Source organism: Panthera leo, chromosome B4, assembly GCF_018350215.1.
Source record: "Panthera leo isolate Ple1 chromosome B4, P.leo_Ple1_pat1.1, whole genome shotgun sequence".
In the NCBI taxonomy this organism is placed as follows: Eukaryota; Metazoa; Chordata; class Mammalia; order Carnivora; family Felidae; genus Panthera; species Panthera leo.
This window is the reverse complement of record NC_056685.1, coordinates 81,356,774-81,428,862: the sequence shown is the minus strand read 5'-3', so window position 1 is coordinate 81,428,862 and position 72,089 is coordinate 81,356,774. Positions and strand designations below refer to the sequence as shown.

Here is a 72,089-nt window from a genome sequence, read left to right as displayed (position 1 = left end):
AGATCTACCTAAATATGAAACCTGAAACTTTATAATTTCCATCAACTGGTGAATCCATGTATTCATACAAACAAGGAATAAACTAATGATATATGCAAATCATATATATATATTCATACATAGATGAATCTCAAAAGCATTTTATGAGGTGAAAAAGGAACACTTAAAAGGTACATACGATATGATTCATTTTCTATGACAATACAAAATAAACAAAACCATAGGACAATGGATCAGTGGATTCTTGAAGAGCTGTAAGATGTAGGGATTGGCTACTAAAGTACATAAGAAAATATTTTGGATATTTTTTCAAAATATATTTATTTCAACTGTGCTTGTGGATACACAACTGCATACGTCTGTCAAATTTTATAAAAGCATGCAGCTGAAATTTATTGTTTGTAATTTTTAATTTTCTAAAACCTGACCAAAACCCAGGAAAGAAAAATATAAAGAGTTCATTTTGGTAGTGTGAAAAGCAAAGCAGTGTCAGTACAGTCGATGTGTCTTTCGAAATCTGTATTTTGGAGGACAGAAAAGTTGGGGGGGGTTCTATGTTAATATGGTGTTTGGTATGTTAGCCTGGGAAGTGGAAGTATGCATGTTTTTTTAGGTATCATTTTAAATGAACATCATTAACTTCCTATGTATTTCTCTACATAGGATACATTTGACAATAAATACAAACCAAATGGTAATGTAAGAGTTTAATCTTAAAATCTCAATATTTTCATCATACCCAGATTATTTAATTTTGGATCTGTTTATGTTTATGATAAAAATGTCAAATTTAAATTAAACTCTGCAATGGGTCATATAGTTTATTTTCAAATTATTTTTAGATCTGTTTGATTAAAAATTATAAAGTTACTGTTTTTCACTTATGAGTGTGAGTACATCTTTTGTATATAGAAAGCTGACTTTCAGACCCAGCGCTTCCATTTATGAACTTGACATCTGTTGGAATTTAATTCTCCGTGAGTTCCTGTCCCCTCAAAACCTTTGCAATATTGTATGGTCATGGAAACATAATAATACCATGAGGTTTGTGGTTGGAGGACAGGGAACATGACAGGCAAGGCTGATTTTACTTACCTGAAATACAACAATGATGATAAGATGCCTGTGAGAATGAAATGTGATAATACATATGCGGTAATCAAATAATTGTAGAAACTTTCTGCTTTTATTCAATGCATGAAAATTATTGTGACTGATATCAATGTAGAGTATGGATTAGTACCTCATGCTTTAGCCTAAGGTTTTCTTGGTTATTGCTATCAAACTAAGAATAAAACTTTAAAGTGCTGTTGCATGAGTAATACTCTCCCTTATATAGTAATGGAATTGACTACATAATATTGTTCCAAGGCTTATGATGTACTCAGATCATGTAATTTGTATGTGGATTCTAGATGTCACTGATTTTGATGAGTGTACGGAAAGACTCTTTTTCATTAGGTAAGAGATTAATTCTCTGCTCAATATTTATATAATTGGGAAGGAGCAACATAAGGAAGGAATGGAGCATTCCTGGAGAAAGGCCTTTGTTCCTTGATAGCTCCTTCTCCCTTCCCTCTTTTCCATTAATTTTGAGATGCAGTGCCATTCAGACTATGTCATCCATATTTATTTTTTAAAAATGTTTATTTATTTAAGTTTGAGAGGGGGTGGGGCAGAGAGAGAGGGAAAGAAAGAATCTCAAGCAGCCTCTGCACTGTCAGCACAGAGCCTGACATGGGGCTCAAACTCATGAGATTATGACCTGAGCCAAAAGCAAGAGCCAGAGGCTTAACCGACTGAGCCACCAAAGGCACTCCCCAGGAAAGTTAATTCTTAACTAATGTCTAGTTTCTAATAATAATTCTTTTCATGTGGAATTTGCCAAATAGCATGTTTGGTCACATAAAGGGGGAAGAAGCCCATGATTTATCTGATATTCTCTGAATGTTATTTTAAATGGTAAATAATTTCATTTGTGCATCCAACTCAAACTTTATTTACTGCAAAACTTGATATTCTTTCTGTGCTCTTAGGCTCTTCCTCCTCTGCCTTTTCACCCATTTCTACCTCTCTCCTCGTGAACTTTATTAATGACTTCAGTTTAAGGAGGGATTTAAGATAGAATTCTTAAAAGATTGAATTGAAAAGTTTCCCTTAGCATTGCATGTATTAGAGGCAAAAAAAATAGCTGAATATTTATGAAAGCAAATGGATAATATAAAAAGTAGTTCTAGAGAACTGGAAAATATCACACCTCTCCTGAGTTATAAAGTTGCTTCTAAAAAAAGGAATATGTAGTTTGCCTTTTATAGAAAACATAAATGGAATGCCTTAGAAAAATGTTATCACATTTACTGTATTAGTACTTAGAGGAATTTAATTAAGTACAGGCAGCCTGGTTAAGATCAATGCAGAAATGTTGTGGAAGGTACAAAATAACTGATTTCTTCCTTTTCTATTCTAATTATCTATTCATCTAGCTCACTTTTCCTTCTGAGTATTAAAAACAATTTTTTTTAATGTTTATTTATTTTTGAGAGACAGGGAGAGACAGTGCGAGCAGGGGAGGGGCAGAGAGAGAGGGAGACAGAATCTGAAGTAGGCTCCAGGCTCTGAGCTGTCAGCACAGAGCCCTACAAGGGGCTCTAACTCACAAACTGCCAAGATAATGACCTGAGCCAAGGTCAGACGCTCAGCTGAATGAGCCACACAGGCACCCCTGAGCATTTATAAGACAAAATGAAGGCTTTTCCAAAATTGTCTGATTGTGTGATTCTTTCTTAGATTTTGTGATCTGTAAGTTTTAGTGATTATTTTTCTTTAGCCAATCATCACTTGGTATTAAGATCCCAAGAGATTCAATGGCCCATGAATGGTTAATACTTTTTGGAGAGTATTTTGTAATCTCTAGAGCTTGAGGAATGCTTCATGAGAATAGGAGTCAATGAAATTCCAATTTGCAATGCTATTAAGAAATTTTTATTCTAAGCTCCCACTTTATGTTTAATAGAATCAACTTTTAGGATGATAATTCACCAATGAAAATAAATGATTTCTTATGTTTTCAATAACCACAAAACAGTAAAGTGACAGTAACTGTGATTTGATTTTAAAAAAGGTTATGGCACAAGTGTGTTTGTGTGATCATTACATACGTGTAATTTCCCTTGTTAAAGGGAAGGCGTTTTAGAAATATTAGTGTGAAAAATAATATGAACTTAATATTTTTGAAAGCCTCTAAAACATAACATATATCTGATACATTTCTCACCAACCATCACATTTGCAATAAAAATTTCATTATTTCATAATACTTTACAATAATATTTCACCTTACGCTTATGAACAATGTGAATATTAGAATCAACTTTTTCCAGAGAAGTTTCTGTCAATCAAGAGGATCACCTTTCCCTTCCCTCTTATTTTTCTTCCTCTCTTTCTTCTGTCTACCTACATACCTATTATATATACCATATGTATAGTATATATTCATTTAGTTAACATTTTCATGTTGTTTGTATACACTCCTTATATATATACATATATATATGTATATATATATATATAATCAGTTTTATAATTTAAATGTTTTTATTTAAATTTAAGTTAAATACAGTGTAATATTGGTTTCAGGAGTAGAATTTAGTGATTTATCACTTACATACAACACTCAATGCTCATCATAAGTGGCCTCCTTAATACCCATCACCCATTTAGCCCATCACACCACCAACCTCCCTCCGTCAACTCTCAGTTCGTTCTCTATTATTAAGAGTCTTTTATGGTTTGCTTCCTTCTCTGTTTTTTTCTATGTTCATCTGTTTTGTTTCTTAAATTCCACATATGAATGAAAGCATATTGTATTTGTCTTTCTCTGACTGACTTATTTCACTTAACATTATACACTCTAGTTCTATCCATGTCATTGCAAATGGCAAGATTTTATTCTTTTTGATGGCAGAGTAGTGTGTATGTGTGTATATATATATATATGTGTGTGTGTGTGTGTGTGTGTGTGTGTATATATATATATATATGTGTGTGTGTGTGTGTGTGTGTGTGTGTGTGTGTGTGTGTATATATATGTATATAGATGCCACATCTTTATCCACTCATCAGTCGATGGACATTGGGCTCTTTCCATAATTTGGCTCTTGTTGATAATGCTGCTATAAACATCAGGGTGCATGTACCCCTTCAAATCAGTGTTTTTGCATCCTTTAGGTAAATACCTAGTAGTACACTTGCTGGGTTGTAGGGTTGTTTTATTTTTAGCTTTTTGAGGAAACTCCATACTATTTTACAGAGTGGCTGCAGTAGTTTACATCTACACCAACAGTGCAAAAGTGTTCCCCTTTCTCCATATCCTCATCAACATCTGTTGTTTCCTGAGTTGTCAATTTTAGCTATTCTGACAAGTGTGATGTGGTATCTCATTGTGGTTTTGGTTTGTATTCCCCTGATGATGAGTGATGTTGAGCATCTTTTCATGTGTCTGTTAACCATCTGGATGCTTGGAAAAATGCCTATTCATGTTTTCTGCCCATTTCTTTTGTTTTATCTTTTATTTTTTTAATGTTTATTTTTGAGAGAGGGAGAGAGAGGCAGACAGAGAGAGTGTGAGTAGGGGAGGGGCAGAGAGAGAGAGAGAGAGATAGACAGACAGACAGACAGAATCTGAAGTCGGCTCCAGGCTCTGAGCTGTCAACACAGAGCCTGATTCAGGGCTCAAACCCATGGACCGGACCATGAGATCATGAACTGAGCTGAAGTCAGATGCTTAAACAACTGAGCCACCCAGGCACCCCTTCTACCCATTTCTTAACTGGATTATTTGTTTTTTGGGTATTGAGTTTGATAAGTTCTTGCTTTTGCATTTCAGCTTACTTGTGATTTTCTTACAAAAGTAAACCTATATAATTTCATTTCTTACAAATTGCCCCAATATGGAATTTATAATTGAATAAAATGATAAATTAATTTTCATTTTGTGGTAATATTGTGTTAAATGCTTTTTTAAAAAAATGTAACCCATTCCATGAAAGGACAATGGTAAGAAATAAGTGAGTGTTCACAGACACTCTTGTCTATGAGATACAAGAAAAGGTATTTCTGTCTGGGAGTTAGAAACTATGTACAGCTCTTTACATTAACCTATGTATCAGACCAAGCTGGAAATCAAGAAACCAAAGTCAAATCCACTTACCTAGTATCTAGTTATATTCACAACTGCTGTCTTAAGACAACCAGTTTTCTTAGTGATACATAGGTGCCAAAGGGGATATTAACTGTAGGAGCCAGGCTTGGACACATTTTTTACAATTCTGAAGTTGTCAGAGTCATTTTCTTGGATATTATTGAGGGAGGTAGGACATGCTGTAAAAGAGGCAAAGGACAGATAAACACAGTGTGTAGATTTGCTAATAAGGAAAACTAAGGCATAAATAAGTCATGTATCATCATTTCCAAGAAACTCTTTGGAGTCTCTATGTCCTATCATTCCAGATTATGAAATTGTTGTTTCATATCAGTAGGAAAGACCATTTTTGTATCAGTTGAAAGAGTTTGAATATAAATATGACATTTATCAGGATAGCTTAATTTACCTTTATATACCATGCTTTTCCCTTTCAAATATGATTGGCAGAGAGGGAATTCTTCAGTTAATCTATTTTCTTTTAAGAACATATCAGTGGAAGAAAAAGGTAAATTTCATGTCTTGTACTGAAACTTCTATATTTTCCTACAAAAACTAGTATAAAATAGATACCATCTCATTTCAAATGGCAAAGATAAGGCTGACAGCAGATTTTATCTTAAATTTCTATTTGATTTTTCAGCATGTTTTAATTACATTTTATTGATAAACTCATGGAGATATTTTAATAATGCTTTAATTTTAAACGTTTTATTGATGACACAGAAGTAGAAATTTAAGAAATATTAATTGATACATATTATTATTTCTCGTAAAATACATTTCATAGTGCTTGTGGTTTTTAGTAGCTTCTTATAGTATAGCAATATGTATCTTTTCTATGAATGTTTAAGCTGCTTTGCTTTGATATGAGAAACAATGGAGATTATTGACACATGAATTTTAGTTACACAGGATAAGATTGACTATTTTCTATACAGAAAGCCAGTTAAGACCTGGTTTTTAGGCTAGTAAGAAAAAGAGGCGTTGTTTATATACATATGTCTAACTGAAAGAATGAATTGAGGTGTTTGAAGAATTTATGTAGAGAAAGGCAGAGAGTTCTTCATTCAGCTTTACTTTTAAGGGTATACTTTTTTCATAATAACATTCATTTATTTGAGTAAAAGGCCATTCTCTGGACCACATTCTTAAAGGCTTGCTTCACCTGCTGATTCCTTAGTGTATATATGAAAGGGTTTAAGAGAGGAGCCACTGAGGTATTGAGCACAGCTACTCCTTTGCTTAAAGTCACCCTTTCCCTTGCAGAACGCTTAATGTACATGAAAATGCAGCTTCCATAAGAGAGGGAGACCACTATCATGTGGGAGGAACAAGTGGAAAAGGCTTTCTTCCTTTGACTTGTGGAAGGAATTCTCAGAATTGTACGGATGATGTATGTGTAAGAGAGAATAACTAGCGTTAAGGTGACCATAAGTGTTACCACCGCTAAAAAAAATGCCATGAGTTCTAGAAAGTGAGTGTTTGTGCAAGAAAGCTGTAGAATTGGAGAAGCGTCACAGATAAAATGATCAATTACATTGGAGGCACAGAAATCCAACTGTAGAAGCAACAGTATTGGTGGAAAGATGATCAGGAATCCTGCAAGCCATGAGCTAAAGACAAGAAGGGTGCAGACTCTGCTGCTCATGATGGTCATGTAATGGAGAGGCTTGCAGATGGCCACGTAGCGGTCATAGGACATGGCAGCCAGAAGGTAAAATTCTGTCACCCCCAAGAAGATGAAGAAAAATAGCTGAGTCACACAACCATTGTAGGAAATGGTTCTGTCCCTTGTCACAAAAGTGACAAGGAATCTGGGAATGCAGACAGATGTGAATGATATTTCTAGGAATGAGAAGTTTCGAAGGAAGAAATACATTGGAGTCTGCAGGTGGGCATCTGAAAGGGTGAGGGTGACAATGATCAGGTTCCCAGTCACACTTAGCATGTAGGTAGCAAGAAGAAATACGAAAAGTACAACCTGCCACTGTGGGTCATTTGTCAATCCAAGAAGAATAAATTCTGTTACTGAGGTGTAATTTTTCATTATCTTCCTTCTTTATAATGATATTTTTGTGTAGCTGTAAAATAGATGAAAAAATAAGAAAAGTTACGACACCAGGAAAGAAAAACATACACACATACACAAACACATAGACACACTTTTAAATAATGTTTGTTTATTTTGAGATAGAGGGAAGGAAGGGGCAGAGACAGAGGGAGAGAGAGAATCCCAAGCAGTCTCCGTGTTGTCAGCGCAGAGTCTTACCTGGGGCTTGATTATATGAGCTGTGAGATCATGACCTGAGCTGAAATAAGAGTCAGGTGCTTAACTGACTGAGTCACCCAGGCACTCCAACTTAAATAAATAAATAAATAAATAAATAAATAAATAAATTTTAAGTCATTGCTGCCTTATATTTTTAGAGAAACATGATACTGACATTTATAATAATTATATAATAATATATAATAATAAATGTTAGTATGTCATATATTAATTCATTATTCTTGTATATCTTTCATTGTATTCTCACATATCTCAGTATAAATCCCTGTCTTCTGAATATTTTGGTATATACCTGAAAACAAGAAAAAAAGATTAAAACCTCTAAGATGAAAACCTTTTCTAATAAAACTCAGCTTACTCCCAGCATACTACAAAATTTTGAAGGTATTTTTTGTTACTTTCTTCATCATATATATTTTAACTTTTCTATTTTGAATAACCATTTGTCTTCTCCCATTCAAACTTTTACAATCTTCAGAGACCACTTACTTGCCCATCTGGTAGAATAATGTTCCATGATAACAGTATACAGACACATTTAATGCATGGGAGGGTAGTCCCAATCGAATTCCAATGTCTGTGTCACAAGACATTCTAGTTTTAATTAGTAATTTGCCATAGTGGTCTTTTCTAAGATTATAAACATATTCTTAAATATATTTGTATTTAGTATCTACCTATCGTGAGTCTGCTCTCTGATACATAAAGCACTACTGTTTCTTAAGTCCTAATTTTATTTTTGTAAATTGTAAATTGTAAATTTTGTAAATTCTAAAATGATTTTGGGGCTCCTGGCTGGCTCAAAGGAGCGTGTTACTTTTGATTTGGGGTTGTGAGTTCAAACCCCATGTAGGATGTAGAGATTATCTCAATAAAAAAAACTTAAAAAAAATAAAATCATTTAGCACTTTTCCATAATATTGCCTATTGTTTTCTTGAGGGAGACAAAAGGTACGCTTTTGGGAAGCAAGGATTATTTCTTATTTCTTTTATTTTTCATCTTTGGCTTTAATGCAACTCTTGATGTTTATCAGGATTTGATTTTTTCCTGTTTAAAGTTTTTATTTTCCATAAAAGCTTTAGATGCGCTGTCATCTAAGATCATTTTAAAAAATGCTTAACTGTCCATACAGCCTAAGTCTGTAATGTCTCCTTTGTTTTCTACATCCTTCTGAGGTTTCAGAGCTTTCAAAAGGAATGGTATTTTCTGAGAATTAGCCAATTAATTTAGTGTGTTAATGAACACATTAAAATCTTTACCTGATTGCTAGGAGGGGATTATTCCTACTTTGCATCATCTCTCCTCCTCGTGGTCATAAGATATGCATTTTTTTTTTTTTTTTGTCTTCTGCCTTTACATGATGGATGCTAACCCTCACTGTATAAAATTCACATTGTGTAAAATTAAAACAGAAAATGTATCTGCTCAGCGTTAAGACACATGAAATAGTTTCAAATCTTGCACAAAAATGATTACATGGTATCTTGATATTGATTATATTAAAAATAATTATTAAAAGACATTTAGATTAAGAACACAAAAATATGTAGTCTTATCAATCACTGAATATTTACATTATAATGAACAAAAATGTTGCATGAAACTATTACATTGTTGCAGTTTAAAAATTTCTTCATTTATATATTTCATATAAATTGTGTGGTTTAATTTAGTCATATATAGTATTGTGCATAATTGAGAAAACTTGCATAAAGCATAAATTTATCCTATTAAAGCAAAATTGCATTCCTGAAAGAAACTACTAAAGACATACTTTTTTTTTAATGTTTATTCATTTTTGAGAGAGAGAGAGAGAGAGAGAGAGGGAGAGGCAGAGCATGAGTGAGGGAAGGGCAGAGAGAAAGGGAGACACAGAATCTGAGGCAGGCTCTAGGCTCTGAGCTGTCAGCACAAAGCCTGATGCAGGGCTTGAACTCACAAACCATGAGATCATGACCTGAACCAAGTTGGACGCTCAACCGACTGAGCCACCCAGGTGCCCCAAGACATACTTACTTTTATGGTAAATATGGTTGGTTTAGTCATTGTCATTTCTAATGGCTTATTTAATTTGTTTAAATGTAAGAATTTTGGGAATTTTCAAAAGTCTTTGCAATCTGTTTCTTCTCTGTAATCTTATCCTTGTAACCAAGTATTCAAAATATTGATAAAGCATAATTCAGGGAGCTTCTCTGCAATTTTTATAAAAAGGGCATACATCAACTTATTTCTATACATTAACCCAGATTTCTCGAAGGATCTGAGTTCTCAAGATATCCTACCTATTGCCACTTTAAGAAGTATTGTCTTGATACTTGAAATGAAGTAAGTGATAGTTGAAATGAAATAAGTTATAGTTGAAATGAAATAAGTTATAGTTGAATGAAATAAGTTATAGTTGAATGAAATAAGTTATGGTTGAAATGAAGTTATAGTTGGAATGTCTTTCCAGGTATGGTGGGCAAGATGATATGATCTTAGTAATGTTATTCAGGCTAGTTATCATTTTATCTGCTCCATTCACAATGGACTCAGGGGGATTAGCTGAGTAAATAAACAAAAGGTACCATGGAGATTGGTGTTCTCCAGACACCAGCATTCAACAATAGTCCAAATTAGTAAATAATTTAGAATAGATTATTTTGGTGATTGTGGCCTGAAATCAGAGCAGAAAAAATACATAGAAGAATTTAAATTATAAAAATATTCACATTGTGCAAAACTAAAACTTAAGTATACCTGCTCAACGTTAAGATACAGTGTTAAGACATAAAAGTAAATTATAAAAAGAATCCATAACTTCACAAGGAGAAGAAATTTAATGGTGTAAGAGATAAACAATTTCTCAATGGCAATAGATTTTAAATTGTGAACAAGTGGGCTTCTCTCTAATCTTAGGGAAAATATTAAGAATTCACTGTGATGTTTTAGACTGGGGCTGAGGTCTCAATCATTCTACACCATAAGAAATGCCATGTTTTTTAAGGTTTTACATTTTTACACTGAATGGTGACATAGAAAACCTGTCATGATTATAATCATTACCATTTATTCACTCCATGATTACTTTTGGCATGTTTTCTATGTGTTGGGGTCAAGCTTAGGTTCTGAGGGTAGAGAGATGGAAAAGACAACTGTGTGCATAATTTTCACTTCTTACAACAGAAGGTGAGAATTCTACGTTATTTTAGAAACCTCAGATTCCTTTTCTCATGTCCAAGATAAGCGATATGTCCCTCATCCCGTGCATCATTTTATTTTTCAGTGCAGTGATCCGAAAAGATGTCTGTAATATCCCATTTACATTCATCATTTGGAACTTATATTTAGTTGCTATTTAAGAGAGGACAGAGAACAAACTGAGGGGTGATGGGGGGAGGGTGGGAGAGAGGGGAAAATGGGTGATGGGCATTGAGGAGGGCACTTGTTGGGATGAGCACTGGGTGTTGTATGTAAGCGATGAACCATGGGAATCTACCCCAAAAACCAAGAGCACACTTTACACACTGTATGTTAGCCAATTTGATAATTAATTATATTTAAAAAAAAAAATAAAAGAGGATTTCCATAAGACATATAAATAGTTTAAAATCAACGGAAATTTGGATTACTTGATGATCTTAAAATGTTAGACAATTTCTGAAGAAAGATTTTAAGATTTTTTTTGGAGACATGAAATTATTCAAGGTATATGACTAAGTAATAAAGAGTACACACTAAAGAAAGAGACTATTAAAGCAAGCAGAACAGCTATTTAAATTCAAAGTATATTAGTCTGTTCATGAGAAAAGTCAAGAACTTGAATACTATGCCATACATGTGATCATGTTTTTTAAAAATTTTTTAATGTTTATTTTTGAGAGAGAGAGAATGAGTGAGAGCAAGCAGGGGAGCGTCAGAGAGAGTGGGAGACACAGAATCTGAGGCAGGGTCCAGGTTCTGAGCTGTCAACACAGAGCCTGACACAGGGCTTGAACCCACAGACTGTGAGATCATGCCCTGACCCAAAGTCGGGCGTTTATCCGACTGAGCCAGCCAGGCACCCCTGTGCTCATGTTTTATTATAAACATTGTCAGAATAGTATCTACATGATGTTTATGTGTAGGTCATCATATTATTTAAAAGTTTATGTTATATAGAAACTGTTGTCACATCAAGATACATGGAAATTGCTTTAATGTATATGACCTCAACTTGATTATGTATGGGAGGAAAGATGCTTTTCCTTTTGCTCTTTTAGGTTCTTGGCTGAGAGCCCTCCCCTCCCCCCCCATAATAAAAAAAATTAACAGGAGAAAAACAGAAGTTTAATAGCATGCGTACCTCCTGTATACATGGGAAAGATCCAGGAAAATGGAGTAATTCCCCCAAATGGCTCAAGCCACCACCTTTAATAATATCCTCACCTGTAGCCAAAAGAAGATGTTGTGGAGTGGGGAGGGAGCCAGTTATGGGAAGTTATCAAGGGAAACACAGTGAAGGAGGGTATGGTTGTACAGATTTGCATTGCTGCCTTCTCCTTTGGTAAGAGTTTCTAGAGATTTGATTATCCTCCACTTCTTGGTACAGAGAGGGAGATACCCTTACAAATGGGATTTTCTTACATAATGCAAATACCTTACAAAAAAGTGACTTCTCAGTTTACAGAGCTTTTCCTTTGTCTGTTATTTCTTAAACAAAACCAGGAAAAATAATCCTATGCCAAAGAGACATATCAGGGGGTGATATAGTCTGCTCCCCTTCAGTACTTCTGCAAAGACCCTATTTCCAAAGAAGGTCATATCTGTAGGTTTCAGATGGACATGACCTTTGAAGGGCACTATGCAAAGCAGTACAGGACCCAAACAGATACTTCTAATAACAGTTTAAGCAATAATGTATTTCCAGGGAGCAGAGAAACTTATGTGCCTCAAACTTTTTAGCAGAATTTGCTTTTATATCAATATTTTCAATAATAGATTATAGGGAGATGCATAAAGATTGACAGAATATAAGTAATAAAGCTGTTACATTAAGCATAACTTTATCAATGAAGAAAAACTTAATCTTTTATCCTTTAAAGACATATCCATCAAAGATTAAAGATTGTCTTAAATCAAGGGCATGCAATATAAGTTATTCATGATAAGACCTATATGTTTGTATTTTAGCTTTAGTTTACTTTTAAATTCACACCTGAGACAATCCCTCCCACCCCCCACCACCAGTGATTAAAGTGATACAATTCATCAGTTGGCTATCCACTATGCATAGTAAAAATATTAAATATATGGATATCTAGTATTCACCTTCATTTAAAGTTGTGAAATAAAAATGAATACGATGAATATATACAAAATTATAAATAAGCAAAAACACAGTTGGAAAAAATGAGTCAAGTTTATATATGGCGTGTTAATAAACTCCTTTCTATCATGTGGCTCAGTAGTTCATTTTACCTTCTGTTGTAAGCAACACGATGCTTCTTAGACATCTAAGGGCTTACCCCCAATCAGAAAAAAATGTCTTAAACAATATTTTCCTAATTTTATCATTCTACAATGATCTTGCTGTAGAATTATCACATGGTTTTGTGACTTGAAACTGGGTTTGCCTTTAGGTGGATGTTGAGCCAAAAACAATGAGCAAGTTAAAGAATAGGAAAGGAAGGGTTTTACTTGCAACAAGTAAAGGAGAACACCTGGGATATTTCCTAAAGCGGTGTGTCCTTCATCAACAAAACTGGAGAAATTTTAAACCAAGGGTGAATACATATTCATCCAGAGGCTTGCAAAATGGGAAATTCAGCATGGAATTGGGAGAAAATTCCAAGGTGACTGAGTTAATTGACATCACAAGGGCTGGCAAGGGTCACTTCTCTGGCTTTGGTTGGTGTGATCTCTTAAATTGTGCAAAGGCATTTAAATCCTGCAAACATAACAAGAATGCATCAGGCCAATCTTTACTTTTGAATCAGCCCTGGGAGTTCTACCACTGATTTATTGTTTCTCATATGACTGTGCTGTCCCCTGACCTTATAGTGGCTATTTGTTCTTACCTTGTTTTATTGACTATTGAAGTCTACTCTTCTGCAATTTCAACATATCCTAGGAAGTTCTGCAAGAAATGTGCTTTGGACAAGTAGTGCTGCTCAGGTATAGGTCCCAAGATGGCAGGGGCCTAAAACAACTTTTCTTATGTCAAGAAAGCTATGTCTCATCTTTTTCAGGGGACCCAAACTCTTTCTGCTTATAGTTTTAAGGTAGTGATTTTGTATTTGTCATTTTTTTCCTGTATTTGTTAATTGGCATTATTCTGTAAGAAAGAATTCACTTTTTTCCACTTTTATTTAATTATACAATCATTTCTTTATAGTACGTACAAATGATTATTTTAAAAAGTTTCAAACACTTATTTATTTTTGAGAGAGAGACAGCGAGTATATGGAGGAGAAGCAGAGAGATGGAGACAGAGGATCTGAAGTAGTCTCTGCGCTGTGAGCACAGAGCCTGATATGGGTCTTGAACTCACAAACCCACCATGAGATCATGACCTGAGCCAAAATCAAGAGTCAGCTGCTTAACCAACCTAGGTGCCACCCAAGCGCCCCAACACTAATGAATATAAATTGTATCCTTTGGATTATAATATAATACTAGATGCTTTATTTTTTAAATTCTCTATCTTTGGCCTTTGGATCTTTCAATGGCTCTTGAATCCTTTCAACCTGACTCCATCTTAAAAAAATTTTTTTTTTTTTTGAGTTTTGAGGTTTTCCTAGGGTCTGTCAGTGGACAGTGATGAGAAATCTTTCTGTGCACACTAATCCATGTATACAAAGCATCAACATGCATTTATGTATCAATATACCTGTATATACACATGTACATTTTTTTAATGTTTATTTTATTTTTGAGAGAGACAAAGTATGAGCAGGGGAGGGCCAGAGAGAGAGGGAGACACAGCATCTGAAGCAGACTCTAGGATCTGAGTTGTCAACACAGAGCCCAACACAGGGCTCAAACTCAACAACCATGAGATCATGACCTGAGCTGAAGTCAGACGCCCAACCGACCCAGCCCCCCAGGTCCCCCTACAAATACAAATACATTTGTAGAGAGTGTTGATTCTCATTATTCCAGGTGGTTATGCTCCATAAGCTTTCCACACTGAATTAGCAATATTGAGTTTTTGTTCCTAGGGGGAATAGAAAGGTACATTCCTTCAAGCCTCTGTCACATCATTTTCACCAACTCAAACCACTTGTTATTATATAGGTTATATGCAATTTGTGCTATATGGCTTAGTTTTCCAGTGTCCTTTTAGAACAGACCAGTCTAATTAGCACTGAAACCCTGCTCTACATAATCATTTTCCTGTATCATATCTTAGAGATATTTAAAAATTCTTCCACAGCCTCTTGATCTGCAGAACTTGCCTAACCTGCAAATTTAACATTTCTTACACCTTGTCACCTTTTGAAAAATGTTAGCCAACAGCACTAGCTCTGTAGAGTTTAACATTTCCTAATAATGAGAAAACATGACCATAAATTTCTTTGGCTTTCAGACTTACAATGCTGTCGTTATGCACCCCCCCTCCTTTTTTTTTAATCTGTTTTCAGAGAACAAGCTGAGAATTGCTGGAGGTGTTGGGTGGGGGAATGTGCTAAATTTGTGATGGGCATTAAGGAAGGCACTTGTGATGAGCACTGGGTGTTCTATGTAAGTGATGAACCACCAAATTCTACTCCTGAAACAATTATTACACTATATGTTACTAATTTGGATTTAAAAAAAAAGTATAAAATCTGTTTTCATTTCATGCATCTACAAATTTGTCTGCTTTTCATCTTCTCCATGGCTTCATGACACAGTAAAGATGCTACTTTAGCATTTTCAATAGAAGCCTCACGTACAGAGTGACAAAATTTCCTCTTCCTTTTTCTGGATGTACTACGTTGTTGATCTATTAGCATTAAGCCAACAGTCCTAGAACTCATGCCTGGCCCAAACTTACCCAATAGATAGGTATTTTCTCTGTAAGTCACATCACAGTTCTTGCTCTCAAGACACTTAGTGCTATAGCACTGTGCTCTGGGTTCATTAAAAGCAGTGAAATAATTAAAACAGAAAAATGTGAAAAATGTGGCATTATGTAGGCCTTGACAAAGACTTTGTTTAAGGTATGAGAGCTGAAACAAGAAGGCAGAGCATCACCTTGTTTAACCTCTGCTGGGAACAGGTGTAATGGGTAACTCAAACTTTTTGCTGCTCTGCACATGTCCTGGACTGGCTCAAAAAGTGTCCCGTAGATTGATTTTGGGGTTGCAAATACATGCTAGAGAGTAGGAAAATGTACAAATAAGGAGTCTGAATAAGGAGGAACAACTTTATATGAAACGAATGTAAGTTCATGATCCCTCCAATGTCGGTTCTTCAGACTTCATTCTTTATAAAATAGATTTATTTGTCAGTGTATGTCCCTCTTGATTTCTACTGACATCCTGGGTGACTATTTGTCGTTTTCATTTGGTGAACTCACACACTATGGGTTGTTTACTGTTCTATGGGTGGTTAAAATTGCATGGATATAAAATTGCTAACTGTAAAACTATTTGTATAATGTATGGCTTAAGGAATTATCAAGACAGCTGAAGGCAGATTTTAGGATGAGCTTTCTGGAATGATCTCAAAGCTGCCTCACAAAACTGAGCCCAAGAGAGCTGCTCCTCAGGAATCTAGTACTATTGCTACAAAATGTAGAGTCATCTGAATCTACTATGCTCTATACTAGCAATACAGATATTTAACTGTTACTAAGTTTAGAGTTTGTACCTTTTACAAATGTATCTGATTGGCAGAACTAAAATTACATTTAGAATCCTAGCTTCAAGGACAACTTAAAATGTAGTCTTTGCAGTCCTTGCATATAGATAGACATATTTGATGGAATTTGGAAGATGCAAAATGTTTAAGTTCATAATGTTTTTAGAGTAGTGATAGACAAAAGATAAATTTAAATTATTCACATCAATAAATCAAGTAAGCATTATTGTAATCCTCAATTTACAGATGTGGGAGTAGCATATAATGCACTGTTGAAGGACAGTTTTCCTGCAGACACTGTTGTGATACATAAAGCTGAATTATTTTTGAGTAAATACCATGTGGTTAAAACTGACATTGTGTAAAATAATAGTATTAGTTTTAATTTATCAGGTGCTTGGAAGGTACCAGGCATGTTTGTAAGCCATTTATAAGCCTTGTCTAAATAAATATTTACAACGACCACCAGAGGAAATCCTATTATTCTCCTTAATTTTTATATTAGGAAGCTGAAGCTGACTCATTGAGAGTTGCGCTAATTCTTCCAAAGTCTCACAAATGGAATTGTGTTTCTGGGGATTATATAGAGTGAATGATAGAGTAGATGGGCTGCTGAGACTTGAAGAAATCTGTCTCAAGGAAGCCACTTATATATGCTAAGTAAATAATATTATTGAGCACCATTGATGTTTCACTATTGTCTATATGAAAACATCTCAAGTTAAGAAAACATTAAAATTGTGATAACCATGATAGTCTAATCATGGGGTTCCATATGGTACCTCAATGATTAAAAGATAGGATTTTGCCCTAAATATGTCTGCAGTGGAGATCCTGGGAGGTAGACCTATAAATAAAAGAGAGATCCTATCTATTGAGTTAGATAGATAGGTCCTATCTAAGGAGTTTAAGAGGTGTTGGTATTGTTTGAAGGGGTATAGCAATTTCTGTCTTTGGTTCTAAACACAAGGAATCCTAGAAAACCCAGATATAGAAACTTATTCAAACAAGATATCAGCAGAGGAATGATAATTTCAAGGCAGGAGATACCAATCATTTAGATAGGAAGTAGGCATTTTGACACTTTCATCCATTTGTTGATTAACAAATATTTGAGTAAATGACTACACTACAATAAACCCTTTGGTAGGCAATAATGGAGATAGTATTCCCTTTGCTAGAAAAATGCTCATGGTCTATTAATATAGTCATGAAAACTGAAATTCAAGTATATTGTGAAAACTTCTAATTATATTGATAAGTATACTGTACCACGTGGATCATGTAATCCTATACGACTGTAAATTATAACAATCCACGTCCAGTTTTATAGATGGAGCCAAAAAGGCAAGTGAGCTTGAGAACTTTAGCACTGGAGATTTACCATCAGAAGGTGATGTAGGGCATGATGAACACCAAAATGTTCTGATTATTTAAGAATACAGAGGTTTACTCTGACTCAAATCAGAATGATGGAGAATGACTAAGTAATATCTATGAGTGAGATAATGAATTACCAATTGCATATTCTATGGTGATGGCTGCAGTTGTTGTTGTGGATAACTCAGTGTTCAATCCAAAAATAACAGAGAGTCTTGCCAATTGAGTGTCTATATTATCATACAGGTATATGTTGTATCTGAGACTACCAATGGAAAAGTTTGGGATTCTGAGTTTCTTTGGCTATTTTTCTGGTTTTAGGTCTAGGGATTTAATTTTAATTTCAAAGGAGTGCTTGTCTTCTGAATTTTTAATTTTCTGAGAGATGTTACTTTGAGAGAAATCCCCATAAGCCAAGTGTGGCATTTCGGTGGACTTATTTAGTACTCTTGTGAAAGAAAGTACTTTCGTGAAAGAATGCCATCTTATTCTGAAAGTCTGTTTCTTTGTATATGTTTATATTGCAAGATTTCTCCCTTCCCACAGGAATTGGCACAATGGCTTATTTGGGGGACATAGCTAGATTTGAATCATGGTTCTAATATATATTGGCCATGTATACATTATTTGTTTCCTGTGAATTTCTATGTCTCATTCTTTAAAAGGAGAAGAGAAACATACCCACTTGAGGGGATTGTTAACACTCATAGGGGTAGATAAAATGTTTAATATCATTTAAAACATACAATACTCACATGAGGAAAGCGAGTATTGGTTTTATAGCATTATTTTACCTGTGTATAATAAATTGAATCAATAAAATTAGCTTTTCAAGGAAAACATAAAAAAGAAGTAGTGGCTACTTGTTACCTTCCGTTTATTTCCATGTGGTTCACATTCACTTCTCTCACTTTTACAATTGTGTTTTTTGCAATCATTATTCCCCTTGTCCAGAATATCCATTTGATTATATTTCTTATTTTGAATTGGCGTTCTTACTTCATTACTGCAAATATTGTGAGCAATCCCATATTTCATATTGATATAGCCCTTGGTATATGTTTTTATAAAGATTCATTCTATATCTAAATGTCCACCTTTTTATCCATTGCCTGAAATTTTATAAGATGGAGATGGTATATCTTATTAACCAAATGGCTAGCACATGCTTGCAACATTTTAAAAGTATTTTTAGAAATAACATCTAAACGAATTTTCAATGATATAAGAATTAGGGAGAAATTATATTTGTGAGATTCTTATTCTGCTTATAGGAAGCTGTTACTATCCACGTATAGGTATTAAGTATTGTTATTGGTTTTTCTTTCTGCCTGTTTTGTTTGCATGGGTTTAATTTGACAAATACACCTCAGTGTTCACTAGATGTAAATGCCTGAAGTAGTCCTAGAAATATAGACTGTGGTCATTGATATAAATTCTTTCAAATAGATCCAAGAGAGGACTAGAAATGGAATGGTAATGGGTTAAACTTTGTATAAGATTAATGTATGATTCACAATGCAGTTTGAGGGTAGAGGGAGCCTTGCTGGAGAGTGTCTTGGAGAATATCATAATCCTATTTCTCAAAACCCTTTTTTACTCAGGAAATAATGTGACTTTGTGTATAACATATATGCTAATGACCAAGAAATAAAATAAAAGGGAAACTAAGATGACAGCCAAAGCGGGCAAGTTTTCTCTTCTGCATGTGACTTTAGGGTTAAAAAGAACCAACATTTAGCAATTATTGTGAAGTTGACTGTAATTGTGCTAAGAAAAAAGGCAGGAAAACTGCCATTTTCTTTGATGATGATAACATCACCCGGCCTATAGGTTATTTAGGCCTAAGCTGCTGCATTTATCAAATTAAATTTTAGTTATATGTTGTTTTTCTCCCCCACTACTTTCAGATAATTTAGGGTAATAATCATTCTTTTTCGTTATTATATCCTCAGTGCCTGTCATAAGTAAGAAAAACCTGGAGTTCATCACACATTAAAAAGTCCTTTAATTTAACAATTCTAATATTGACTATGAACTTTTGTTCATAAATTATTACATGTGAAAGTCAATGAGAAATGAAAGTAACCCAGTAGTCTGGATTTGAGATGAAAGAAAAGTGATTTACATCCCAGTTCTGAAAGCTGCAATCTCTGTAGCATTGAAGTCTCAACCTCAATTTCATTGTGTTTGTTCACCTATAAATTAGGAATAATGATGTTCATTTTCAAAGAGTTTTTTTAAAATAAATACTTCATGTGATTTGCTTAATACAAAAAAAAGTGTCTAGAATATTGTCAACAGATGTTATTTCTGTTCCGTACTTCCAAAAACCCTGAGGTTGATTCTAGATGCGACAATTAAAACTCAAATCTTCAGAAAGATGAACTTTTACCAGTTTATCATAGTTTCATACATTTTATACATTTGCCATGTTTTACGTTGCCTGTTCTCTACCCAGTTTTTAATTTTTGGGCGTATTTGATCTATGTAAAGAAAAATACATCTAACTAAAAGATAATAGTAATTGAAAGTACATCATAAGGTTGTTGTCAGGACTAAATGAGTTAATACAAAGAAAACAATAGATTTTGAGTGTAGGAATTGCTGAAAAATCTTATATTGTCTTCTACCCCAGTCTCTCTTTCTTCTTCTCATTAGCACTATGATTAATATTATAAAGATTTTTTAATGTGTATGAGTTTCTAATTTTTAAAATATTTAAGTAGATATTTATATATTATTTCCAACCCCTAATGGTTGTGTTCATTTGATTTCATGGAAATGACAAATAGAATCAAAATTTTCTAATGACATTCATTTCCATTAGTAACAATGAAAAGTTCAGAAATCTGCATGTACTCTTACACACTTACCATCAACCTAAAGCCCATGTCTCTTCAAAATCAAACCACTCCCATTCAAAATCATAATCATCAACCCAATTTTATTACTTCATCCAAATACATTTGAATAAAACTTCTGAATGCACAGAAAATTCTGAGACGATATTCACATTATCAAATTTATTGAGTTCCATGATTGGGAAATTTTAATAGGGGGATGGAAAAAAAGGGGAAAACACATAACTCGAGTAAAGGAAAGGGAGTTTTGAGAAAGTGTGAATAATAGAAAGCATTTCCAAGCACTTCATTCTTGTAATGCTACTAATGCCTTCAATTACTGGGGAAAAACATAACCTTTTGGACAGTATCCTTAAAGGCTTGCTTTACTTGCTGGTTCCTCAGGGTATATATAAATGGATTCATCATAGGAGCCACAGAGGTATTCAGAATAGCTACTCCTTTGGTCAATGATGCCTTCTGTTTTGCGGAAGGGTTGGCATACATGAATATGCAGCTTCCATAAGAGATGGAAATGACAATCATGTGAGAGGAACACGTAGAAAATGCCTTTTTTCTCTGACTGGCGGAAGGCAGTTTCAGAATTGTTCTAATGATGAACATGTAGGATAGAATTATTAATGCCAAAGTGAAAAGCAGTATGACTATTGCAGAGTAAAAGCCAATGACTTCTAGGAGCCATGTGTCTGAGCAAGATAACTGCAAGAGGGGAAAATAGTCACAAGCAAAGTGATCGATGACATTGGAGCCACAGTAATCTAACTGGAGAAAAAGAATAACTGGTGGGAAGATATTTAAGAATCCTGCCAGCCAAGCACAAAAGACAAGTAAAATGCAGACTCTTTTGTTCATGATGGTTGTATAATGTAGGGGTTTACAGATGGCTACATAGCGATCATAGGACATGGCAGTTAGAAGATAAAACTCAGTTATACCCATGAAGATGAAGAAAAACAACTGAGCTGTACAATTATTGTATGAAATAGATTTGTCTCCGGTGATAATTGTGCCCAGAAATCTAGGAATACAGACAGTTGTAAAGGATATTTCTAATACAGAGAAGTTCCTGAGGAAGAAATACATAGGGGTCTGTAGATGGGAATCCACCAAGGTGAGAGTGATGATGGTCAAATTTCCAGTTACACTTAATATATATGTGATAATTAAAAAGAGAAAAATCACAGTCTGGAGCTCGGGGTCATCAGATAGCCCTAGAAGAATGAATTCTTGGGGTACTGTGTGGTTTTTCATCGCTGATCATTTTTCCCCACTTTCAAACAGAGGATGTATGTTCTCCTATAGAAAATAAAAGAGTTAAAAGAAGATTGAGGATAGAATATAAAATCTTAAAATATCCATGATGATGAATAATCTATGAAAGCCAAAAACACATGTTCCCCTTCAGCAACTCTGTCCAATTCCTATTGGACCTTACATTCAAGTAATAACATGATCTGAAGTTAAAGATTGATCTCTTATTGTTGAGTATACACAATCACAGGCCATGGATTAAAAAAAAATGTCTTTTGCTAGCATTTAAGCAGAAGCTATTTCTTCTAATGTTTCTTTAAGATTAAGCATCTAATTATTCTCTTTTTTATAAAACCATGAAAATATTCTGATTGATCTTTTCTTTTCCTCAGTACTATAAAACAAGTCTGGATTATGGATAATCTAAATACAGAGTTTGAAATCTTACAGGTGTCCTTTAGGCTATCTCCACATTTTCTATTTTGAAGCCCACATAGTTGAGGGAACTCTCACAAGGTTAAACAACTTGTCACCATAGTAATCATCTCACAAGTTTATCCATGGGAATGTTTTGTTCGCATTCTCTTGTTAATTACTTTCTTAAAGGTTTGGTTGATGCTACCCTCCCTTTTCTTATCTTTTTAAATCCTTTTCCGATAAAAGTCCAGAAGGACAAGCAGGCAGTCTTCTTCTATTACTAAAATAATTATAGCCTAGAAAGAGTTTAATTCATACAATGTAGAATTCTATTTTTTGTTTTTTTTACAGTATTGTCATGGAAAATGAACAAGTAGGTGATCAGTATAGCATTTACTGGGAAACAGATAACCTTTCCAATTGGGAATTTTTTTTTTAATTTTTAAATTTTTAATGAAATTCCAGTTACTTAACATATAGTGTAATAATGATTTCAGGAGTAGAATTTAATTATTCATTACTTACATATAACATCCACTGCTCATCCCAGCAAGTGTTCTCCTTAATGCCCATCCCCCACCCAACACCCAACATAATCTATGTAACAAAAATGATTATAATATAGATCTACCTTTAAAATTAAATGTAATAAGTATATTTACACTTGAATTTAACACAAAAAATAAGCAATTAGATATATTAAACTAGGAAAACAGTTTTTTATTCTAAGAAATGGTAACTCTTAAAAGGGAAAGTATGAAAGGTCCAATAGGGAATAAAAAAAATTGTATTTTTATAACAGACCACGATTTCAAGTTAGAAAGAAAGAACAATCCAGGATTGATTTGTGTGTTCCTTCTTTAGCATTTTATTAATAGTCTCTTGGTAGTAAACAATTATTTAATTTGTAATATTGAAAGATTTGTGAATCCACAAACATATACAAATAATATTTTTAAAGACTTTGAATAAAATGAAGGTATATATATTGAAGAATAAAAAATTGACTTACTTCTTGGTCTTCTTGATGATTTAATCTCAGATTTTATCATCTGATTTGCTTAAACATTTACATAATTTCAGAGCTGCTAAATTGAATTAGCAAAAGATTTAGTTTCTATTGTGCTCTCAAAACAAGCATATTGATTTTTAAAACAAACAAGTATACTGATTTAGCTTTGTCATGGTTTTAAGGATCATAATTCTCTTTGTTGCTAGATTAGTGATATGTGACTCACAATATCCTTCATTACTGATGCTATGAATTTCTGAAAACATAATACAACTCATTCTGGCTTTTCATCTCTTATCAAGCTCCATGTACTAATTCACTTACACCTGGGTTGACTAGTAAAGTACTCTTCCATTTGCCTCTTTTCATATAGTACAAAAAATGATTGATTAAATCATTTTTCTTTCTATTCGTGTAAACATTTAAAATCAATAGTTTGTAATTCTATGATTATGCATCTATAAAACCTAAGTAGTATTTTCCTTAGGTTCAGGGACTGCTATATTTTCCTGCAAATGCTGTTTTGAAGAACAGAAAATAAGGAATGTTCTTCTCTAGGCATGCCATACAAATGGAACTGGACTGATTTTATGTGCCTTTTTGTTGGCCCAGGGGAATTGATTAAGTAAACTGAGTGCCAAGAGAAGAATCATTAAAGATAGGGGTGAATCATTTTTATAAATATTGATTAAAAAATATAAAAAGCAAACTTATAGGCAAATGTACAAACAACATTATAATGAATGTGTGGAAGCTTGACTTGGAATTTCACCCTTCTGATTATACAAGGAAGTCACATTTTTCTTCCAGAAACTTTGGACTTTTCTTCAGTAGAATTTGTGCCCTTATATCCTTTGAATTCTGGCAACCCCGAGAAGAATTGTTTAGCAGAATGAAATGGTAGAAAACACTGCTGTTGATTTCTAGTGTGAGTTGATTGCCTTCTGAAATGGACAACCAATTAAAGACATGAGAAGGTTTATCCATGTATTGGGCCTTTGAATGTAGGGAAACCCTTCCCATAGCTCCCACTAATGTGGCTTCTATTACCTTTAGACTACTTTTTCCATTCTGTTATTTACTTCCATTAAATACTGGTTTATATTTGTGCATATGACATCTTTTTGTTGTGAGAATATTTTTGAACCAGTAAAATAAATATCTGGGAATCTGGCATCGAATATTTTTAACTTGTTTATTTTCACATTTTCTTCAATGAGAGATGCTGTTTTTATTACTAGAAGAATACGATATTTGAATATCATATATGTAATGTACACATATATGTACACATATGTAATATAATTTCACATTTGATGACTTATCTTTATTTTCTTCAGTTAAAAATGTGGGCATAAAACATGCATGCATTAATGCCAGAAATGCAGATAATATGCAGGATTGAAAGATGAGAATATTTGAAAGTGGGACAAAAGAAAGAAGTGAGAAAGGATGAACAAATAACTAGCTAACACACAGAACAATAGATAGATGCCGAGATGTGTTGAATTTATTTATTTTTTAAAATATTTATTTATTTTGAGAGAGAGATAGCAGGGGAGGGGCAGAGAGAGAGAGAATCCCAAGCAGGCTCTGCTCTGTCAGCACACAGCCTAACACAGGGTTCGAACTCATGAACCATGAGATCATGGCCTGAGCCAAAACCAAGAGTTGGTCGCTTAACCAACTGAGCCACCCAGGCACCCTGAGATGTGTTGAATTTATAATTGATACATATTAAAACAGTAATTGAAAATATTCATTCAATATATTTCAATAGAGATAGTGAAACTGATTTTCTACTTATGAAAATTCTATTCCTTTGCCTTTATTTTTGTTTCCAAATAGTGATTCTGTTTTGTTCTGAGCTTTTATTGGTTACCAGGCACTGACCATACACTTAAATTATCTCAACTTTTTCAAACAAGCAGACAATACAAAACCTTCTGAGGTCAGTGCTATTATTCAGGTAAAGACTCTGAAGTAGAAAGAAGTTAGCTAAGTGTCTGCTGACCACCACTTGTGTGTTTGTGAACAATGCAGTCTTCATTGATTTTCTTACAGGAAAAGGAAGTGAGTTTCTATCTCACAAAGCACTGCACTTCATTTCAAATATCCTATTAGACAGGTTTCTTCTCCACATCTTTTCTGAGACTCCTAGATGATGAATTGCCTGTCTTTCTTACTTGATCATTCTTTCACTCTTACTTTCTTACATTATTGTTTTATTCTTGGTTCCTAATAGCTGTCTAGCTTTTCTCTGGACCTCCTCATAATTTACTTTTAATTAAGGCTGATTATACCTGGTACGTATCCAAAAGATACTAGGACATCAGGTTTTTAATAATGTGTCAATTACCTTCATGTCCTGTGAGGTTGATGAGTGACTATGTTTAAGGCCAACGAAACATTGTTCAGCTACCAGTTTCACTCTCCTACAGTTACAAATAATGTTTTACTGTAACACGTTCAAAATCATAAAATAAAATTTATTAAATCAAGTGGTTAAGGGATCCAAATAATTTAAGACTTTCTTAGAAGGACCTCTCATAGAGTTCTGAGCCTGGGTGGCTCAGTCAGTTGAGACTTGATTTTGACTAGGGTCATGATCTCAGGGCCAAGGGATCAAGCCCCACCTTGGGCTATATGCTGAGCACAGAGCCTGCTTGGGATTCTCTCCCTCTGTCCCTCCCCGCCTCTTGCTTTCTCTCCATAAAATAAATTTAAAAAAATTATTAAAGACTTTCTCTGAAAGCCTGAACTGACATCATATTACTAAATAATTCCAGTGCATATAACTAATTATTTTCAGTGATATATTAACATCCTTTTTAGGTAAGCTATCCTGCCCCTGCAGGATGTGTGATTGATCTCCCATTTACTGAATACTATCAGTTATTGACCTATTATTCTATAAGTTGAATTTATAATTTCAGAAGTGTATCAACTGACAGGTGATGTTGGATTTCATACATTTCTTGGTGTATCCCAAATAGTTCTAAGAATTTTTCCATGAGAAAAATAAGGGTTTGCATCATGGGAATTCCTACTATTAGAAAGCTCAGTAGGAAAACTTAATAAGAAGTGTTATCATTGACTTCATGAAAAGTCAAAGAAATAAATTTGTACATAGTTTTTAGATGGCCTAATGTAAAATATAAGACAATGAACATCAAATGCATTAGAAATATTCAATTATTTCTTTCTCATTCAACATTGTCTAGTTATGATATACACATTTTATTTGAACATTGTTTTAAAAGCTAACTCAGTGTCATGTACATTATTATATAAATAGCATGTGTTTCTGTTGGACAAAATAGTGCTCTGATTGCTAGGACACTGGAGCCATTCTACATTATTTAAACTTATTTATTCAAAAAATATTTATTGAATACCCACTACATGGCAGACACATGTTCTAAATGAGGAGGAATAGTGACTTCCAGTAAATGTTTAACAGCTGCCTCAGCGAGTGGAGGTGAGGAGCCCATCAGTAGAGTTTATCAATTTTGAAGATGTAAAGTCTCCCACCATGGCAGGTGATGTGGCCTTTCTGAATGCAGAATTGAGGAGACACAAGCACAGTTGGCTGTTGGGAAGTGTAAAGGCAGGTCCCAGCACAGCACTGCTGGAACACATCATTGTGTCTACAAAGTGGACAGAGATCCTTGCTTTCATGGGGTGAGGGAAGGGTGTGAGACAGACAATTAAGCAATGGACATGATTGATTAGTACATTATATGGTCTCTTGTAAATTAATCAATGTTTTGTAAAGGAAGAGAAAATTTAAAAACCTTGGAAGTGGGGAGCCACTAAATTTTAAATAGTGTCATTGGGGTGGGCCTTATTGAGGGGACATGTGGATGTCTGGCCTATCCCATGTAGATATCTCGGAGGGTAGTATGTCAGGGTTAAGAAACATTTAGTGTAAATACAGTAAGGCTGTAGGAGGAAAATAATGTTCTTTGCAAAGAAAGATTTATTTGTTTCTTCTTTTCCAGTAGTTTTGAATGTATGTATTATTCTTGTGCTAATGCCCTGGATAGAACTGTCAGTGGAGTGCAGAATAAAAGCAGTCATGGTGGGCTTGTAATAGATTTCTGTTTAATAGGTTTTCTATGAACAAAGTATATATATTATGAACAAAGTATATTATGAAATAAAGAAGGCATCTTTTGCACTTCAATGAATTATTCCTGTAAACTGTTATATCAAAATAGCCAGTAAAGATAAGAGAAAGTTATAACTCTTAGCCATTGATTATCAAAAAGAGCAGTTTAAGTTTAAGCACTTGTTTAAATATACCCCTGAACCATATGTAGTCATATCTGGTATCTAGGAATATTTATTTCTTCAGGTTTTTTTTTTTTTTGAAGAACTGGTATTGTGTATCTGATAATTATGGAATTCCAAAAACAAAAAAAAAAAGGGATTAATTCAAGTTTTCCTAATTATGTTTTAAATTGATAAATTATTTAGCACAGAAAATTTTAAACTGGGTAATGAAAGATGTTTTTTGATTTCTCACAATATATATAATTACATTTCTCTTTCAGTGGTACTGTTTCTTATATAATTACTAATAGTGCTATAATATGGAGAGGATAGTAACTGCAATATTCTAATAAGACTGTCAAGCTGTATTTACAGTCTTTGTATAGTAATTTAAAATAATGTTAAACTTGATTGAATATTTTCTGAATTTCTAAAAAGAGTATTTCCTGATGAAATTATAAAACAGTTTTCTCCTCAATGCTCTTGCTCTTTTTCTGTCTGAATTCTCTAAGAATTACTGTGGAAAACCTGGAATTTAAAACTATTTAAAAGAAGGAACTGAGGCCAAGCTCATAGTTACAGAGTGGAAAGACTAGCTCAAAGGTGGGGAAATGAATGAAAGAGGGATGGAATTTGAATAGAAAATACATATATATATTCAAATATCCTCAGTAAACTGCTGGCAATAGAAATAAAAGCAATGAAAAACAATTCCAGTGAGGCTATGTGTATTTAATAGATTTTTGAGGGGCCCTATTTTTTAACTATTCTTCATTATGCCTTTAATTTATGACAGTACTTTTAATTTTTTTCATTTTCTTGAGAAGAATACAATTTTTTTTTGCCCTGCCCATGAAGGCTCGCCTGACTTGCTGATTCCTTAGGCTGTAAATAAAAGGGTTCAGCATGGGGGCCACTGAGGTGTTTAGCACAGCAACTCCCTTGCTCAGAGACACTCTGTCTTTTGCTGATGGATTAATATACATGAAAATGCAGCTGCCATAGGAGATGGAGATGACGATCATGTGGGAAGAACAGGTGGAAAAGGCCTTTGTCCTCTGACTAGCAGAAGGAATCCTCAAAATTGTTCTGATGATATATATGTAGGACAGAATTATTAATGCCAAAGTGAACAGTAGAGTAAGCACAGCACAGGAAAAACCCACTATCTCTAGGAATTTTGTGTCTGAACAAGAAAGGTGTAGTAAGGGGAAATAATCACAGGTAAAATGGTCTATAACATTGGACCTACAGTAATCAAGCTGTATGAACAGCATAAGTAATGGGAATATGATTAAGAATGACATTAGCCATGAAGCAAAGACAAGGAGTATGCAGACTCTGTGATTCATGATGGTCATGTAATGGAGAGGTTTGCAGATGGCAATGTAACGGTCATAAGACATGGCGGCCAGAAGGTAAAATTCAGTGACTCCCAAGAGAATGAGAAAAAAAAACTGAGTCATACAATCCTTAAAGGAAATGGTTTTATCTCCTATAATCATAGTGCCCAGGAACTTGGGTATGCTGACAGTTGTGAATGAAACCTCTAATAAGGAGAAGTTTCTGAGGAAGAAATACATGGGGGTCTGGAGGTGGGAATCCAGCAGGGTAAGGGTGATAATGGTCAGGTTGCCAGTAATGCTGAGCATGTAGGTGACAAGCAGAGAGACAAAGATCACCACCTGAAGCTGTGGGTCATCTGACAATCCCAGGAGGATAAATTCTGTTATTTCTGTGTGGTTTCTCATATTTTTCTTCTCTTGTATAATCTAGAGGGAAAAGCACAAATAGAAGGATTAGAGGATTATTCATGGATACTGCTGGAATATGTCTCTGGAAGTAAACGTATCATACCACATTGATTTAATTTATGAGACCTTTAAGACAATAAAAGTAGGTAACACGTTTTAAAGTACATTTTTGCCATATGGCACACTCTGTATTTTCCACATAATGTTTCTTCTTAAAATCTTTATTTTACAGATTGGAAACTGAATCTAAAACAGTTATTAAAAATCTTATCTGAGTCATATACCCTAAATGAGAAAACAGGGATTTTAACCCAGTTTTTTCTGAATGTTTGATAACGGGAATAGAAATCCTGCCTGTTGACACAGAAATACTTCTCTCAAGGGTTGCCTTCTTATTGGGAAACTCCTTGTCCTTTTTCCAACCACAATAAAAGTGTCTCATTTCCTCATTCCTCTCACTAAATTTCCTGTATTATTACTTACCTGTAAAATATAGAAAGACAAATGTGTCAGGAAAAATGTCCTTCAAATGGGGAGGTCTCCAAAATTTGAAAGTCATTGATGTTAAATCTTTAACAATGTGACAAATTTCTGTTTTCATTCTGGCTCACATTCTCCTTTCAACCACCTACTCCTCATCTCAAGCCACAGATAATGAATTCATTGCCATAATGTTAATGTCCTCAGATTCTACAGTGTACAGAATACGGAAAAGGCAGAGCAGAAATTTAGTAGATTGGACTTACATATTTCACGGGCTAAGGAAGCAAAATTGTATGAGTATCTAAAATAAACATGATCTTCTACAGAACTTTTTTCCTTCAAAATTTCTTCCATCTAAACCTTGTAGTGTATTCTCTCTGTATATGTCTTCTGCTTTCTATCGCGTATAGTATTTTTATATTTTCCTTTCTATGTACGTTAGCCTTTACTTGTAGAAGCTTTATTTTGTCAATACCTGGGAGTAATCAAGGAGATAGCACATGAAATCCCTTTATTTTCTCTTCCTGAATTATAATCATCATCATCATCATCAATGCATTTTAGAGAGAAGCTAAAAGTTCCCTCAATGAATTGAACTGGTCCATTATCCTATCCCTTACTCTGGGCATTCTCATTAAATAGTTAGGTTTTCAGTTCAGTGTCCTGAGAGAAGTTTTGCAATAGAATCTTTAGTTTAAAGATGTCAGATTGTTGATTTGTAGTATATAATGCATCATAATACTGTGAAATTTTTTGTTTTTTTCTCTTACATCTTTGAGCTGTCTTCTCACTCACTTCCCCTGTGTAGCCAAAAATATTGCTGTTGATTAGAAGGTACATTTGAGGTAAGATGGATAGTGCTAATGCTATTGGGAAAGTATGTGAGGTTCACAAGAAATGAGTATTTCTTAGGGACTGGAGAAAACAGGCTGAGGAGCACTTACTTGAGGAAAAAGACATCACAATGACATATTTTGTAAACAAACTTATGGCAATTCAAGTGTGTAATAGATATTTCAATTAGGTCATTGTTCTTGAGGTGCCTGGGTGGCTCGATTAGGGTCTGGTCTTGATCTCACAGTTCATGAGTTTGAGCACCACAGCAGCTCTGTGCTGTCAGCAGAGCCTGCTTCAGATCTACCCTCTTCTCTCTGCCCCTCACCTGCTCACACACTCTCTCTCAAAATTAAACATTAAAAAAACTTTAAAAAAATAAAGGTCATTGTTCTTGATTAACAATCCTCTATAATTAATAGCTGTATAGATCCTTTGATCTCTCAACCATTTCTGTGATGTTTTTGGTGGAGTAATGAAAAATTTATCCAAGAATCTAAAACATCATTTTAGGCTTTCCTTCCTAACCACTCATCCATATTTCTTCTTCCCCGTCACATGTAACTTATGATCACAAATTTAGTATGCTCCCTGCCCCTTTTTGTTTCAATGAATTTGAACCCATCCTGGGTATCTTTGTTGAACTATGTTGGGTGGCTCATGAAAGTGAAAATTAACCTATTTAATGAACAAATACTTGCTGTTGTGCTAAATGAAATAACTGATGCATGTGAATAAAATAATAAGCACCAACTAAATATTTTATTTAAATAAATGACTTTTAGGACACCTCTGCCATTTCATATGAATTTTAAGGATGGCTCTGTTGAGAAGAGAATAGTGTCTTCCTATGTCCAACTTAAAATGCAACAATTTAAAAAGACCTATTAAGGTATAAGAGCTTGTGTTTCCTTGTTTGTTTTTTTTAATAATTAGGAAAGATGGTTAGAGTCTCCCTAAATTCCACACTTTAGTTGGAAACTAACTGTATCATTCTGCATTCTCTATGTGTGCTGAAATCTCTCAAGTTAAAACTCCCAAAAAAGGTGTGAATGCGTATATCCTCAAGGCAATTTGTACCCACAACATTACTACTCAGTTTTCCAATTCTCTATGTCTCTCTCACTTGACAATCTTTTTCTTGGTTTTAGGTCTGTATGTTAGACCAGTTTGTCAAAATAGAGAGCAAAATGCTGGTTTAATCTGATATCTTGAGTATTTGGTTTACACCAAGTACTATTTTTTTTCTGGAATGATTCATTCCATTTTTGATGTATGTTTGGTGACATCTAATATCATGTAAGAACTTCATGGTGACTGAATGCAAAAAATCTCATAAGATGAACCAATTTAGATTCTTTTTCGGATTATTATTTTAGTAATGCCTTAGAGTATTCCTAAAGTGTGTTCAGAATGCAGTTTACCTGAGTCCTCTGAAAAAAAGATAGGACCTTGCTTTTTTATTCTAATAGAAAGGGGATATTTAAATCCCAAGTCAGATCAGAGCACCAACCAATATGAATAGGAATAATGAAGGAAAACAGTAATCATCTAAATCACTTCTAAATCTGTAGGTTTTCATAGGTAGGTGTTCTACTTAAACCCTGATTATCTCAGTCTGTTAACCAGGTAACTATATCTGTAGATCATTTTCAATTTAAAAGGGAAAGGGCTTCTTATAAAACAAAGGCATCAGAACTTAATATTAATTTATAATGCATGGTATTATTGGGGCAACCTGTGGGCTTTGCACTCAAAGAGAAATTAAGTAGTTTAAAGTTAAAAATGCAACTTAGCTACATTATAGTATAGTATTGTAACTTTGGACAAGTTACTTAATCTCTCTGAGTTTTAGATTTTTTTTTAACTTTTAAAATGAGAATAATATATTATGGAAATAGAGCTAATTTAAATACAAAGTAAAATTGTACAACAATTTTATAGCATGTACTCCCAGACAGCAGTTACTAATATCCTTATTATTCCTAAAAATAAAATCAACGATCACACTTGAGGAATAGAGCCCCAGTGCAAAATAACAAAAACCGTTTTTGTAGTCCCTCATGTGAGAGACTGCTAACGGTGTATGTTCTTACCTCATTTACTAATTTTTATAATCCTGTGTTGGTTAAAAGAAACTGACAATGAGAGAGGTTAAATAACATAAACAAGGTCAGACAGCTACTAAATGATAGAATTGAGCATGGGCTACCTAGTATTCAATACCTATATTCAGTGGGGGAGTCCAAACTCAGAGAAAATAATTCTGAAAATTAATAAAAGAATAAATTATGAGAAATAGGAAATGTAACATGCTCATTTTCATAATCCTTGATGCATTCGGAAAGAAATAGCAACCCCCAATTTTTCTATATGATCTGATGAAAAGTTGAGTTAAGAATGAATGAATCAGGGGTGCTGGGTGGCTCAGTCGGTTGAGCAACCGACTTTGGCTCAGGTAATGATTCTGTGTCTCCCTCTCTCTCTGCTCCTCCCCCACTCATGCTCTGTCTCTCTCTGTCTCAAAAATAAATAAACATTAAAAAAAATTTAAAAAAATGAATGAATCGGTGCTAAGAAAAGGAAATTTTTCATTGGCTTCAACTTTACAGCCTTACCTCTACTTGTCATACAAACGTTCTGCATCAGCTGGTTGCAATGATAAAAATCCACATTGACAACTATTTCAGTTTTAGGTTAGGAGATTCAGTATTCCTAAAAATCACTCTTAATACATTTGGAATTACTTTATTTCTATAGTTTATATTCTATTACTCATTTTCCATTGTAATTATGGGAGCAAAAATAGTGAAGACAAGCTAGGTTTGGAGTTGCTTTGGCCTTTCTGGACAAAGATTCTATATGGACTTTCACCTGCATAGGTACATGTTTTATCTACCATAAATACCTATCTCTCATGGCTATTACTCCAGTGAATCAAATGTGCCAACAAGGGCTTAGAGAAAGTACACTAAGGGATTATAAAAATGTTATCAACATTTGCACCAATATTGGAACAGCAAACTTTTGTGATAATACCCAAAGAGTTACAAAGGGCATGTGAAGTAAGCCAGAAACGGATGGAATATTTTGCACATTATCTAAGTGAGAAAATAACTTAGTTGCAAAGCTTTTGGGAGAGGTCTCCTGAATTTCCTAAATCAGAATTTCTTTGACAAATTGAGGCCCCCACTTCTTTTCTTGGTGAGTTAAATACTGGGACAACTTAATCTTACATGAAAACATTACATTTTTATCATACACTAAAATGTCTCCATTAAAGTGACTCTCCAAGCTAGTAGTATCACATAAATTGTTCAGAAATGCTGAATGCAGAGCAATACAAAGAGTGGGATAGAGTTCAGTGCTCCCTGGATTCCCATCGAAAGGCGTGAAAAAATATGGATTAAATACTCATTGAACTCTTCAACATTTTCCAAGAATCATTCTCGCAAAATAGAAATGGTGCTAATTCTTGAGAAGGATCTACTATCCAGAAATCCTTTTCCATTTGAAAGATGTGCTGGGTTTAACCCTGTAATTAATGAAAGCATAATATCTGGAAATGTGTCATGATTTTACAATTCACATTCCTTTTTGTCCATTTTAGAAACAGCAAAAAAAGAAGCTTGTTGACTCATGCACTATTTGTTTTCATTCAACAAATATCTTTCCAGGACCTGCTATCTTTAAATAGTATACAAAACACTGGGAAGAAAATGGAATCAAAATAGATACGAGTCCCACTGTCCTATAATAACCAAAATCAAGGGTAAACCGATGAGAGAAAATGTTGTGAAAGATATAAATAAAGTAACCTGTTTCTCAGTTCAGAACTTTCTCTACTACACCAAGCCAGTTTTTATTCAGCAAACTTACTCCATTATACTAGGTAATATGCCCTATTGACCTCATTATTTCTGAGTCATTTTTCTAACATGAATTTATACAAAAGTCCACTTTCAACATGTTCTAAGCTTTCTGTTGAATCACATGTTCATCAAAAGTTTCCCCTAAATAGTGATTCTTTGCTTGTTAAACACTCTAATTTATCCTCATTCAACCATCGTATCTAATAAAATTATATTTGGAGGTCAAAGTAATTTGGGGCTGATGATCTAATTGTTCATATCACGACTAATAGCATAACCAGCATATCTATTAAAAAAGCTATTTTAACAGATTTCTTTAATTTCTACTCAAGTTTTCAAGTATACAAAACTTTGTTACATTAGGGCTCAAAATTTTCAAAAACATATTTTTTGATTGATATATAAGTGCTTGTGCTATACAAGAACACCAATGGGAGGCAGTTTACCAGAAAGATTTTTAAAATGGAATCTAGGTCCAAGAGAGAGAGGTTCAAATGCAAGTTATGATATTTATTCATGTTGCAATCTTGGAAAATTGTTAAAGGCCTTTCTTCATTTATAAACTAGGATTAACAATGAATCTGCAAGTTTTTAGAGAATTAAAGAAAACATTATGTGGAGCCTTCTGTTTCTGTAAGGAGTGGCTTGATATGCACCGATACTCATGAAACGAACATATGGAGATGTGAGATTAAATGGAAAAACAATATGTTTGAAGACAGAGGACACCTTCAGTTTCCAGTTCTGCAAGTAAGGAGTTGCAAATCACCACTCAAGTCTAACAATAAGGAAAAAAGATGAACAGATTGAAAAATCCACTCTCTTTGTATCCTTAGGGAAGGCAAATCACTGTCCTTAAGATTGAAAATCAGACGGATAAATACAAGAAGTGAAGGTTTAAGGGAACAGAGACTTGGGAGCCAAAACTACCACAAGGTCCAGTGCCAGCACAGGAAAACCGGAAGTAAACTGATAATTTGTGGAGGTTCAGGGAGGAAACACAGAGTTAAAAGCTCTGGGGGGACCAAGATATATGAGGCCCCATCCCATTTTTGAGATATGCTTCCAGGAGCTCAACCAGGTTCAGGTAGTGAATGTCAGAGAAAAATCACCTCCTGCTTCTGTCAGGGGCAAGAGAAAAGGAACCATTTTGAAATGCATCAGAGCACTGTGTTGTTGTTGAGAGAGCCTGCCCTCACAGAAATCTTAGATGGCCAGAGACAAACCTGCTGGAACACTATCAGTGCTTAACTGACCCAGGGAGAGAAATACCCAACTCCAGTGTCCTCTAGCCTTCCACGTAGGACAAGGGAAATACTCAACTCTAGCCCACTCTAAGTTTCCTGTCTGACTGAACTGGGGAGAAAGAACTGAGAAACCCTTATGAAGTTCACAGTCCAGAGGCCTAGGCTCACTAAGAGACTGAGACCTAATCATAGGACTGTGGAATCCTTCCCCTCCCCCGATGCCTGACTCTCACAGCCCCTAAAGGCTATTTGCTCCAGTTCTTTTTACCCAGTGCATCATGTCTGGTTGTCAAGAAAACAGTACAGAGTTAAAAAAGGAAAAAAAAAAAGTTTTGAAGAGGCAGAGAATGATTCAGAACCAGACATGACAGAGGTGTTAGAATGATTAGACTGGAAATTTAAACCAACTATGATTAATATCATAAGGGCTCTCCTGGATAAAGCAGATGGAATGCAAGAATAGAAAGGTAGCATAGGCAGAGAATGAAAAATCCAACAAAACAAAAGAAAACAAAAAAAAATCCCTGAAGGAATAAAGAATTCCTTGGACAAACAGAAACTTAAGTGTATGTTTTGTCAGTGTTCCAAGCTTGAAGGAAATGTTAAAAGAAATGCTTTAAAGAGAAGGAAAATAATATAATTCACAAAGTCAGATTTCCATAAAGTAAGGAAGAGTGTCGCAAAAGGAATAAGTGAAGGTAAAATAAAAACATTTGTTTGTTAACTCAGGGATCCTGACATACTCTAGGTGACTATGGGCTGCTGAGAACAAAAAGGATCTGGATGGCCTGCCGTTGCTTCCAGGACCCGAGTTACCCCAGACAGAAACAGAGCTCAGAAAGAAATTACAAGCTCCATGAAAAGCAAAAAATGAGTAAAATCTAACTAGGAATATCCATGTGAAATTCTGAGAATGCACATCCTTAGAAAAGGCTTGAGAGGCCCCCAGAATCTCTAGGGGGACTGAATGGTGATGGTCTTGCTCTGCACAAATCTGGTTTTACAAGACTGTGAGAGATGGTTGTGTTTTCAAATGTGTACATAACAATAAAAAGGTAGTAGGACTGTGAAGAAACAGAGAAAAATGGTCCAATCAAACAAATGAAATCTTCATTAGCCGACCCTGGAGAAATAAATGCACTACTGACAAATTATGCTCAATGAACTAGGAAAGTGGCATGTTTTTAGTTTTATTGCATTTATTTTGAATTTTTAATAAATATATATGTATATAAATAACACAGAACATGGAAATTCTATAAATAGTGCTCAATATCATGATCAATATTTTCCTTGATAATATGCACTAAATTTCACAAAATATAAAGCTCTACATTTAAAGTGTAATTCACTACTCCATATTACTTCTAAGGACTGAATGTAACATACAATATATAGGAAGTGTATATTTTTAAATGTTAAGAAATTACCAATGAATATCTTGAAAACACAAAAGAAATCACACACTGATTTTGAAACTCTACATTCAAAGTATGATAGGCTGTTATATGTATTTTTTAGGGATTTTTTATTAATAGAATTAAAACTGTTTTTCACATTCTGTTATAGGGTATGTCTTAAAGAAATCCATACCCAAAAATTTTGTAGGAGAAATAAAGTTTACCATATTTTAAAAGAAGTAAATAAACCATGCATTGGGGAAATCTGGGTGTGGAAGTGGAAATGGACTGGAAAAACATTAAGTTAACTGTAAGGTGGCATATAAGAGACTATGGGAACAAGCATACGGATACAGATATTTAGGAATTTTAAGATTTTACCTACTTACTCTTTAGCATGTCCTTTGTTTGCCAAAATAAATATTTGAAGAAAATACTACTTTATGGACCACATCTTTGAAGGCTTGCTTCACTTGCTGGTTTCTCAGAGTGTAAATGAAGGGGTTCAGCATGGGGGCAACAGAGGTATTGAGAATAGCTACTCCCTTGGTCAATGATGCCCTTTCTTTTGCAGAGGGATTAGCATACATAAATATACAGCTTCCATAAGAGATGGAGATGACAATCATATGAGAGGAACATGTGGAGAAAGCCTTTTTTCTCTGACTGGCAGATGGGATTCTCAAAATAGTTCTGATAATATACATGTAAGATAAAATCACCAATGCCAGAGTGAATAGCAAAGCAACCAACGCAAAGTAAAAACCGATGACTTCTAGAAACCATGTATCTGAACAAGACAGTCGTAAAAGGGGAAAATAGTCACATGCAAAGTGATCAATGACATTGGAAGCACAGTAATCCAGCTGGAGCAGAAGCATGAGGGGTGGGAAAATGGTCAGGAACCCTCCCAGCCACGCACAGAGCACAAGCCAGGTGCAGAGTTTCCTGTTCATGATGGCGGTGTAATGCAGAGGCTTGCAGATGGCAATGTAGCGATCATAGGACATGGCAGTGAGAATGTAAAATTCTGTCACCCCCATGAAAATAAGGAAAAAGAGTTGGGCTGCACAATTGTTAAAGGAAATAGTTTTATCCCTGGTGATAATTGCTCCTAGAAATCTAGGAATACAGACAGTTGTAAATGAGATTTCTAAGAAAGAGAAGTTTCGGAGGAAGAAATACATTGGTGTCTGTAGATGAGGGTCCACCAAGGTTAGAGTGATGATAGTCAGGTTTCCAGCGACACTTAATATGTATGTGATAAATAAGAAGAGGAAAATCACAATCTGAAGGTCAGGATCATCAGAAAGGCCAAGCAGGACAAACTCTGTGATCACTGTGTGGTTCATTTCTGTCTCTGTCTCTCTGTCTCTCGGTCTCTCTGTCTCTCTGTCTGTCTCCCTCTCCTTTTTCTTCTCTTAAAGATATTTAGGTGGCAAGAGTATTAAAGGGAGGAGATGAAAGATATAATTCATGATGATCAATATCACTGTCATCGATACAATTCTAAAGTATGTTCTATAATCCATGCTGATCTTATTTTCAGTTGAACTCTATTGTTATATTTAGTTTTCATACACATTCGTGAGTTTTGCTTTATTTACTAGTTTTCTTATTTGAAATGTACCAGAAGTTTGGAAATCTTCATACAGTAACTCACATCATTGAGAGTGATGATTTATCATCATTGAGAGATGATAAATAAAATCAGTACTTCTTGCTTTGTCCAATTTATGCAAATCATTACAATCTTCTTGAAAAATTAAGAGAAATATGCATTTTCTTTCTTTCCTGTCAAGTATTTATTAAACGATGCCACTACCTAGAAGCATAAATGGATAATCTTAATTCCATCACAAGGTAAAAGTGAAGTTTAGAACGGTTAAAGTAATAACCATTATACTTTGTATGATACAAATAATCAATTAATAACTTTCTTAACAAGTAAAATAGGATATAAATTACTAATTATTAATTTACTTCTACATTAATATTTTTGGTGTAGTCATCAAGATTATGTGAGAACATTATATTTTTATATTACGTAATAATACATATGTATTTACTATATGATTGAATAAATAACCTAATTATTTTATTTAACAGAACATACTCACTTACTGGTTTGTCTTGTAATTCCACTGAAATCATTAATGTTTGACATCTTCTGTGACTTGCTAGAAATGTACATATAGAAACATTTTTACTTTTGAGCTTAAAGGGACATACATTATCCATTTTGTGTATTACACTGTGGCACAAACTGGGAAAGAAGTAGTTGCCTCAGATCTTAGTAGCTCTGTCGGTTCTATATTCTGTTTGAATCTTCCTTCTGAGCTATTAGCTTTATGAAAAAGTGTTTGATTCTCTTGTAATTCTGCCTCACACTTATCTTTTACATGAGACCTCTGATCCATAAGGGTATTCCAGAAACATAAAGAAGAATGTCTACCATTGGTACTAACCTATTCAGTTAATTCCCAGCTGTGTTATGCTGTAGATTTGGTTTTGTAAAATTATGACAGTTAACTCCTTTAAATTTAAATAGTCAAATTTGGGCTGTGAAGATTAGAATGCACCTCATTGCTTCCTTGCCAGACTTTAGCAAAGTTCACTCTGATCAGATTTGATTTGTTTTGTCTCTATTTTCGATGACTCAAAGGAAATAGTTCAGGAAATAAAAATACAATGTCAGAAAGCTTAAAAATATATTGAACTAATATGAGAGTCCTCTTCAATAATGTTGATATAAAAACTTAAAGCAATATTTAAAGAGAGAAATGACAGGGATATAACATCGTTGGGTTCTGAGGACAGATTCTTAAAATTGGCTTCCGTCTGGTTGCACTCACAGCTCAAATTTTCCAAGTCTCCTTGTTTTGACCTCAAAAGAAAGTTGTTCGTTGATCTCCTGGGAACAAAGCCAAGTCCAGGCCAGATCTGTGCTATATGGGAGACCATGAGGGATTTCTGGAAGCCTTGCATTTCTCAGTAGCCTTTTAGCTCTTCTGTATGGTGAATCTCCCTTGAGAATGGTTATGTTCACCTTCATATCCCACAGAGAACCTGAAATGTTGTCTTCTATAAAATAATTACTTCCATTAATCACAATTACCTAATATTTCATGAGTAATAAAAAGTTGTGAAACCGACTTTCTTACAAAAATAAAACTCAGAATCTAATTTATTTTTAAGCTTCTGGAAATACGAACTTTTGAACATATACCCTTTTTGTTGTTTATTCTTAGGCTTTGTTAGTGTTGAGACATTGAGAAGTAAGGCCATTTCATAATTCTAAATTAAATAATAACTATTATGATGCACATATCATACTCACATTTAAAAAAAATGCTATTACACTGATTAACCAACCGAGCCACCTAGGTGCCCCATAGCTACTTAATATTAAATGTGTTTTATATCTAAATAAAATAACAAAACATGCATTTAATGTAAAATATACATAATGATTTTATATAATCAAATAATACAGTCACTAGTGCAGACCTAAATCACAGCTGGGATGCACATTTGTTTGGGAATTACTTACTGGAAGAGGGGAATTAGAACAGAGTAGGCAGAAAAATGGAAGAAATAGGTAGGCCTAACTCAAATTTATGACCATGTAGACTTCATTTATTTATCCTAGTTAAAGGAGCGCTCAGTAAAAGAGAATTTTTGCAGATGTGGCTGTAAGTCATAGAGAGTGATACCCTGGTCCAAATCACTTTTTTTTTTTTTTTTTTTTTTTTTTAGTTTTATTGAGATATAATTGACATGTAACACTGTGTAAGGTTAAGGGTACAATGTTTTGACTTTATACAGTTGTATGTATGAAATGATTACAAGGATAGGCGTAGTTAACACATCGATCACTCGTATATTTACCCTTTTTTTTGTGGTGAGAACATTTAAGGTTTACTCTCCCAGCAACTTTATTTATTTATTTAAAAATTTTTTTTAAATGTTTGTTTTTGAGAGACAGAGACAGAGCATGAGTAGGGGAGGGACAGAGAGAGAGAGAGAGACAGAATCTGAAGCAGGCTCCAGGCTCTGAGCTGTCAGCACAGAGCCCCACACAGGGCTTGAACTCATAAGCTGTGAGATCATGACCTGAGCCGAAGTCGGACACTTAACTGACTGAGCCACCCAGGCGCCCCTCTGCAACTTTCAAGTATATAATATGGTAATCTTATAGATCAGTTTTGTTGCAGTAATGAAATGGTATTTTGTTTTTACCCTAAAAGCCCAACTAATAGGCAATAAGAAAATCTGTTATTATTTATAGAGGGCAATGTGCAGTCATGCTTCACTTGATTGTAAGCTCGTCTTCATGACTGCCTCTAGTTGCTAGATTTAGAGGCTCAATCCAGGTTTAGGTTTGGGAACGTTTTTTTGTAAGACTACCCTAGAGATGGAATTTAAACTTTTAGCAGGACATACATGTCTAATTGTCTTCTTCTTCTTCTTTTTTTTTTTCTTAGCAGGCTTTGTTTATCAATGGCTGGATCATTAATTCATTATGTACTGCAAGACGGTTCTGTTCTTAATCTGTCATTTTCCAGGTGAATGCCTACTTTATTCTGTAGTTAGGGTTGGTTTTCTAGTATCTTTTTGGGGTATTGTTATGAATTCATGGCTTTATAAATTTTGCTTTTGTTGTAGGTCACATTAGTGATTGACTTAAACATTTCAAGAGAGATTTAAATTGGGATCACTATCTCTTTGGAGTGCATCTGCTGGGGGAAAACTCCTCCCTTTTGGGCAGTACACTTTTCCTCTTTGATTGCTTCCTTCCCATCTTGGATGACAAGTGTCCCCAGGCTCATGCTATACTTTTCTGTATGAGAACTGGACTGAGTCATTTCTCTCAAGAGTCCTCCTTCCATTGATTAGGAAATCTGGGGTTGATTAGGAACATTAAGAATCTGGGCACTAGCTATGATAATTACTATGAGTTCGATCATCCTTTCTAGGTATTTTCAGTGGAGAGGGCCAGCAAACACATATATTTTATTTTCAAATAAAATGTCTATGAGCGTAATTTAAATGTATCATTCAAACTTAAGACTACAATACTTTTAGGTTCGCCCCCCCCCCCCCTTTTATCTGTTGAACATTTATATTTCCTTTATTTCATGATTAGAGCCCTGGCTATGAATAGCATTAGATAAATCGTAATATCACGTTAATTTTCATTTGCTTCTTTTCCTCATGTTGCACATACACCAGTATTAGAATAACAGCCCTACCATCCACAATATTATTCCTACCTAGGAACAGTTTAAGATATTTAAGCTATTTTTGTTGTTGTTGTTGTTGTTGTTGTTGTTGTTAGATTAAATCCCACTTGTATGTCTGGTCCAATTACAGCATTTAAAATCTCTTGGAAGGGTGCCTGGGTGGCTTAGTTGGTTAAGTGCCCGACTTCAGCTCAGATCATGACCTCATGGTTGGTGAGTGTGAGTCCCCCATCGGGCTCTCTGCTGTCTGAGTAGAGCCTGCATCGGATTCTCTATCTCCCTCTCTCTGCCCCTCCCTGCCACTTGCACACACTCTCTCTCTGTCTCAGAAATAAATAAGCATTAAAAAAAGTTTAAATACAAAATAATAAAAATAAAATCTCTTGGAATAATTTAGCTTCATGTGGTTATCTCACCAACTAAATGTACATTAAATAATACAATAAAAATAACATACTTTTTATGAAAATATACATTAAAAGTATACATTTTAATTATATTTATTTCAGTTAAGTGTAATGGCTTATGCTATTAAGATACACATTTCCTTCCATTCTTTCCATCACAATTAAGTTTGATGTGCCTTTTAAGGATTCCTGTGATTCACTGAGCTATTTAAAATTGAATTTTAAAAATAACATTTAACATTGGCAAATAAGGCTAGAAAGCATCTTCATGGCTTTAGTTCTTAAAACATTTTGATATCCTGCCCTCCCTAAATCTTGACCATCAAGTAAATATTCGCAATGGCCCTCTGATAAACTGGTTAATGGCAATTTCACTGATGCTCAGGGTAAGAAAATGACTCTGTTTAAAAAAAAATACATGAGAATCAAAGTCCAAATAATGTCCCTTTGACAGTCTGAGAGAGGACCTTTTGAGTGGTTCCACTTCATCTCAGGTGTTTCAAATGAAATAAAAAATTTAAAATAATTCTTTCTGTTGTGTTGGGTGGAAGTCTCCCTTAGTAATGCATTAATATTGAAAGTGTTTTTTTTTCATCTTATGTATTTACTCACTTATCTCTTCTTTATTTAAAGCTCATTAAATGACATCATGTTCAGAGAGTGTCTCCTAAGCAATTTGCTTTACTGATCATGTAACCCTGTGTCTTTTTCCTTTATTAAATTGTTTAATAAAGGAGTTGTTCATGTTCAGCTTAATATATTAGAGAAAAGGAAAAGAAATTAATTCAGTTAATTATGGGCAGCATCTAGTTCAGCTTCATAGTTACACTGAAATTCATTTCTGGTACTGCTCATTCATTCTTGACAAATTAGAGTTCATGTGAAACCTTCTTTCTGCCTGAATTAAACAAAATCTCCACAGTTGACTCCACTGAGTGGTTGGAACAATTATTAGAATTGTCTTTTACTCTCTTCATAATTATTTTAAGTACTCTTTTCCCTGGAGAAATCAGAATACTTTACATTTATTCATTTCATTAAAAATGAGCAGATTCAGTTTTTAGAATTCATACAGTTGTGTATAGTGACAGATCAAGGGAAAGAGAGATCACCAAATCACATTTAATAATGTTTTCAGAAATAGTAACATCATACCTATAAGAGTTTATGCTGAATATCAATACATAACCTCATGCTTTTGGTTTATTATTTATTTATTTGTTTGTTTTTCTTTATTTTTTTTTATTTTCAAGTTAGTTAACATACAGTGTAGTCTTGGCTTCAGGCATAGAACCCAGTGATGCACATCTTGCATATGACACCCAGGGCTCATGCTTTGGTTTGTTAACTAGCTATCTAAAATATGAACAAGGAAGGAAAAGTAAATAAATTGTTAATAAAGTTATGGCATTTAAACTTACTACTAACTTGTGCTTAGGACATTATAGGGTGAGTTTATTATCATAGAACATGTATGGTTTTTGCCATTAGGAAGACATGGACTGAAAAGGCAAATGAACCACTTAATAGAATTTGTGACTTTGGATGTTACTTGATTTTTTTAGGCTTCAGTTTTCTTTGACATGGAGTTGAAATTTCAAGAGTGTTTTAATTTTCAATTTTTATTTATTTTCGGGAGAGAGAGAGACAGTGTGTGAATGGGGGAGGGGCAGAGAGAGAGGGAGACAGAATCTGAAGCAGGCTCCAGGCTCTGAGCTGTCAGCACAGAGACGGACATGACACTTTAACTCACGAACTGCGAGATCATGACCTGAGCCGAAGTGGGACGTTTATTCCAACTGAGCCACCCAGGCACCCCTCAACAGTGTTTTTGACAATTAATTGAAATAACATAACTAATGTGCTCTTTTATGTAACACTTACTAACATACATGAATAGCCTCTTTACTTATTTTTTTTTTAGTTGGAATTAATTCCTAACTTCAGGAAGGATATTCATGGTAGTTGTGATTTCACAAAGGCGTTATTTATTTCAGTGATACTTAAGCACTTTTATTATTTATTTCATTTAGTCCTTTAAACACAGCTATGAAATTTTATTCTCTGATTCTACATTCCCACATGAAGAACTGAGGCTGATACAGTTGTATACCTTCCACAAATTCACACAGCTAGCAAGTGTCCAATATGATCTTAGACTTCCTAAAATTAAAGTCTGTTTTCTTAAACACAATACCACATGGACTATATCCAATTGGCAACACACGTAGATAGTAACTTCCTTTTTTAACTGAGGATGAATTAATTGATATAATAAAACAAAATATACTATTTTGTTTTTATACTTTTTGATATATCCAGTTGTAAATTGCAACCACAATATATTTTTTTCCCTTGACATTGTTTTTTAGAGATTAGCAACCACATATCTCAATTCCTAATGCAGATCTCTACTGAATGCATCTCTACTCAATGCCATTTTTTAAACTGGTAATCTACTACATTGTACTAAGTCTATTCATTAACTCCATTTTTTTAGTCTAACTTCTTTTTTTTTTTTTAATTTTTTTTAACGTTTATTTATTTTTGAGACAGAGAGAGACAGAGCATGAGCGGGGGAGGGTCAGAGAGAGAGGAAGACACGGAATCAGAAGCAGGCTCCTGGCTCTGAGCTGTCAGCACAGAGCCCGATGCGGGGCTCGAACTCACGGACCGTGAGATCATGACCTGAGCCGAAGTCGGATGCTTAACCGACCAAGCCACCCAGACGCCCCATTTTTAGTCTAACTTCTAATAGGAAGTCTGGGTATCATAATACTGCTAATACTTTAGATTTTTTCTTGATCATTCTATTTCTCACTAGCAACAGCAGTTGAAGAATTTCTTGTTTTGATTAATGTTCTAATTTATATGCCAAGTATAATATTAGGAGTTAGTACCGACGTGGACTACACTAGAATAATATGATCATGTCCAAATGAGAAAATGTGAGTGAAAAACACCCGTAAGATTGTGTAGGTACTGGGGCGCCTGGGTGGCTCAGTCGGTTAAGCGTCTGGCTTTGGCTCAGGTCATGATCTTGCGGTTCGTGAGTTCAAGCCTCGCGTCACGCTCTGTGCTGACAGCTCAGAGCCTGGAGCCTGTTTCAGATTCTGTGTCTTCCTCTGTCTCTCTGACTCTCCCCCGTTCATGCTCTGTCTCTCTCTTTCTCAAAAATAAATAAACGTTAAAAAAAAATTAAAAAAAAAAAGATTGTGTAGGTCCTTAGTAAAAGCTATGCAAGCAAACAAGTTTTTGTCAGTTTGTTTTGTTTTTCAAATCAAGTTATGATATTGGCTGTTATAGCAGAAGACCGCAGGCAACTTATACAACTTTTCTGAGCATCTATTTATTCACTTGTAAAAAAAGAGATAATTAGTCTAATTTACTATCTAGCTGTGAAGATTAAATATGATATGATTGAGGACATACGTAGTTCAGCATACAGCACAATACAAATGTTCTCTATAGAACAAATTTTATTAAATTTTTATCAAACTTCCTGGTGGCTTAAGTTTAGTGATAATTGCCTAAATATTCATGTGTTAAATATTTTTTAAAAAAATACAAATAAACAAGGAAAGTATGTTAAAAAAGATACATAATGCATGCCTTAAGGATAACTGGAAAACAGAAGACGTACGATGTTCAAATCATACGTAGTAAAATAAGCGCTCAAGTCAACTAAATGAGTTGGAAGAATTAGATACTGCACATAGTGTGCAAAAAATATGGTTGTTACAGATAATTTCATACTTTTAAACTTTACAAAAGAATCTGTGATATTGTTAACAAAAAGTGTAAGTTGATGAAAACAGTGTTTACTCCTTTAGCCATTACAATATACAAAATTATATCATTCAGAACAATCAGGAAAATGATTTACATTTTATAGCCACTGGATTTCTATTTAGAATTGTAAATCAATGAGAAAATGGAACCCACACACAGTTTGAAAAACACAACATAGTTACTTTCAGTGTACAAGAAAGCTTAAGCAAATGAGCACAGCCTTGCAAGTATCTGTGAGATGAATATGGGAGCATATTGTAGAAGTCAAAATTTTGTTTTTCCTTTGGTGGATCTTCCCAGTAACATCCTTTCTTGTTAATACATACTTTCATTTGTTTCTAGAAAACACTACTTTATGAAGCAAATTTTTGAAAGCTTGTTTTACTTGCTGGTTCCTCAGGGTATAAATAAAAGGGTTCAACATGGGGGCAATTGAGGTGTTGAGAATAGCTACCCCTTTGGTCAGTGATGCTCTTTCTTTTGCTGAAGGCTTGACATACATGAATATGCAGCTCCCATAAGAGATGGAAATGACAATCAAGAGAGAAGAACATGTGGAAAAGCCTTTTTCCTCTGAGTAGCAGACGGGATTCTCAGAATGGTGCTAAGAATGCACATGTAGGAAAGAATCACGAATGCCAATGTGAAGAGCAGAGTAGCAAAAGCAAAGTAAAGGCCAATCATCTCCTAACGCTGAGCTGACATGTATCTGAGCATGAAGTTGTAAGATGGGGAAATAGTCACAGGAGAAATGATCAGTTACATTGGCAGCACAGAAACCTAGCTGGAGGATGAGCATGAGTAGTGGGAAAATGGTAAGTAATCCTCCCAGCCATGACCCAAAGACCAGCAGGGTGAAGATATTCTTGTTCATGATGGTGGTGAAATGAAGAGGCCTGCAGATGGCAATGTAATGATCAAAAGACGTGGCCCTGAGAAGAAAAATCTCTGACATACCCATGACGGTGAAGTAAAATAGCTGAGCTAAACAATTGTTATAGGAAATGTCTTAACTTTAGTAATGATTGTCCCCCCAAATCTGGGGATAGATACACTGGTGAATGTAATTTCTAAGAAGCAGAAATTCCTCAGGAAGTAATACATAGTAATCTTGAGATGACATTTTGTCAAGGTGACATTCTGTTAATGGTGGTTAGGTTTCTGGTGACATTTAATACATAAGCCATAAATAAAGTTAACCTGAAGCTTTGGGTCATCTGAGATGCCCAAGAGAACAAACTCTGTAATCATTGTATGGTTTCTCATACAGATTTTTATTTTCTTTAAGCCAAATATATTGTAAAATAAAGCAAAGCCTCATAGAGTAAATTTGGAAGTTTCATTTCCATTTCTAGTTTTTGGAATAATTTTAGAAAAATAGGTATTTACTCATCTTTAAATGTTTTGTAGAATTCATCTGTGAAGCCATGGACTTTTGACAGTTGAGAGATAATGGATTACTGATTCAATTTCTTTGCTGGTTATCAGTCTGGTCAACTTTTCTATTTCTTCCTGTTGAACTTTTGGTAATTTATATGTTTTTAGGAATTTATCCATTTTTTTCAACTTGTTCATTTTGCTGGCATGTAGTTTTCATAATATTCTCTTAAAATTATTTCTATTTCTGTTGGTTGTGATTTCTCCTCTCTCATTCGTGACTTTGTTTATTTCAGTCCTTTTTCTTGGATGAATCTGGCTAAAGGTTTATCAATTTTATTAATTTTTCAAAGAAGGAGCTCTTGGTTTCATTGATCTGTTCTATTTTTTTTCTATATCATTTTTTTTTGGTTTAATATTTATTATTTCCCTTCAGCTGCTGGCTTTAGGCTTCATTTGTTGTTTATTTTCTTTCTCTCATAGGTATAAGTTTAGGTTGCTTGTTTGAGATTTTTCTCCTTCTTGAGGAAGACCCGTATTGCCATATACTTCCCTCTTAGGACCACATTTGCTGCATTTCAAAGGTTTTGGACTGTCATGTTTTCGTTTTCATTTGTTTCCATTTATTTTTAAAATTTCTTCTTTAATTTCCTGGCTGATTCATTCATTTTTTTTTTAAAGATTATTTATTAATTTTGAGAGAGAGAGAGAGAGAAGCAGAGAAAGAGGGAGAGAGAATCCCAGTGAAACTCTGCTCTGTCAGCATGGAGGCTTGATCTAATGAACTATGAAATCATGACCTGAGCCAATATTAAGAGTCAGATATAGGGCACCTGGGTGGCTCAGCCGGTTAAGCGTCTGATTCAGCTCAGGTCATGATCTCATGGCTTGTGAGTTCGTGCGCCACATCGGGCTCTGTGCTGACAGCTCAGCCTGGAGCTTCTACAGATTCTGTGTCTTTCTCTCTCTCTCTGCCCCTCCCCTGCTCACACTCTGTCTCTGTCTCTCAAAAGAGTCAGATATTTAAGTGACTGAGCCAGCCAGGCACCCCGACCCCTTTATTCTTTAGTAGAATGTTCTTAACCTCCATGTATTTGTGGTCTTTCCAATTTCTTTCTTGTGGTTGACTTCAAGTTTCACAGCATTGTGGTCTGAAAATGTGCATGGTATTATCTCAATCTTTTTGTACTGATTGAGACCTGATTTGCGATCCAGTATGTGATCTCTTCTGGACAATGTCCCATGTGCACTTGAAGAGAATGTGTATTCTGCTTTGGAATGAAATGTTCTGAATATATGTGTTCAGTCCATCTGGTCTGGTGTGTCATTCACAGTCATTCTTTCCCTGTTGATTTTCTATCTAGATGATCTGCCCATTGATGTAATTGGGGAGTTAAAGTCTTCTACTATTATTGTATTATTATCAATTAGTTCCTTTATGTTTGTTATGAATTGGTTTATATATTCGGGTGTTCCAATTTGGGAGCATAAATATTTATAATCATTAGATCTTCTTGTTAGATAGACCCCTTTATTATAGTGCCCTGCTTCATCTCTTGTTAGTCTTTGGTTTATAATCTGGTTTATGTGATATACATATGACTACCCTGGTTTCCTTTTTACATGTGTTTGCACGATAAATGTTTCTCTGTCCCCTCCCTTTCAATCTGCAGGTGTCCTTAGATCTAAAATGAATCTCTTGTAGGCAGCATATAGATGGGTGTTGTTTTTTAATCCACTCTGACACCCTAAGTCTTTTGATTGGAGCAGTTAGTCCATTTGCATTCAGAGTGATTGTTTTTTTTGGGGGGGGAGGGTGGGGAGAGAAAGAGAGCAGGGGAGAGGCAGAGAGGGGGGTAGAGGATCTGAAGCTGAAGAGGACTGTGCACAGCAGAGAACCTGATGTGGGGCTCGAACTCACAAACTGTGAGATCAAGACCTCGTAGGAAGTCAGACACTTAACCAGCTGAGCCACCCAGAGCTCCCACATTCAGAGGGATTATTGATAGATATGAATTTAGTGCCATTTTGTTATTTGTTTTGTCATTGTTTCTGGAGGTTTTCTTTGTTCCTTTATAGTCCTTGTTGCTTTTGGTCTTTCTTTTCCTTTCAGGGTCCCCTTTAATATTTCTTGCGGAACTGGTGTAGTGGTCATGAACTCCTTTAGTTGTTTTTTTTATTTGTTTTTTTGGTCTAGGAAACTCTTTATCTCTCCTTCTATTCTGAATAATGGTCTTGCTGGATAGAGTATTCTTGGCTGTAGATTTTTTTTTCCCATTCAGCACTTTGAATATATCATGCCACTCCCTTCCAGCCTGCCATGTTTCTGTGGAGAGGTCTGCTGCTAACCTTATGGGTCTTCCCTTATAAGTTAGGGACTTCTTACTGTTTTTAAGACTTTTTCTTTATCTCTATATTTTGCAAATTTACAGTATGTCTTGGTGTTGGCCTGATTTTGTTGATTTTGATGGGAGTTCTCCATGCCTCCTGGATTTGGATGTTTGTTACCCTCCCCAGATGAGGGAAGGTTTCAGCTATAATTTCCTCTAGTAAATATTCTGCCCCCTTTTCCCTCTCTTATTCTTCTGGGACTGCTATAATATGAATGTTGTTACCCTTGATGGTATCACTGAGCTCCCTAAGTCTACTTTAGTTATCCAAATTTTTGTTTCCCCCTTTTGTGAAGCTCATTATTTTCCATAATTCTATCTTCTATATCACTTATTCATTTCTCTACTTCTTCCATCCTTGTGGTCATCACGTTCAGCTGGTTTTGAATCTCAGTTATTACATTTTTCATTTTGGCCTAATTAGTCTTTAGCTTTTTTTTTTATCTCTGTGGTAAGGGATTCCCTGGTGTCTTCTATGCTTTTCTCAAGGACAGCTAGTACCCTTATCCTTGTTGCTGTAAATTCTGGATGTTGTATATTACTTATATCTGTTTCAATTTCATCCATGGCCATGACCTTTTGTTTTTCTTTCTTTTTGGAGGAATTTGTCAGCCTTGGCATTTTCTTTAGGCATCTTCTTCTATGAGTTAGAAAAGCCTTTTTATGTTCCCTGCTCCTGAGAGGAATGGTTTTATGAAGAAGATGTCATATATTGCCCAGGCCTGATCTTTCAGGAAGTGTCTCTGGTGTATGCTTCATGCACTCTGCTGTTGTGTTATGGCTGCTCTATCCCTCAGGTCAGTTCTCTGCAGAGTGTCTCCTTGCCTGCAGTGGGAAGTATTTGAGCCTTGGCCAGTGTGGTGAGTTTTAAGTAGATGTGCTCTGATCTGCTTGCTAAAAGAGACTTCACAGTATTTCCACTAAAGCTGAAACTTTGCACAACTCTGTGGTCAGTAGATGTGGCGTATGTGGTGGTTTTGCTGGTTTTCTTGTGGAGGGGCCTGCTTTGCTCGTCCTAAGGCAGACTGGGCCTAGAAAAGCAGTCCTGGTGGATCACAGTGACTTGGGACTTGGTGTAAGCAGGTTGAGTTGCCAGTATTGGTGCTGTGCTGTTTACTGAAGTTGGTTTTTGCTGAGGGGTGGGGGAGGGAACTGGCACCAGTCTGCTCCTTTGTTCCTAGTGAGGGGAGTCCATGCTTGCTGCTCTCAGGGAGTGAATTATTAAGCAGTGAAACTGCTTGCAGTTTCAGAGGAGTGAATTGTTTCCTCTGTGGCGTCCCAGGCATTTTTTAGATTGCTGAATTCACACTGTATCTGGGTCACTTGCTTGCCTGGAGCGATGCAGTACACCTTGAGCTCTACACTAGCTGGGCCTGCTGCCTTTTAAAACTCCAAACTTCAGGGACCTGGTGTGATGGGACCTGTGCTTCTCCTCAGGGAAAGGGTCTTTCCATTCTGGGACTGATGCTATCCTCTAAGATCATCTTAAGAAAAGTTTAACTGGGGGTGCCTGGGTGGCTCAGTTGGTTGCATGTCCGACTTCGGCTCAGGTCATGATCTCACAGTTTGTGAGTTCGAGCCCTGCGTCGGGCTCTGTGTTGACAGCTCAGAGCCTGGAGCCTGCTTCAGATTCTGTGTCTGCCTCTCTCTCTGCCCCTCCCCCACTCACACTCTGTCTCTCTCTCTCTCAAAAATAAACAAACATTAAAAAAAAAAAAAAAAAGAAAAGCTTAACTGCCCAGACAGTTTGGTTAAGTCTGTAATGTCTCCTTTGTTTTCTATATCCATCAGAGGTTTCAGAGCTGTTAAAAGGATTGATATTTACTCACAATTACACAATAAATTAGTTAATTTAATATGTTAATGATCTTACCATAGTGCTTTACCTACAAAATTGCTGGGAGGGAATTATTTCTACTTTCCATCATCTATCCTCGTTGTGGTCACAAGATATGTATGTTTTTGGCTTCTGCCTTTGTATAATAGATGCTAACCTTCACTATATAAAATTCACATTGTGCAAAGTAAAACATAAAATATATCTCTTTAGTGTTAACACATGAAATAAATTATTTTGAATCTTGTACAAAAATGATTACTTGGTGTCTGATATAGACTATATGAAAATAGTTATTAAAAGATTTCTATATAAGAACACAAAACATCATGTAGTCCTGTCAGTCACAAAATATTTATGTTATAATGAACAGAAATGTCACACAAAACTCTCAAATTGTAGCATTTTAAAAATGTTTTTCTTTTAGGGGGACGTAGGTGGCTCAGTTGGTTGAGTGTCTGACTCTGTTCAGCTCAGATCATGATCTCACAGTTCCTGGGATGGAGCCCCGAGTCAGGCCCCTCCCCTCCCCTGCTCATGGTCTGTTTGTCTGTCTCTCTCTTAAAATAAATAAATAACTTTTTAAAAAATGTTCTTAAATTTTATATTTCCTATAAATTTGTGTGGTTTAATTTTATTCATATATAGCATTATGCATAATTGACATTACTTGTACAAAGCATAAATTTATCTTATTAAAGCAAAATTGTATTCCTGAGAGAAAATATTAAAGACATACTTACTTTTATGATAAGTATGATAAATATGCCTGGTTTGGACAATGCCATTTCTTTAAAATTTTTTTTTGCATTTTATTTATTTTTGAGAGAGAGAGACAGAGCACAAGTGGGAGAGGGGCAGAGAAAGAGGGAGACACAGGCCAAAGCAGGCTCCAGGCTTTGAGCTGTCAGCACAGTGCCCATCGCAGGGCTGGAACCCACGAACCGTGAGATCATGACCTGAGCCGAAGTCACTTGCTTAACCAACTGAGCCACCCAGGTGCCCCTAGACAATGCCATTTCTGATAGCTTCTTTAATTTGTTTAAATGTAAGTACTTTGGTATTTTTCAAAGGTCTTTGCAATCTGTTTCCTGTATGTCATCTTCTATTTGTAAGCAAATACACAAAATACTGATAATAAAGAATAATTCCGGGATCCACTGTACAATTTTTACAAAAAGGACATACATCAACTAATTTCTATATATCAACTCACATTTCTCTAAGGATCTGAGGCCCCAAGATAACTTATGTATTGCTACCTAAAGAAATATTATCTTAACATTTGAAATGAAATAAGTTATGTTAAAATGAAGGCTCATGCAATGTCTTTACAAGCTGGTGGACAATATGATATGATCTTGGGAATGTTATTCAGGCTAGTCATAATTTTATCTGCTGTCTTCACAATGGAGTTGGGGGATTTGTTGAATGAATAAATGAAAAGTACCATGGAGTTTGGTGTTCTCAAGACACCAACATTGAACAATAGTTCAAATAGTGTAAAATTTAGAATAGACTATTTCAGTGATAATGGCCTGAAATGTTTATAATAATCCATAACCGCATAAGGAGAAGAAACGTAATCAAGTAACAGAGAGTAGCAGTTTCATAATGGCAACAGATTAAATTGTGAACGGGTGACTTTTTTCTCTAATCTGACGAAACTATTAAGAATTGCAATGTTTTAGGAATGGGAAAAGATATTTGCAAATGACATATCAGACAAAGGCCTTGTATCCAAAATCTGTAAAGAGCTCACCAAACTCCACACCCGAAAAACAAATAACCCAGTGAAGAAATGGGCAGTAAACATGAGTAGACACCTCTCTAAAGAGAACATCCAGATGGCCAACAGGCATATGAAAAGATGCTCAATGTTGCTCCTCATCAGGGAAATACAAATCAAAACCACACTCAGATATCACCTCAGGCCAGTCAGAGTGGCCAAAATGAACAAATCAGGAGACTATAGATGCTGGCGAGGATGTGAAGAAACGGGAGCCCTCTTGCACTGTTGGTGGGAATGCAAATTGGTGCAGCCACTCTGGAAAACAGTGTGGAGTTTCCTCAAAAAATTAAAAATAGACCTACCCTACGACCCAGCAATAGCACTGCTAGGAATTTACCCAAGGGCTACAGGAGTACTGATGCATAGGGGCACTTGTACCCCAATGTTTATAGCAGCACTCTCAACAGTAGCCAAATTATGGAAAGAGCCTAAATGTCCATCAACTGATGAATGGATAAAGAAATTGTGGTTTATATACACAATGGAGTACTACGTGGCAATGAGAAAGAATGAAATATGGCCTTTTGTAGCAACATGGATGGAACTGGAGAGTGTTATGCTAAGTGAAATAAGCCATACAGAGAAAGACAGATACCATATGTTTTCAATCTTAGGTGGATCCTGAGAAACTTAACAGAAACCCATGGGGGAGGGGAAGGAAAAAAAAAAGGAGGTTAGAGTGGGAGAGAGCCAAAGCATAAGAGACTGTTAAAAACTGAGAACAAACTGAGGGTTGATGGGTGATGGGGGGGGGGAGGGTGGGTGATGGATATTGAGGAGGGCACCTTTTGGGATGAGCACTCGGTGTTGTATGGAAACCAATTTGACAATAAACTTCATATATTGAAAAAAAAAAAAAGAATTGCAATGTTTTAGACTGGAGCTGAAGTCTTTATTATTCTACACTGTAAGAGATGTCAGGCTTGTCTTTAAGGTTTTACATCTTTCGACTGAATGATGACATAGAAAACCTGACCATGATTGGAATCATTATCATTTATTCATTCAATAATAACTTTATAGATGTTTATTATGTGTTGGTCTCAAGCTTAGGTTTTGAAAATACAGAGACAAAGACTCTGTATGTGTGCATAATTTTCACTTCTTACAGCAATGGGTGGGAATTCTATATTATCTTAGAAATCTTAGATTCCTTTTCTCACATCAAGTACAAGCAATAGACTTCACCCTACACATCATCTTGTTGTTCATTGCATTGATCTGAAAAGACATCTATAATATTCCATTTATATTAATTCTTTGAGACTTCTATTTAGTTTCTAGTGCAGCCAGAGTGCAAGGGTACATGGGCACCTGGCTCCAGGGCTCCCAAGCAGACCAAGTTTGACCACTCACCACTGACAAAATCCAAAAGCAAACAAGTGAATAGTGGTGAAACAAGAAATGAATTTATTTCAGTGAGCCCAACACCAGGAAGACAGTGGACTAGCATCCGCTAGTCTGTCTCCAAAGTGCCAAAAATACTTCTAGATCTATGCCAGGGAAATGTGGGCAAAAGTGGGTGGGTAAGTGCAGGTAAGCAGTCCATTGAAATCAATCATTGTCTTGGGGCCATTCATGCAGAGTAGTGCTGACTCAGGGCAGTTCTTATTGCTTGAGGGGTTAGTTTTGGTTCCCCTCAAGACTGCTTTGCCCACAGGGCCTTTGTGTGAGTTAAGAGATAAGCTGGAAAGAAGAATTTCATCAGTTAGAAAGTTTGAAGTTAAAGTGGAAGTAGTTGAAGTCCTCTTTTGCTACTTAGTTCTGGAATTCCATAAATCATATAAATAGTTAAAATTAAATGGAAATTAGGCTTATTTAATAATCTTATTGCTAGAGATTCTGAAGAAAAATTTTACAATATTTTTACTGTTTCTTTGGGAAACATGAAGTTTTTTAAGGTATGTGACTAAGTAGTACAGAATGCACACACTGTAGGAAGACACTGTTCAAAGAGACCAGCTATTTTAAGCTCAAAGTATATTAATCTATTAATGATAAAAGTCAAGAACTTGAAGGATGTGCCATAAATATGCTCGTTTGATTACAAACATTGTCACAATAATATTTATATGATGTTTACATATAGGCCAAAATATTATTTCAATTATACACTATTGGGAAACTGTTATTGCATTAAGATCCATGGAAAATTGCTTTAATGTATATGACCTCATCTTAACTTGATTATGTAGGGGTGGAAAGATACTTTTCCCTCTACTCTTCTAGATTCTTGGCTGAGACCACGTTGTAATAAAAGGTTAACAAAAGAAAAACAAACAGAAATTTAATAACATGTATACCGCCTGTACACATGGGAGAGATTCAGGAAAACTAAATGACTCTTTAGAATGGCCCAATGACACCACTTTAACTAACTTCTTCAGTTAAAGACAGAAGATGATGTTCTGGAGTGGAGAGGGACCAGGCAAAGCAGGATAATAGAGGGTATGGTTGTTATGTAGATTTGAATGGCCACCTTCTCATTTGATAAGAATTTCCAGAGATTTGATCATCCTCCACTTTCTGGTACAGAAAGGTACAGAGACACCCTTATAAATAGAGATTTCCCTTATAAATGTACATGTCTTAGAAAAATTGACTTCTCAGTTTTCAGAGCTTTACTTTTGCTATTTCTTAAAAAAAAAAAAAAAAGCTCAAAATAATCCTACACAAGAGAGACATATTTTGGGGTGGTATAGTCTGCTCTCTGTCAGTTATCTCTGCAAAGACCCTGTTTTCAAATAACGCCCTAAGTATAGGTTCCAGGTGTGCATGGATTTCTGAAGGGCACTATGCAAAGTACAGTTTCCAAAAGAAATACACTTTTTTCCCAGAAGAAAGACACTTTTAAACAATACCATATCTCCAGTTAGCATAACAATTTATGTGCTTTCAAAACTTTTAGCAGAATCTGTTTTCATGTCAATGATGCCAGCACACTATAAAGGTGTGTTCATGATTGTGTTTTCCATAATACCAGCTTTATTCAATCATAAAGCAAGGTTAAAGCAGGTTTCAGATTCCAAACTCACTGACATTTCAGTACACATTTAACTTGGCTTCATACAAGTCACACAAAGCAAAGCACAATACAAAGTCATAAAACAAGATATACAACAAGGGGTAATAAATAGAGGAACCAAAATGCAAAGTCAGTCCATGAACATGCAGTTGAGATGAGGCCTTGGTCTGGGCCAGGTCAGCTCTAGGCACAATTCAAGCAGTGGAGCATGTCTATTATGTTCAGATTTCAGTTGGCAGAAATTCTGACGGCAGTTGCATTTTCAACGTGGTCAGACATAAAAGGGTCAGCGTCTGGAGAGTCTGACAGTTCCCTGCAAAAGTCTTGCCCTTTTAAAGGACTTTAATCAGTCTTGGGGTTTTGTAGGCCTCTTCTGGTTCTGCTGGTTTTCGTTTCTGGGTGTTGTCAGTCGGTGCTGGTGTCAGTGATGTCTGGTATCAGCTACAGTGTCCTTGGGTGCTTTGTCATTGCTTGACATGGGTCACTGCTTGACATGAGTGACTCCATTTGCTCTCTACAATGATCTTTTTCAATAGTAACAGATTGCAACGTGCATAAAGATTGATGGAATATACGTAATAAATCTGTTAATTAAGAATAACCAAATAAACAAGTAACTTAATCTTTTATTCTTTAAAAATAAATCCATTAAAGATTGAAGACTGTTACACTTTTGGTATGTCATATCACTTTACTCATGATAGGACCCGCATGTTTGTATTTTAGCTTTAGTTGACTTTGAAATTCACACCTGAGACCATATTTTCCCCCAGTGATTGAAAGTTACTATTCATCAGTTGGTTATCCAGTATGCAGAGAAAAAAAAAAAAAGAAAAAAGAAAAAAAGAGAATATCTAGTGTTTGCCTTCATTTTACAAAAGAAATACAAATGGAAAATAATAAATATATGTAAAATTATAAAGGAACAAATGAAAACTGAAAAAAAAACAAGCAAAATTTATATATGGCATATGATTAATACACTCCTTTCTGCTTGTGTGGCTCTCCTAGTTCATTTTATCTTCTGTCATAAACAAAGCCATGCTTTGTAGCACATCTTAAGGGCTTTTCCTCAATCAGATCAAATGTCTTATAAAATATTTCCCTAATTTTCACATTTGACAGTGATCTTGCTTCAGAACTATTATTGTGATTTTGTTCCTGGTGAGAAATGAGGAGACCTTGGGTCCTAAGGCCTTTACCCAGTCCATCCAAAAGATGCCACCAGAAGCTCTTGGTCTCATCATGAGAAAGAATTCAAGGACAGGGGCGCCTGCATGGCTCAGTTGGTTAAGCGGCCAACTTCAGCTCAGGTCATGATCTCACAGTCTGTGGGTTCGAGCCCCCCACTGGGTTTGGTGCTGATAGCTCAGAACCTGGAGCCTGCTTCGGATTCTGTGTCTCCCTCTCTGTCTCTGCCCCTCCCTCACTCCCCCACTCATGCTCGCGTGTGTGAGCACGTGCGCGCTCTCAAAAATGAATAAACATTAAAAAAAAAAAAAAAGAAAATTCAAGGACAGACACAACATAGCTCATTAGCAGTACAAGCAAGAAAGTTTATTAAAGTGAGAGTACACTCTTGACGGGGCACCTAGGTGGCTCAGTCGGTTAAGCGTCCGACTTCGGCTCAGGTCATGATCTCACAGTTCGTGGGTTCGAGCCCCGCATCGGGCTCTGTGCTGACAGCGCAGAGCCTGGAGCCTGCTTCGGATTCTGTATCTCCCCTCTCTCTGCTCTTCCCCTGCTCACATGCTGTCTCTCTCTCTCAAAAATAAATAAAGATTAAAAAAAATTTAAAATAGTACACTCTTGAGATGTGAAAGCAGGAGAGGTCAAAGGAGAGCTACATCCCTGGGTTTGGGTCTCTATCTTTTATTGACAGTTGTTAACAAGGAGTTGGGATATTCATTACTTGAGGCAAGGATTTCTTGGAGGCAGGGTGGTCTCTTCAGGAATGTTGGCTGTACGTGCTTTTTCTTCCTCATTTGTTCATGGCACCGTTAGGTAGAAGATTTTAGTATGGCAATGTGGTATAATGAAGGAATAGTGTAAACTTTGGCCTGGTATGTCAACCATCTTGGGCCTGTCTGGTTTGATCTGGTTCCTTGTGATTTTGTATTGGAGTGCTGCCAAGACGGGCCTCTGACTTCTTCAGAGTTGTCCATGTCTTCCTCTTTGCTGGTCTCCAGGCATCCTGTTAGAACCTAATTAACTGCCTCATCTAACAATTTTAAGACAGTGGTTTTGTACGTTTTTTTATTTTTTTCTGTTTACTAATTGTCCTTCTTCTGTAAGAAAAAAATTAACCCTTTCCACTTCCATTTAATTATACATTTATTTATTTCCGTATGCAGTAATGAATATGATTTTTATTCTTTAGGTTGTAATTCAATACTACATTCTTTCTTTTGTTTTTCATAGTTTCCAGTTTTGGCTATTGGCTACCCTTTCAATTGGCTCCTGGGTCCATTCAACCTGATTCCATCTGTAAAAAAAATTTTTGAGGTTTTCCTAGTGTCTGTCAGTAGGCAGTTATGGGAGACCTTTGTATGAACTAATCTATGTATGCACATCTACACAGGTTTATATCCATATATCTGTGTATACACAAGTATATTTGTAGAGAGTGTGGATTCTCATTATTCCAGGTGCTTATGGTCCATAAATTTGCCACAACAGTGAATTAGCAATATTGAATTTTTGTTCCTAGGGGAAATAGGAAGTTAAATTCCTTCAAGCCTCTGTCACAATATCTCCACCAACAAAAACTATTTGTTATTATATATGTAGTTTGTGCTATATGGCTTAGTTTTCCAACGTCCTTATAAAACAGACCAGTCTCATCAGCACTAAAACCTTGCTCTTTTACATAATCCAACCCTCAATAACATCTTGGATATATTTAATAAATACTTCACAGCCTCTTGATCTGCATAACTTGCCTCACCTGTAAGTTTAATATTTTTTCACACTTTGTCACTCTTTGAGAATTTTCCCATTTCCTAACCATGGGTAACAGGACCATAAATATCTTTGGCTTGTTCCAGTTGGCAATAATGCTGTCATTATGACTTTTTAAAAGTTTATTTATTTCTTTTGAAAGAGAAGGTGGCAGAGATAATCCAGGCAGGCTCCATGCTGTTAGCACAGAGCCAGACATGAAGCTCAGTCCCAAGAATTGCGAGATCCGTGACCTGAGCTGAAATCAAGAGTCAGATGCTCAACTGACTGAGCCACCTAGGCACCCCTGTCATTATCACTTAAAAAAAAAATCTGTTTTCATGTTATGAATCTACAAATTTATCTGCTTTGCATCTTCTTTATGGCTTCATAACACAGTAAAGCTTTTACTTTAGCATTTTTAGGAGAGGCCTCACATACAGAGAAATAAATTTCCTCTTTCTTTTTCTGAGTGTAGTATGTTGTTGATTCATTAACATCAAGCCAAACACCGTAGAACTCATGCCCGGCCCAAACTCACCCAATAGGTATTTTCTCTGTAAGTCACATCACACCCTTCTTGTTCTCAACACTGAGTGGTATAGTACTGTGCTTTGGGGCCATTAGAAGCGGTGAAATAACCATCATTAAAACAGAAAGATGTGAAAAGTATGGCATCATATTGGCCATGAAAAGGACTCTGCCTAAGGTACAAGAACTGAAACAAGAAGGCAGAGCATCACCTTGTTTAAACTTAGCTGGAAACAGGTGTGACGGGTAACTCAAAACCTTTGTTGCTCTGCCCATGTCCTGGTTAGCTCAAAAAAGTGTCCCTTGAATTGATTTAGGGTTTATAAATACATGCTAGAGAGTAAGAAAATGTGTAAATAAGGACTCTGTGAGTAATGAGTAATTTATATAAAATGAACATAAGTTCCTGATCCTTCCAACTCAGTCCTCTAGTCTAGAGTTTATTCTTTATAAGATTGTGAGATTCATATCACAGTGTGTGCTCCTCTTGAGCCCCACCAACATCCTAGATGATTATTTGTAATTTGCATTTAGGAAACGCGCACACTTAGGGCTGTTTTAGGTTCTATGGGTGTTTAAAATTGCATAGGGTCATGTGTCCACCCCATAGAACCACATGGGATTGGTGCATTATCTCACGAATCCCCTCATGATGCACCTTTGTAGTCAACCCTTTGTCTCTCTCAACCCTGACAACAATGGATTTGCTTTCTGTCCTCACGGATTTGCCATTCCAGAATGTCATACAAATAGAACTATCTAATAAGTAGTCTCTGGATCAGGATTATTTCACATACACTGAAGTTATGTTTCATCCATGTTTATTGCTCAATCAGTGTGTGGTTCCTTTCTAGTCCAAGGAGTATTCTCTTAGATGGCTACATCACAGTTAGTGTATGTATTTACATACTGAAGAACATGTGGGTGGTCTCCAATTTATGGTGACTATGAATAATGATGCTTTGTGTGAAATTACTTCAAAACGCTTGAGTAAAATAACTAGAAGTGGGATTGCTGGGCTTTTTGTTAATTGGATGTTGGATGTTATCAGCAACTTATACTGCTTTCTAAAGGGACTGCACCACTTTGTAATCCATCCACATTTTGGAAAGTTCTGTAGTTTTGCCTCAAGCATTTGATATTGTCTTTGAAAAAAAGACAGTTTGCTAAATGACTAAAATACTCATTGTAACAGATACATGGCAGTACCCCATTAGGGTTTAATTTTTATTTTTCTAATGACCAATAATGTTGAGTATCTTTGTGCTAACTTGACATTTGTATATTATCTTTGATAACACTTATATTTAGATATTTATCCATTGTTTAAACTTTGTTTTATTATTGCATCTTGAGACTTCTTTTTTATATATTCTGGATACATATCCTTTTATTACATATTCATATATATATATATATATTTTTTTTTTTCTGTCAGTCAGCACCTTACTTGGTTATTGGCATGATGACCTAAACCTCATTTTTGAGGAAACAAAATATTCTTGCATAAAGGTATACTTGATCTGTCTCTCATGTATGTTCCATTCTAATATACCAGTTAAACAGTGATTCTAATAAGATCCCTGGGGATATTTGGCATGTAGACATTTCCTACAAGCCCCAATTGTTAAATTAGTACTCATATTTCTTATATTTCCCCAAATTTATCATCATAGCTACTTTTATGTTTGTTATTTCTGGATGACATAGTACATAGTAAGACAAATCAATGTGTTGTCTCACTTCTTTTACTGTCAAATGAGTTCCATTTTCAGAATAAATTTTTTTTTGGGTCATCATGACTCGAGAAAACAAATAGGTACCTACAGATTGTATTGCTGGAAGGAATCCTGTGCAAAGCAAAAACAAATATATATTTAGAATAAATATCTCTTCTGAGGGGCACATTGTAGTCCCCTCCATGAAGAAAGGAGTCTAGACTTACTAGTTTTCTGTATGGTAGTTGATTATTCCCTCTAGCTTTTGAGCAATATCAAAAGCTCAACATTGGTCCCAAGTATTAACAGGTTTGACATCCAGGTAACTTATACATAAATGTAATCATTGCCCCATAGCCATATTTTCCATGAGCCTGCTAATCAAATATTGAAGTAAATGGTTTAAGAAAACTGAATAGCTTTCACAAAATGGGTCATGTTATCCTCATTTCAGATGAGTATTTGTTAATAAGTCACTTGGGACACAAACACCTAAATAATCTTAAATAATTTTTTTAATGTGAGGCGCCTGGGTGGGTTAAGTGTCCAACTTCTGTTCAGGTCACGATCCCGCAGTTCATGAGTTTGAGCCCTGTGTTGGGCTCTGTGCTGACAGCTCAGAGCCTGGAACTTGCTTCAGATTCTGTGTCGTCTTCTGTTTTTGCCCCTCCCCTGCTTGCTCTCTCTGTCAAAAATAAATATAGTAAAAACACAATAAAAACATTTTTTTAATGTTTGTTTATTTTTGAGAGACACAGAGAGAGAGCAACAGAGAGCAAGCCCGAGTTGGGGAGGGGCAGAGAGAGAGGGAGACACAGAATCCAAGGCAGGCTCTGGGCAGAGCCCGACACGTGGCTTGAACCTACCAACCACGAGATCATGATCTGAGCTGAAGTCAGATGCTTAACAGACTGAGCCACCCAGCCTCCCCTAAATATTCTGATCCATGAGCCTACTAATCAAATATTGAAGTAAATGGTTAAGGAAAACTGCATAGCTTTCATAAAATGGGGCATCTTATCCTCTTGATCACTATAAATCTCTTTTCAGATGAGTATTTGTTGGAAAGTCACATGGGCCACAAACCATATTTTGGCTCCACTATGAGAGGCTCATTCAAGTACGACTTTCCTAATTCTCTTTGTTATTGATACTCTGATATTTCTAAGCCCCTTGCTATCCAACACATCATTGACTAATGTTCATGAAACAGTGTAACATCTTACATCTAACCAGCTGCAAACTTCTTAGAAACAAGGACAAGATATACCCCTTGAATTTTTCCCACTGGAAAAACATTGTATCCTAACTGTGGTTTAGGGCCATTCCTAAATGGGATTCATTGACTCAGCAGATTATCTGTAGCAATTATATTATATGAGGTAGAACTATCTGTGAAGCAGGCTCAATTTTTCTTCCTCTAGTAACTAGCCATTTTAAATTAACCATGAAATTCACCGTATGCATGTCATAAACCTGTAGGATCATTCTTTTTGTTTGTTTGTTTTACTTGTGATGTACTTGTTAAGTTTTAAAAATAAATCATGTATCATACAATTCACTCATTTAAAATTTTTTTTAATGTTTTTTTTTATGTATTTTTGAAGGAGAAAGAAAGAGAGACAGAGCATGAGAGGGGGAGGAGCAGAGAGAGAGGGAGACACAGAATTCGAAGCAGGCTCCAGGCCCGATGTGGGGCTCAAAGTCACGAGGTGGGAGATCATGACCTGAGCCGAAGTCGGATGCTCAACCAACTGAGGAACCCAGGTGCCCCTACAATTCACTCATTTGAAGTATTTGTTAGTACGTTCAGAGAGTTGTAAAACGATTCCCACAATCAATTTTAGAGAATTTGTATACCTACAAAGAAACTCCATACCCATTATCAGTCATCTCCATTCTTCTCAGTCCAGTCAGCCATAGGTGATCACTGTCTAACTTCTGTTTCTAAAGATGCATATATTCTTTTTTTTTTTTTTTTTTGGTAGTTTCAAGTTTTTAAATTCCAGTTAGTTAACATGTGATGAATCACTAAATTCTCCTGATGCTAATATTAGACTATATGTTAACCAACTGGAATGTAGAGTCACTCTTAAACTGTAACAGAATACTTTCTGCTTCACAGAGGATGGTGTTTTTCTGGAAACTAATTTGAATCTGCCTTGGATGAAAGTTTGTGATTCCTCATGATGATTCAAGTCAGGCTTCCATAATAAGACATTCTGATTATTGTGGTTGCTGCTGCTGTTGTTAATGAGTAAGAATCACCTCAGTGGGCTGGCCATTTTAATTCTGTCCTAGACTTCTATGTTGAATCTCCTAAAAGAAAGCAAACTTTGGTAGATGGTCATTTTTATTGCCACTCTACACATGCTTCCATATTGTGTAATAAGTTGCTCTCATCATTTGAAGACTGAAAGGAGACATTAGTGGCGATATTTAAGGGATGCTTTAATAACAACATATCCCACTAATCATTAACCCCTCTTCCTCTTTTCCTTGTTTTTAAAAAAGGAAAAGGTCATTGTATTTGTTTCAATTTTGGTGTCTTAGGGAATAGAGTTTAGAGGCTAATGAGTAGCTTGAGCATGATGAATGCTTTCCAAACTATCTGTATCATCAGTCTATTGATTGTAAACTTCATATTAAGGAATTTATGGCATTTCAGTTTTTTGTTATAAGTTAACTTTGAACCATGAATTCAGTAGTCACATGAGAATCTAGTGGAACTTTCCTATCTATCTAAGGTGGCGTAGCAAACCCAGAATTTCTGATGGATGCACTCATTTCAAAATTCAGCACAATGCAATCTTATGTCTCTTCTTTCTTGGATATGTGCCATGAAAATCCATCCAAACATAAGTTCCCAAGTTTATCTTAAAATAAGCTGTCCAAAACAGGTAAAAATTTTCAATATGTAATATGCCTTTTCGTTCTGAGTTTATACCTGCTTACCATCTCCTGGGTAATACTAGATTCTGATACATATTATAGGCCAGAAAATAGTCTAGGAGTGATGAATGTACACATAGAAAAAATTTGAAGCTAACTCCTTCACGTGAGGTAATCATAGAGGTTCTAAGTGATGCATGGTCACCGTCATGAGGTTGAGGTAGATGCTTCCTTGTGTTGACAAGGGAGTCTTGGTGGTACTTTCACATTCAGGAATGGAGAGTTATCTGAATCCGCAGAGATGCCTTCATTCCAGAGATCAGCTCCCAACTGATTGATTTTTCCCAATCAATGCCCTAGCATACACATAAGACATGTGGAGAGGCTGTGAATTAAATCAACTTGATAATTAAGGGAACCTGTAGGATTTAATATTAGTTATGTCATCTCTTCAGTTATGAGACACTTGAAACATTAACATTACATTTCCTTTCTTTAAGCTGTCTGATGAATTTGGAAGCAGCCAGCTCCTGCATCAATCCTCCTACCAATCTTATTCATCCTTGCTTTTAGTAGGCATTTACTTCTAGGTGAGCTCTTGTTAATGTGTCAGTGTGGACTACCAGTGTTTCATTGTTTGATAGAATCATTGCTGATTTCAGACCAAACCAGATTAATAAATTGATTTCAGATTCTTACTGCTTTGAGAGTATGTTACCTGGATATGCTCTCTATAAATCCAGTGCAGTTAGTTGCAGACTGCAGAATTTATTGTAACTCGTTAAAAATGAATCTGTTTAAAATAGAGTAATATATGGCTTAAGGAATTATTGAAGAGACATGTAGGCAGATTTTAGCCTGGAATGACCTCAAAACTGTTTCACAATATTGAGTCTTCACAGGGTCTGCTCCTCTGTAATCTAGAACTATTGCTACAAAGTTGGGTCATTTGACTCTGCTATGATCTCTATCAGCAGTGTAGATGCTTAACTACAACAAATTTAAAATTTGTATCTTTTATGAATATTCCTGATTGGCAGAACTAAAATTACATTTAAAATCCTAGCTTCGAGGACAATTGAAAATGTAATTTTTGCAGTCCTTGCATAGACATAGATATGTTTGACAGAATGTGGAAAATCAAAACATGTAAGTTCATTAAAACGTTTCACAGTGGGGATATTCAAAAGAGAAGTCTCAATTATTACAGCAATAAATCAAGTAAACATTATTGTAATCCCTAACTTACAGATGAGGGAGTACCACACAATGCACTGTAGAAGGCACTTATCCTGCAGACACTGTTGTGATGCATAAAGCCAAATTACTTTTGAGAAAATTGCATGTGCTATAGGACATTTAATTAAATTGACATTATTGAAGATAACAGTAACAGTTTTAATAATTAGACACTTGGAAGGTAACAGGCATGTTTGTAATTCTTTTGTAAACCTTGTCTAAGTAAATATTTACAGCTACCACATGATGAAATTCCTATTATTCTCCCTAATTTTTATATTAGGAAACTGACTCATTGAGAGTTTAGCTAATATTTCCAAGGTCGCACAAGTGGAATTGTATTTCTGGGGACTATATAGAATGAATGATAGAGTAGATGAACTGCTACGATGACCTTAAAAATGTGGGACGCCTGGGTGGCTCACTGGGTTAAGCGGCCGACTTCGACCCAGGTCATGATCTCGCAGTTCGTGGGTTCCAGCCCCGCGTCGGGCTCTGTGCTGACAGCACAGAGCCTGGAGCCTGTTTCAGATTCTGTGTCTCCCTCTCTCTGACCCTCCCCTGTTCATGCTCTGTCTCTCCCTGTCTCAAAAATAAATAAAACGTTAAAAAAAATAAAAAAAAAAATCTGCCTCAAGAAGCCACTGATACATACTAAGTAAATGATGTTGTTGAGTACCATTGTTATATTACAACTGTTGTCTATATGAAAACATCTCAAGTTAAAAATGTGATACCCATGGGAGTCATAGGGTTCCATCTTGTATCTTAATGAATAAAAGATAGGATTTTGCCCTAAATATGTCCACAGTGGAGCTCCTAGGAGGTAGTCCTATAAAGAAAAGATAGGTCCTGTCTGTTGAGGAAGGCATTTAATAGGTGATGATATTATTTTAAGGGTTATAGCAATTTCTATGGGTCTGGAAAACAAGGAGTCCTAGAAAACCCAGACAGAGAAGCTTATTCAAATAAGATATCAGAGCAGAAGAATGAGAATTTCAAGGCAGGAGATATCAATAGTTTAGATAGGAAGTAGGCATTTTGACACTTTCATCCATTTGTTGATTTGTTAAATTATAACAAATATTTGAGTAAATGACTACACTACAATAAGCCTTTCGGTAGGCAATAATGAACAAGTATTCCTTTTGCTAGAAAAATGCTCATAGTCTGTTAATATAGTCAAGAAAAATGAAATTCTAGTATATTGTGAAAACTTCTAACCATATTGATAAGCATACTGTACAGGGAGGCTCATGTGATTCTATATGACTGTAAATTATTGCAATATACATCCAATTTTATAGATGGCGATAAAAAGGCAATGTGAACATGAGAATTTTAGCACTGGAGATCTACCCTCAGAGAGAGATGTGAGGCATGATGAACACTGAAAAGTTCTGATATTTAAGAATACAAAGGTTTACTCTGACTCAATTCAGAATGATGGAGAATGACTAAATAATATCTATGAGTGAGATAATAAGTTGTCAATCACATAATTTATGATTATGTCTGTGGTTGTTGATGGGGACAACTCAGTGCTCAAACAAAAATGACAAGAGCCTTGCCAATGAGATACTACATTCATTATCATACAGTTATATGTTATATCTGAGATTACCAATGGAAAAGTTTGGAGTCTGAGTTTCTTTGTTTAAAGCAATTTTCTGGTTTTAGGTGTAGGGATCTAACTTTAATTCCAAAGAGGTGGTTGTCTTCTGAATTGTTAATTTCTGAGAGATGTTATTTTGGAGAGAAATCCCCATCAGCCAAGTGTGGCATTTTGGTGGACTGATTTGGTACTCTTGTGAAAGTAAGTACTTTTGTGAAAGAAATAGCATCCTATTCTTAAATTCTAAGTTTTCTTGTAATGTTTATATTGTAATCTATCTCTCTTCCCCCAGGAATTGGTACAATAGCTTAATTGGGGGGGCAAAGCTTTGATCTGAATCCTGGCTCTAATGTGTATTGGCCGTATATATTATTTATTTACCATGAATTTCTATGTTTCATTCTTTAAAAGGAGGAGAAAAACATACCCAATTGAGGGGATTGTTAAAGTCTTAGAGAGGTAGATTAAATGTTTAACATAGTTTAAAATATATAATATTTACATGAGGAAAGTATTTTTTAATTTCTGGAGGTATGTGATCTACCTAAAGAAAAATACCTCTGACTAAAAAAGAATAGTAATTAAAATTGTTTCTAATGTTTATTTTTAGAGAGAGAGAGAGAGAGAGAGAGACAGAGAGAGAGACAGAGAGAGACAGAGGTTGAGCGGGGGTGGGGCAGACAGAGAGGGAGACACAGAATCTGAAGCAGGCTGTAGACTCCAAGCTGTCAGCACAGAGCCGGACACCGGGCTTCATTTTCTAATGCTATTAATGCCTTCAATTACTGGAGAACTTATGAACTGCAAGATCATGACCTGAGACAAAGTTGGATGCTTAACTGGCTGAGCCACCCAGGCATCCCCGAAAAGAATAGTAATTAAAAGAACCTCATAAAGTTGTTGTCAGGATTAGATGTTTCAATACAAAGAAAACAATAGATCTGGAGTGTAGGAATTGCTGGAAAATTTTATGTTATCTTCTACCCCTGTCTCTCTTGCTTCTCCCCTTCCTCATTAGCATCTTAATTATTATTAATAGTTAAAGATTTTTAATATGTATGAGTTTCTAATCTTTTAAAACCTTTAAATAAATATTTTATTCCCAATCCCCTGATGATTGTGTTGAATTGATTTCATGGAAATGACAAATAGAATCAAAATTTTATAATGACATTCATTTCTATTAGTAAGAATGAAAAGTTCAGAAATCTGCATGTACTCTTACACACTTACCATCAACCTAAAGCCCATGTCTCTTCAAAATCAAACCACTCCCATTCAAAATCATAATCATCAACCCAATTTTATTACTTCATCCAAATACATTTGAATAAAACTTTTGAATGCACAGAAAATTCTGAGACAATATTCACATTATCAAATTTATTGAGTTCCATGATTGGGAAATTTTAATAGGGGGATGGAAAAAAAGGGGAAAACACATAACTCGAGTAAAGGAAAAGGAGTTTTGAGAAAGTGTGAATAATAGAAAGCATTTCCAAGCACTTCATTCTTGTAATGCTACTAATGCCTTCAATTACTGGAGAAAAACATAACCTTTTGGACAGTATCCTTAAAGGCTTGCTTTACTTGCTGGTTCCTCAGGGTATATACAAATGGATTCATCATAGGAGCCACAGAGGTACTGAGAATAGCTACTCCTTTGGTCAATGATGCCTTCTGTTTTGCGGAAGGGTTGGCATACATGAATATGCAGCTTCCATAAGAGATGGAAATGACAATCATGTGAGAGGAACACGTAGAAAATGCCTTTTTTCTCTGACTGGAGGAAGGCAGTTTCAGAATTGTTCTAATGATGAACATGTAGGATAGAATTATTAATGCCAAAGTGAAAAGCAGTATGACTATTGCAGAGTAAAAGCCAATGACTTCTAGGAGCCATGTGTCTGAGCAAGATAACTGCAAGAGGGGAAAATAGTCACAAGCAAAGTGATCGATGACATTGGAGCCACAGTAATCTAACTGGAGAAAAAGAATAACTGGTGGGAAGATATTTAAGAATCCTGCCAGCCAAGCACAAAAGACAAGTAAAATGCAGACTCTCTTGTTCATGATGGTTGTATAATGTAGGGGTTTACAGATGGCTACATAGCGATCATAGGACATGGCAGTTAGAAGATAAAACTCAGTTATACCCATGAAGATGAAGAAAAACAACTGAGCTGTACAATTATTGTATGAAATAGATTTGTCTCCGGTGATAATTGTGCCCAGAAATCTAGGAATACAGACAGTTATAAAGGATATTTCTAATACAGAGAAGTTCCTGAGGAAGAAATACATAGGGGTCTGTAGATGGGAATCCACCAAGGTGAGAGTGATGATGGTCAAATTTCCAGTGACACTTAATAGATATGTGATAATTAAAAAGAGAAAAATCACAGTCTGGAGCTCTGGGTCATCAGATAGCCCTAGAAGAATGAATTCTTTGGGTACTGTGTGGTTTTTCATCGCTGATCATTTTTCCCCACTTTCAAACAGAGGATGTATGTTCTCCTATAGAAAATAAAAGAGTTAAAAGAAGATTGAGGATAGAATATAAAATCTTAAAATATCCATGATGATGAATAATCTATGAAAGCCAAAAACACATGTTCCCCTTCAGCAACTCTATCCAATTTCTATTGGACCTTACATTCAAGTAATAACATGATCTGAAGTTAAAGATTGATCTCTTATTGTTGAGTATACACAATCACAGGCCATGGATTAAAAAAAAATGTCTTTTGCTAGCATTTAAGCAGAAGCTCTTTCTTCTAATGTTTCTTTAAGATTAAGCTTCTAATTATTCTTTTTTATAAAACCATGAAAATATTCTAATTGATCTTTTCCTCAGTACTATAAAACTAGTGTGGATTATGGATAATCTAAATATAGAGTTTGAAATCTTACAGGGGTGCTTTAGGCTATCTCCACATTTTCTATTTTGAAGCCCACATAGTTGAGGGAACTCTCACAAGGTTAAACAACTTGTCACCATAGTAATCATCTCACAAGTTTATCCATGGGAATGTTTTGTTCGCATTCTCTTGTTAATTACTTTCTTAAAGGTTTGTTGATGCTACCCTTTTCTTAGCTTTTTAAATCCTTTTCTGATAAAAGTCCAGAAGGACAAGAAGGCAGTCTTCTTCTATTACTAAAATAATTATAGCCTAGAAAGAGTTTAATTCATACAATGTAGAATTCTTTTTTTTTTTGTTTTTTTACAGTATTGTCATGGAAAATGAACAAGTAGGTGATCAATATAGCATTTACTGGGAAACAGATAACCTTTCCAATTGGGAATTTTTTTTTTTAATTTTTAAATTTTTAATGAAATTCCAGTTACTTAACATATAGTGTAATAATGATTTCAGGAGTAGAATTTAATTATTCATTATTTACATATAACATCCACTGCTCATCCAGCAAGTGTTCTCCTTAATGCCCATCCCCCACCCAACACCCAATATAATGTATGTAACAAAAATGATTATAATATAGATCTACCTTTAAAATTAAATGTAATAAGTATATTTACACTTGAATTTAACACAAAAAATAAGCAATTAGATATATTAAACTAGGAAAACAGTTTTTTATTCTAAGAAATGGTAACTCTTAAAAGGGAAAGTATGAAAGATCCAATAGGGAATAAAAAAAATTGTATTTTTATATCAGACCACGATTTCAAGTTAGAAAGAAAGAAAGAAAGAACAATCCAGGATTGATTTGTGTGTTCCTTCTTTAGCATTTTATTAATAGTCTCTTGGTAGTAAACAATTATTTAATTTGTAATATTGAAAGATTTGTGAATCCACAAACATATACAAATAATATTTTTAAAGACATTTGAATAAAATGAAGGTATATATATTGAAGAATAAAAAATTGACTTACTTCTTGGTCTTCTTGATGATTTAATCTCAGATTTTATCATCTGATTTGCTTAAACATTTACATAATTTCAGAGCTGCTAAATTGAATTAGCAAAAGATTTAGTTTCTATTGTGCTCTCAAAACAAGCATATTGATTTTTAAAACAAACAAGTATACTGATTTAGCTTTGTCATGGTTTTAAGGATCATAATTCTCTTTGTTGCTAGATTAGTTATATGTGACTCACAATATCCTTCATTACTGATGCTATGAATTTCTGAAAACATAATACAACTCATTCTGGCTTTTCATCTC

The 72,089-nt window shown here is 35.2% G+C and overlaps 4 protein-coding genes and 2 pseudogenes across 4 annotated transcripts; all 6 read right to left on the bottom strand.

Annotated features, from left to right (window-relative positions):
* Positions 1 to 6,311: 6,311 nt before the first annotated feature.
* LOC122223627 (olfactory receptor 6C75) lies at positions 6,312 to 7,250 on the bottom strand. The gene has a single exon (XM_042944603.1). It carries the CDS (start codon positions 7,248 to 7,250, stop codon positions 6,312 to 6,314), a length of 939 nt encoding a protein of 312 aa, XP_042800537.1.
* Positions 7,251 to 20,858: 13,608 nt separating this feature from the next.
* On the bottom strand, positions 20,859 to 21,797 carry LOC122223626 (olfactory receptor 6C3-like). The gene has a single exon (XM_042944602.1). The coding sequence runs from the start codon at positions 21,795 to 21,797 to the stop codon at positions 20,859 to 20,861; it is 939 nt and encodes a 312-aa protein (XP_042800536.1).
* Positions 21,798 to 28,315: 6,518 nt separating this feature from the next.
* On the bottom strand, positions 28,316 to 29,255 carry LOC122223625 (annotated as a pseudogene).
* An 8,231-nt stretch (positions 29,256 to 37,486) lies between these two features.
* LOC122225405 (olfactory receptor 6C3-like) lies at positions 37,487 to 38,446 on the bottom strand. The gene has a single exon (XM_042948314.1). The coding sequence runs from the start codon at positions 38,444 to 38,446 to the stop codon at positions 37,487 to 37,489; it is 960 nt and encodes a 319-aa protein (XP_042804248.1).
* An 8,421-nt stretch (positions 38,447 to 46,867) lies between these two features.
* On the bottom strand, positions 46,868 to 47,643 carry LOC122225404 (annotated as a pseudogene).
* A 21,785-nt stretch (positions 47,644 to 69,428) lies between these two features.
* On the bottom strand, positions 69,429 to 70,367 carry LOC122223624 (olfactory receptor 6C3-like). Its single transcript, XM_042944601.1, has one exon. It carries the CDS (start codon positions 70,365 to 70,367, stop codon positions 69,429 to 69,431), a length of 939 nt encoding a protein of 312 aa, XP_042800535.1.
* Between the last annotated feature and the right edge of the window lie 1,722 nt (positions 70,368 to 72,089).

Coding starts and splice junctions, on each gene's coding strand:
- LOC122223627 (XM_042944603.1), bottom strand. CDS start 7,250: ATGAAAAATTACACCTCAGTAACAGAATTTATTCTTCTTGGATTGACA.
- LOC122223626 (XM_042944602.1), bottom strand. CDS start 21,797: ATGAAAAACCACACAGTACCCCAAGAATTCATTCTTCTAGGGCTATCT.
- LOC122225405 (XM_042948314.1), bottom strand. CDS start 38,446: ATGAACCACACAGTGATCACAGAGTTTGTCCTGCTTGGCCTTTCTGAT.
- LOC122223624 (XM_042944601.1), bottom strand. CDS start 70,367: ATGAAAAACCACACAGTACCCAAAGAATTCATTCTTCTAGGGCTATCT.